This window comes from Ictidomys tridecemlineatus, unplaced genomic scaffold (assembly GCF_052094955.1).
Source record: "Ictidomys tridecemlineatus isolate mIctTri1 unplaced genomic scaffold, mIctTri1.hap1 Scaffold_454, whole genome shotgun sequence".
Taxonomy (NCBI): domain Eukaryota; kingdom Metazoa; phylum Chordata; class Mammalia; order Rodentia; family Sciuridae; genus Ictidomys; species Ictidomys tridecemlineatus.
In genome coordinates, this window is record NW_027522939.1 from 81,821 (window position 1) to 141,202 (window position 59,382).

Below are 59,382 nucleotides of genomic sequence, written 5' to 3' on the forward strand. Positions count from 1 at the left end.
TTGGGCACTTCTTCCAGGCATGTATCCTTGAGGGTATTGATTCATGTGTTTCTCGAACATCTCAATGAGACAGGTCCCACTCCTCTTTTATAAATGAGAAAACAGAGGCACAGAGATGTCCAATAACTGCTCCAGAGTCACCCAGGAGATAGAGGAAAAAATAACTCCTGAGTGTGTAAGACAGTTGCCAACTTTGGACCCCTCAACTAAGTGATCCCTAAAGTCTTTCTAGCCTTAAAAGCCTAAACCTCTAGGAAAACATAGATACATAGCAGATGCTCAACCCAAGTTGGTTAAATAAATATCTTGGAGTCAAGTTTCAGATAAGTGGCCTTCATTGGGCAGTTTTGTAGACACTTGTCTGGGCATCTGTCTAACCCCTATTTTGAAGGAGATACAATCGATGGGGTCAAAATCGCAGAGCTAGGAAGTGGTGGTGCTTTGCTTTTAACTCCAAATCTAGACTATGCTATGGGCTAAAATAGGGGTTGGCATCTTGTGGCCTGAGAACCAAACAGGGCCCATGTTTTGTTTTTTGTAAATTGGGTTTTAGGAGAACAACCACACTCACGCACTTACTTAGAATGTTCCATCAGCACCAAAATACGTGATGGGCCAGTCCCCTGCATAAAACGATGCAGTATTTGCGCATGACCCACACACCCTCCTGCATGCTTGGAGTCAGCTCTAGACGACTTGTAATCCCCACACAATGTGATCGCCCTGTTGATGGAGAAAAAAATAACCCCTGTTTAGGTAAGACAGTTGCCAACTTTGGAACTATTGTTGGGTCAAGGATAAGTCAGGCTGGATCTGGTCAGTGCAGAGACCTCACAACACCGTCCATGACAGCAACAACTACATGGCATTTTTTTAAAAATATTTTTTTAAAAAAATGCCCAGCAAGATCAACTTAGAGGAGGACGGGTCTGTCTTGGCTCATGGTTTCAGAGGCTCTGTCCGTGGCCGGCTGGCTGCACAGGTCCAGGCCCAAGGTGAGGCAGAACCTCAAGGCAGAAGGGTGAGGTGGAGGTCCAGTGCTCTGCTCAGGGCGGCCAGGAAGCAGAGAGAGAATGTGAGGAGCCAGGGACAGTACATATGATCCCACAGCATGCCCCCAGCCACCCCCTGACTCCAGGCACAGCCCCCTGCCTCTAGTTACCTCCCAGGGAGTGGATCATATTACTGACCCTTGGGAGGGGTGAACTATTCACTAACCAACAGCCTCATACTCCGATCTTCTCACCTCGGAACATCCCGGCATAGACGCAGGAGCTTCCCAGACACGTCTCACGGCCAAGCGTGACACAGATCAGAGGCGGACTCCGTGGTCCACGGCTGCTTGGGCACTAAGTCGGGAGGAGTGAGTACTCAGGACAGAGACAGAGTGGCCCTCCAAGCCCCAGCTGTTGCATCTGGTCCTTCACAGAAAAAGTCTGTGAGCCCTGGACCCGCAAGGCCGAGGGCAGGCAGCGGGGCGCACCCCTGAGAACCCAGAGGTGCGCGAGGTGCGGGGAGGGTTTGCAGGGCTCCCGGGGATCAGCAGCGGCCTTTGTAAGAGGTGCGCGAAGAAAGGAAAAGGGGCTCAGGTTTGGACAAGACTCAGCTCAGGCGATGAAACCTCCCACAGGAGGACAGCTGGTTCTAAAAGGCGAGAGATTGCGCGGGTCCTGGGCTGACGGCGAGGCGGTGCCGTCCACTCGCTTCTCCCAGCTGGATTCCCGGGAGGAGCGAGCTGGAGTTGGAAGCTGCGGGTCAAGTGGGCTTCCCACGCTCAGTCTGGGGTCGCAGCAGACGCGCCCCACGTGGGGAGGGGCTGTCAGAGGAGGAACACCCTCGGAAAACCCAGAAGGGTGCAGACAAGGACGCAAGAGAGAAGCGCACGAAGAGGGCATAGAGGAAGCAGGCTGCCTGTCACAGAAGAGGAAAGAAGCACCAGAGGAGCTGGGAAGGGCCGCGCGCTGGGCTCAGCCGCGGGTCCAGGAGGTCCCAACCTCTCCTCGTCTCCCTTGGCGACGTTGGTCAGCCAGGTCTCACAGATCTCGCCCAACCCTGGAGTGTTGCAGGCAGTGGTCTTCCTCCTGTGGAGGGGAGGAGATCTCTGGATGGCCGCTGGGCATCCCAAGGGTGGGGGAGCTTCTACTTGGACATAGAACCCGGCCATGAACAGAAGACTCCCACCAGAGGGATTCGAGATTTGCAAAGGCAAATCTGGGGAAATCTATCCTTAAAAATGGCCATGATGGTGGTGATGGTGGTGATGGTGATGATGGTGGTGGTGGTGGTGGTGGTGGTGATGGTGATGGTGATGGTGATGGTGGTGATGGTGGTGATGGTGGTGATGGTGGTGATGATGGTGGTGGTGGTGAAGATGGTGATGGTGATGGTGGTGAAGATGATGATGGTGATGGTGGTGGTGATAATGGTGGTGATGGTGGTGCTGATGGCAGTGATGATGATGGTAGTGATGGTGGTGGTGGTGGTGATAGTGGAGTTGGTGTTGAGAATGGTGATGGTGGTGATGGTAATGGTAGTGGTGATGGTGATGATGATGGTGAGGATGGTGGTGATAATGGTAATGGTGGTGGTGATGATGTTGTTGGTGGTGATGGTGGTGATGGTGATGACGATGGTGATGATGATGGTGATGGTGGTGATCACAAAGACAACTATGATGGTGGTGATGATGACGGTGGTGACGATGTTGGAGACAACGTGGTGCAGCAAGAGCAAGCTACTGTTCATTGACCTACTGTGTCGCAGGCACCGTGCTGGGTGCTTGGTGGCATGGCCTCTGCACCTCTTAACACCCTGTGGGAGGCGTTACCATGTCCTATTTGTAGAGGAGAAAGCTGAGGTTCTAGAAGACAAATCCCTTGCCTGAGGTCAGAGTGAGGATGGGAATGGGATCTGGACATCTCTCTGTGCACCTGAGCACGTGCTCAGAAGCACGGAGCAGGGATCCTACAAGTCTGGACCTCGGACTGTGCAGGTCACAGCCAGCCAGGGAACAGCTGTTTCAAAGGCGGACTCCTCTGAGTCTGAACCTCTGGAGGAGAAGCCTCGATCTGCAGTAGGAACAAGATTCCCCAGGTGGATCCTAGGTTTTCTGAGGTTTTAAAATCACATATGAGACTCAGGCTCCAATCCAGCTGGTAAACCACGAACAGGTTGCACTAACAGGCTCCCCAGGTCCAAACCTAGTGCCTACATCGCAGCAGGTGGTGGTGCAGCTCGGTGGTGGAGCGCCTGCCTAGGAGGACGAGGGTCCAGGTTTGGTCCCCAGCACTGAACAATAAATGAATAAATAGGAGCATTGTTCCCTACGTGTTCATGCCTCTCGCTCCCTTTGGAACCTCCCTAGCTTTGAGCGAGGCCTCTTGGCTTACTCTGCTCTGGGAATGTGGGCAGATGGGATGCGGTGGAGTACTGAACCATGTTGGTGTGACATGGCTTGTCTCCCACAGTGACCCTGCATCACCTAACCACTACCCCTCCGCCTGGGGTCCAGCATCAGACAGTGCAGAGTTGAACTGTCCCAAAGCCTGGAGCCAAGCAAAGCCAACTCACACCCTGAAACAGAAACACTCAAACTAACCCAACTGCACATGAGCAAGAAAACCAAAAACTTGATGTTACCAGCCCTTGAGCTTAGGGATGATTTGTTATGTGGCATATTGTAGCAATAACTGACTGATACACCTACAACTGCATACCCCAGATTGTATTTCCATTTTCATAATGTGGGTCCATTTTTCTGGAGAGAGCGGATCACATTATAACCACATTCTAGAAAATTCTCACAGAACTATGGATTCTGAAAAGCTTTAAGAGCCATATGCCTACTTTAAACCTGTTTTTCTCTCAATGGAACCTCAGATTCTAGGATGACCTGGTTTGTTTCCACTCCTTCTCAGCCTCTTAGAAGGCAGATGTTTGTTTGAGCCGTAAACTTTCAGGGGTCCCGACTGAATATGGTACAGGAGAACTGGAACCATGTTTTTGTATTTTTTGAGGGGTTTTTTGGTTTGGTTTGGTTTGGTTTGGGGATGCTTTATCATGGGGCCCATCCCCAGCTCCCTTTTTTGTTTTTAATTTCAAGACAGGGTCTTGCCAAGTTGCTTAAGGCCTCGCTGAGTAGCTGAGGCTGGCCTCCAACTTGCAATTCTCCTGCCTCATCTTCCCAAGTCATAGGATTACAGGGGCGTGCCACCATACCCAGCTCAACTTCAAACTCTTAAAAATCATTACAAGATACGAGAAATAAAGGAAAGAAAGAACTATAAAGGTGCAGGGATGATTTTATAAGATCTATACCTTATGACTCACCCATTCACCCATTTAGCTCTGCAATAGAAAGAAATTTCTTTCCACCCCTGTGAAATAAACAAAAGCAACTTAGTCAATGTTTTAAGGAGACATGAAAAATTAAAAATATTGTGCCACAAGCTGGGTTGGTCTCTATATTTATATACAAAGTGTTTTATATATTGATTCATAAAATATATTCAGAACGTATAGTCAACGTCTTGATCATGAAAATTGTCAGCTTGTCTCAGGATCCTAATTTTTTTCGAGACCATTGCGAAGTGCTTTTAGGAATCTGTGAATACACAATATGCCTCTCTCTCTCTCTCTCAGTCTCTCTCTCTCTCTCTCTCTCTCTCTCTCTCTCTCTCTCTCTCTCTCTGTGGCCAGCAGGCTGAAGGAAGAGCTCCCAACACCCTCGTGGACATGGCAGAGCCGCAGGGAGGCCGTGAAGTGACCCAGCCCCAGCTGTGTGTCTTGGTGGCTGCTGTCCGGTACTGGAGCTGGAGGCCCCGCAAGCCAACCTGCCCACCATCCGGCTGTCACCCGCCCAGGGCTTCAGCACTGGGGGTGCTGCCCGATCTGGGAGACGAGCCTGGACTTGAACGCAGTCCATCTGGAAGGGCTCCTGTTAGCCAAGATGACCCGCTGCCTTCACAGTGACTGATGAAGCACTAGGCAGGAGGGAGAAGAGGGCAGGTGAGACTGCACGTAGTAGCCCAGGGCAGCTCTGGGGTTGGTGCGGGGATTTGGGGGGAAGTGTGGAAGAATTAGGAGGACTCAAGACCCCTCTGCTTCCCCAGAATGGCCATATTCCTTGTCCCTTGGGTCTTGATGCATCTTTCGTTTGCTGGTGCAGTCAGAGAGCATGGGTCTCAGCGGCACACTCACATGCTGTGCAGCACTAGGCAAGTTACTCAACCTTTCTGTGTTGCAAAATAAGGACAAAATGCTTCAGAAGTTAAACTATTGAGATGGGCACAGTACAGTGGTTCAGAAGAGGGGCTCTGGAGCCTCTGGTTGGGTGCTGGTTGCACTCAAATGCTGTGCAGCCTAAGGCAAGTTGCACGACCTTGCTTCTTCAGTTTCCTCCTATAGAAAATGAACAGGACCATCATTCTTACCTCGAAGGCCTGTCCTGAGGGATGAATACGGTCAGCGCCTCTAGGCCTAATCCTGGTACCTAACCCCTTGATAAGCTCCCCAGGGGATTCTGCAGAAAGGAAGAGCCATTTCATTTATTATGAGACCAAAGGTTGGAAGGGATGATCTCTGATTATGTGGCCACAGACACTGAGCCAGAGCCAGTGCTTCGTGCCTCTGTGCCCTTGCACAGAAGTGACTGCCTGTAGTGATCCCCCATCCCACCCACGTTGGGGGTGACCGACGACTGGCCCTTTGTGGCCTCGGGTCCCTCCCTCTGCAAACCCTCCCCCAGCCCATCCAGGTGGGGGCGGCCTGGCCCAACCCTGGGCTCCGTCCTCCTCCAGACACACCTGGCCAGGCGCGTGCACACCCAGCCCCGGGCCCACAGGGCACAGACTTGGTCTGGCCACCTCCTGGGCTCACCTTCAGCAGCCAGTGGGCTCCCTTCAGGTGGGTTTAGACCAAAGGCTTAGGGGACCTGAGACCTGCAGAGGGCCTGGTCAGACGATCAGGGACTGAGTGAAGTGAGCGGACGGCGGGATGGTGAGGGGCCAGCCCGTCCCCCTGGGAGGGGAGCCCTGCAGGGCCTGGGCTCATTCTGGCTCAGGATCAACTTAGAGCAAGTGTTTGCAAATTCTTGTAGAATGAAGGGGAAATGGGTGGATGTGGGCTGTGTGGATGGGGGAGGAGCTTGGTGGGTGTGTCTGGAGGGACTCACAGGTGTTTGCATGGATGATGGACGGGTGGGTGGAGCGTGGATAAGTGGATGGGTGGATGGATAAGTGGATGGGTGATGGGTGGATGGATAAGTGGATGGGTGGGTGGGTGGATAGATGGATGGGTGATGGGTGGATGGATAAGTGGATGGATGGGTGGATGGATAAGTGGATATGAGTAGGTGGGTAGACAGGTGGATGGATAAGTGGATTGGTGGATGGATGGACTCACGCACAGGTGGGCAGGTGGGTGAGGGATGCGTGTGTGAGTGGGGGAGGGGAGGGGATGAGTGGGGGGATGGTGGGTGGACAAGGTGAGGGACTCAGTCAAGACCCAGAGGCAGAGCAATTGGGGGAATTGTCAGAAATCCAGGAAGTCAAGACACTAAAGAAGGCTGTGTCATGGTGCCTTGGATAGAGATTCAGAGACTGGCACTCTGAGCTGATCCCAGACCAGGACGCAGGACGTGACCTTGATGATGGGTGGGCAGTATGTGGTCTGTGGGGCCCACGGATGGCTGTGGGGTGGGATCAGGTGTCTGGGGGACGGCTCTTGGCCAGTCCCAGGCAGTGAGGTAAAGGGCAGAGCCGCCAAAGACCAGATTTTCTCTGCCCAGAAAATGCCCTGCCCCCAACCCTTGGCCTCTGCCTTTCAGATCCCCATTCAGCTGTCTCTGTCCTGCCTGGTCACCCTCCCCACATGGCCAGGTCACCTGGGGCACCCCGTCATCTCGTTCCTTCTGGTCTTTGGTCTGAAGGGAGCCTTACGTCACTGGTGCCAGAGTCTGACCTTGTGACAGGAGGGGCACAGCCCTGGCACTGAGGGTGGGAGGCGCTCCCTGGGCAGCCAGGGCTGGGGCCACCTGTGCTGGGAACATGTCACCTCTGCCCCCTCTGCTCACAGATTGCTCAGTGGCCATTCTGGAGATGCGGGGACTCTGATGTGACTTGGCCACTTCTCTGGCTACACACATCAGGGATAAGGGCCTTCTTGGTGTGGATGCATGAAGAGTCCTCAGGATGAAAATTCACATCTACCCGGTCCTGACCCCTCCCATAAAGACACTGATGAGGCCGCTCCGTGGCCAGCTATCACCGGGCCACCTCAGTTGGCACAGGAAATCATTCCAGCATCTCTTGCCGCGGTCATTCCAGCTGTTTGGGAGGCTGAGGCAGGATGATTGCCAGTTCAAAGCCAGCCTCAGTGAGGAAGAGGAGAGACGGCTGGGACAGGAGCTTTGCTGGGGAGGGAAGGAGTGGACTTCGTGGGAACCAGGTAGGGGCCCCTGTGGCCTCTGACCACCAGAGTCAAGCCAGGAGGGAGCCCAGCGGCTGGTGGCTGGGCCGTTCCTTTCTCCCCAGGGACAAGGGTCTCTCTTCCCTGGGGACCCCTGCTGACTGTTTCTGACGGCACCTCCGTGTCTGATTGGAACAACCCCAGGACTCTGTGGGAAGAGGGACCAGTTCACTAGGAAACCATCCGGTTGGAATCAAATGAGCTCCCTGCGGCAGTTCCAGAAAAACTTTCGTCCCATGAGTTATGGAGTTAGGGTGCCGTTGAGAACTTAGTTTTTAAAATAGGAATTGACTTTAGGGGGAGTAGACCTATGTGGGTCTCACGAGAAGTGACATCTCCAAGGGCATCTAGTAACCCACAACTGAGTTGTAAAATTTCCCCCCGGGAAGGGAAAGAGGGGAAGTTGATGCTACTTCTGACATCAAACCCTCGCTGTGCAGAGGGATGGAGACCCATCCTCTCATCGAATCCTCACAAGCACTGCATGATGGAACCCTATTATTGACCCATTTTATGCAGGAAAAACTGAGGCTCAGAAAGGTGATAAGACCTGCCCAGGCCCCGGCTGCTGTTTGCTAAACTGCAAGAAGCACAGCGATGCCCTGTGGGCTGTGTCCAAAGATCCAGCGTTGGACTTTGGCTTTTCTGAAACAACCTTGGATGAGTCTTTTTTGATTTTTTTTTTCCTAGAACTCCCACCCAAGTCTGCAAGACCAGGTGATGATACCCAGACAGCAGGGCCCCGCGAGCGTCCAGGAAATCAGAGCTGCACAACGCAGAGTGCCGTCCCTGTCAGAGACGTTCTTCAGAATCAAAGACCTCGGGCTCACAGCGGAGCGTCCATAAGCTTGAATCCCCACCCGCTCACTCTCTTGGAGACAATGTGGAAAGACACGGGGGTGGGGAGTGGGGGGGAGGGGATCGTTGCTTTCAAAGAGTTCACAGCCTTGACTCAGCCCCAAGAGAAGGAAACCCATGGAAACAGCGATCCAAAGAGACCGTCTAATTATATGAGTCAGGAAGCTTCCCGTTGAGAAAGATCAACTCAAATTAGCTTTGTAAAATGTACTTACTGGCCCATGAAATGGAAAAGTCCATTGGACTATAAATTTAAGCTGCCAACCCGGGAGACCACAGGGAGCATAAAGGTTAGGAGCTTGGGATGGGAACAACTTCAGGTCCGGTTCCATCAGGAGGTATCAATCCCAAAACATCCAACATCTTTCTGTAGCAAATGCTGCCTTTATAATGCTGACGTGAAATTCACAGTTCATGCCACCTGCCTTCCACATAGTCTAACAGAGGTTAATGGCACACTCCATCTATAACACAGGAAAGAGAATAGGTTGAGAATGAAAATATATATTTTTACATATAAATGTTCTAACACAACTCCACTTGAATATGTAAACAGGTAACCAAAACTTGCTCCTCTATAGAGGTGACACAGGCTGGGCACAATGGGGTGCACTGTCATTCCAGAAGTTTGGGAGGCTGAGGCAGGAGGATCACCAGTTCAAAGTCAGCCTCAGCAACAGCGAGGCCCTAAGCCACTCAGTGAGACCCTGTCTCTAAATAAAACACAAAATAGGGCTGGGGACGTGGCTCAGTGGTGGAGGGCCCCAGGTTCAATCCCTGGTACCAAAAACCAAAAAAAAAGACATGACCCAACAGGTATCAGGAGGCTGACCCTGGTTCCAGTTTGTATTTAACCCTTTAGAATCACAGTCACACCTCCCTCCGGAACCCTTCCTGGTCCCCGTTTTCTAGTTAAACGCCTCGTGGCTTTTCCTGTGCAAGCTTCATGGAACACACGTGGCTCCCAATAAATGCTCACACTTACACAGGAGAGAGTCACGTGTGTGCTCAAACACTGAACCCTTTGGACACCAAAGGCTCCATGGAATATTCCAGTACTGCTCTCCAAAATCAACTGTGGGACATCAGGACAAGTCTGAAAAGCACCCCCACTGTCCACAGAGCCCACAAACCTAAACACGTCACCGTCACCAAGACAAGCCATGTGGCTAGGAGCAAAACCCCACTTGTTTTCCTTTCTACCACCTTTGCTGAAAAATGACTTACACAGGATGGTCTGCCGCCAGTCAAGGTGTGCAGTTGAGTCACTTTGACAGATGGATACGCCCGCTGCCAAAGGAACACGCCCACTGTCCCTAAAATGTCCTGCTGCACCCAGAGGCTGTCCCCCTCCTCCCAGCGCCAGGCAGCCCCAGGTCAAAGTGCTGCTTCAGGCATTTTGTACCCTAAAAGGAGTCTATAACTTACGTTCAGCCCGATCACGGTGTCTTCCAGATGTTCCAGGAAACTGAGGATTTGGAGTCATGGTAATTATGTTAGTATCATATATGACACATTGATAAATGTACCATATATAATATAAAGTAGGATATATTCTAATAATCATTATACAATATGTCATTATATATTATAAAATATATGATATAATCATTATATAATGAAATGAATCACATAATGTATACTATAATGTATTATATCTTATAATTATTATATAACATACCATTATATGTCAGTAATAATAATTACTATATTAATAAATTATTTCATAATTATATACTATATTAATGTAAGAACATGTTATCATATAATTCATATATAATATATTATCATTTAATTCATATATGAAATGATGAACTATATATATAATATAATGTAATAATCATTCTATGATGTGCCACGGTGTATTGTGACATACTTGGTATATGTTATCATATAACATGATGGATTCTGTGTGTGTAATGTCTTATATATTGTCTTATGTATTCTAACGGGCAGTTAAACTGACCGCCCTGGTGTTGCAGGTAGAAGGACGGCGAGGGCGTGGGGAAGGGAGGGGAGGAGGAGGACCGGGAGGCCTTCGGGGTGGGGAGCATGGGCGCGAGTGCTCGGAGGTGCTCTGGCTTCACATACCCCAGACATGGGGCTGCAGGAGCTGCCAACCCAGATTCACCAGTGTCCAGACCAACACCAGGGGCCAAGAGAACCTGCGCCTCCCAGGCAGAGGACCAGGAAAGGGCACGCCCAGGAGGACAGACGACTCGTAGGTGATGGCCGCCCTGTTGTATGAAGGTCTGTGGCCTCGCCCACCCTGGGACCAGAGTGGAGGGGAGTGCCCGTGGGGAGGGCGTCACTGGAGGCCGGGTGAGGAGGGGAGCTGGACTCTCAACCCACCAGCAGTCCCAGGAGTCCTTCCCGCACACGACAAGAGTCCACATGGGACATCTGAGTCCTCTGGGCAGGAACCAGGTGGCATTCCAGGAGACGGTTGTGCCAGAGCAGAAATCCAACTAAAACAGGGTCACATCACATTCCCAGTCTCCCGACAGAATACAAAATGTCCAGCTTTCAGTAAGAAAACCACTTATCCTACCAAGAACCAAGGAGATGTTAAACCGAGGAGACGATAAATACCGACGACTAGATGTCAGAGATGTTCGATCCCCCTGCAGTGGTTTTAAGGGACCCACGAGTGTAAAATGCCTCAACAAGCAACGACAGTCTTGTGTGAAACAAATGAAGAAGTGGGAATCCTCAGCCAAGGCAGGCAGCTAGGGAAAGAGAAGAGGAAAGGAAGGACAGAGGAGAAGATAGAACTGGAAACTACAATAACCGAAGTAAAAAGTAAAATGCTGATGCACAGCCGAAGGGGAGAGAAAGGATAGGGCACAATAGAAACCACCCAACCTGAACCGCAGAGAGAAAATACACGGGAAAATAGTTATAAAAGGAGGCTCAGGGACCCGAGAGACGAACAAAATATCTAACATTTGAGTCATTAAAGTCTTAGAGAGGAGAAAGTTTGAGAGGTTCAAAAGTAGTCAAAGAAACAGTAGCTGGAAGCATCCCAACTGTGTCAGGAAACAGAAATTCATTTAAAGAGCTGAGCAAACCAAAGACACCACAGTGAGGGTTCTGAAAACCAAAGACAAAGGAAAGAAATTGAAAGAAGCCTGAGAAACAAGACAACGTGTCTATGGGGGAAGGAAGTGGAAATTAAGATATTTTTTAGAAAAGGGGAAATTAGAAGAATTTATTAGTAGAAGACCTATCCTAAAAGGATGGCTATAGAAGTTTTTCTAACTAGGGAAAAATGGAATAAAAGAGGAAACTTTGGAACACAGGAAGAAGAGAGAACCCGTAAATAAAAATACACTGAGTACTATAGGCTTTCCTGTCCTCTAGAGGTTTCCAGAGCATGTTCAATGAGTGAACAAATGTCAGAACACTTCTAAAGGTTTACAGAGGAAATCACCGAGTTGGTTATTGGGTAGGAAAAAGGAACACAGTGGAGGAAGATTTCTAGCCAGGTGTCCTGGCGCACGCCTGTCATCCCAGCAGCTCAGGAGGCTGAGGCAGGAGGATTACAAGTTTCAGGCCAACCTTCTAACCTTGTTTCAAACCTATAATATAATGGGAACAAGGTTTATGGGTAGCATTTTTACACAAACCATCTGATTTTTAAGAATGATGTCTGAATTATAATATATTCATGCCCCAGTGAACTATAGAGTAATGCCAATAGAATACCCCTGCACACAGAGACACAGAGACGTCCCATAGGCAGGATATGGAGTGGGAAGCTAGACACAAAGCACATTCCCCGTGGTCTCCCATGTATTTGAAATTCTGGAACGTGCAAACTTCATCTCTGGTGATCAAGTTGAGAATGGCGGTAGCTTTGGGACATGCACTGACTTGGAAAGGCAGGAAAAACCCCACCGCTGGGGATGTGGGAATTCTGTATCCTAATCCAGGAAGTGCCCCCAGATGGCTACGCAGATGGCCCTGGAGGCAGCGTGGGTGGCATCCTGATAAGCCCATTACCCATGGACATGTCATTCGTCATAAATGCGTGGACCCTGCCTGACCTCCTGGGGCTCCTCACTCGGTGGCCCAGCACACAGTGATGTTCCAGCGGTCCCCTCTGCACCACAGGGCTTGCTGGGAGCTGTGGTTGGCTGCTGCTGTCTAGCAGCCAAGAGAGTTTCCTACTGCAGATCTGTATCCCAGGGAAAGATCCAGATTAAAAAACTGGAAACACGATCTCTACTGAGCGCACACCACTTCCACACCCCCACGAAGCCAGAGAATCCTCAGTGGACTCACTTGTAAGTGGAGACCGCGTGCACATGTAAGAACTGCCCGGCTCTGCACCTCCGATGGGTAACCTGACTGCCTACACGTTGCACCCTTTAGAAAGGAGCGGTTCCCTGTGCCCCACAAATGTGACAGCCCTAACGTCAACTGACCCAGGCAGGCTGTGGCCGTGACTCAAATGCCACCATTGTTGTGGTTCCTGGGGACATGGTTTTCCAAAAGAAGTTTGTTCGGGAGAAAGGAAAAATACAATTTTCCTTGGATGTACACCATCATTTCCTATTTCTAGAAAATCCAGCGTAGATTTAGACTATGGGGAAAAAATGGAATTCAGATTCTGGTTTAAATAAGTAAAACCCAGGTGTTGGGTTTTTGTTTTGTTTTGTTTTTCCCAACAGGTAGGAGACCGGGCATCCCTGGGCCAACGTAGAAATACACAGATGTTTCCCACAGACTCTTAAGGGAAAAGCCCGCGAAGTGCAATGTACATACAGACGAGTGCACAGATGCTAAATGTGCCCCTGCCTGGGTTTTCACAAGCCAGTGCATCCTTGGAGCCAAAGCCAAGGACATGAGACAACATGTCCCTCTCAACAGCACCCCTCCCCCGGCTCTGCAGTCACCCTCTTGCCCACTGCAGGTGGCCTCTGTGCTGACCTCGACCACCAGGAATGACCTTTGTTCCTCTTTTTGACCTTTACATAGAATCTTCCAGCATGACCTCTTGGATGACTGGCTTATTCCATTCACATGATGGTTCAAACATTCACTGGTTGTTTCGTGCAGACATTGCTGGGTTTTAATTTTTGTGCAATATTCGATTGGATGAAAAGGGGACAATTTTATGATCCATTGTGCCACCAGAGGACACGTTTTCTCTTTTTCTTTTAGAGAATCAAGCTGCTGTGGACATTCTCGGGAGCTCCTTGGTGGGGACACGTCTGCATTTCTCTCAGAGTGGGAACTGCTAGGTCTGGGGGTAGGAGAATGTGCTACAGTGTTTTCCAGAAAATTCCATTTGGACCACACCCTAGGGACAGCCAGAAACACTGAGATTTCCAAGCCCTCTCCCAGGGGGTCCTCCTGCCTCCTCTGGGCATTCACTATCAAGGGTGTCATGGGATTTGGATTCCTGTGGTCCTCTGTCCTCCAAGCCTCCCTGGGTGCTGTCCCCGCCCTCGGTCAGGCCCCTGTGTGCGATGACCAGGCGGCAGCCCTAGGTTCCAACCCTCGCTGTGCAGAGCCTGGCAGCAAATGCGACCTTCCCCTCCCCCTCCCGGGAGTCCTGGTGGCACTGAGTCTCAGGGGGGCGGCTCACATCTTATCCGTGAGCCAATCAGTGACTAGGATGGGGGGACCCCACATGCAATTGGCCAAGCCTGGTCACATGCTCACGCTGGACTGAAGGCGGAGTCCATTCCAGCCCAAGCTCCTCTGCAAGGAGGGAGAAGGGAATTGGCAAAAGAAAGATCATGAAGACACGAAGCGGGTGGCGCCCGTCACACACTCACTACAGAGGTCGAGCGACACTGTGCGATGCGGGCAGCATTCCAGGAGAGGCTGGAAACACGGAGGGTTCCAGAGTCGGGATCCAAGCAGAAGTTAGAAGGCGAATCTTAGAAGATGACATTTACAGGAGATAAATATAAAGCTTTATACTTGGGTCTTAAAAATGGCATTTTGCAAAAGTTCCTAGGAGTAAAATAAATGGGTTCTTGAAACCCAGTGCGAGTCAAGGGATCGTTATCACGATGCAACAGCTACACCATTTTAAATGGCCACATTAACAGAGGTACAGGGTCCGAATGAGGGAGATGAAGGCCCACACTTGGCACACTGCACTTTATTCCTGCTCTCTTTAAATTATACAGAGAATCAAAGGAGAGTTTCCATACAGGAGGTGGGAGCTTTGACAAGCCCTTTGAGATGGGGTTGAAGAAATTTGGAAAGCTTTGCTTAAAGGTGGGAAGTGTTCTCTTTCCTGTTCTCCCTCCGTCCTTCCCATTATTCCAGCAAGAAAAAGGAAAAGCCCATTCCCACCCTCTTCCAAACTCCTCTGCAAGCGAGGTTCTTTTCACTAATAAGTAGCAGCACCATGTGGCTCTGACCATGCTGGACAATGGATTAGGTATTGCTGTGTCACCTCCACACCCAAACATCAATGGCTCTGAATAACTGGATTTATGGGTCTTTGGATCTTCTAGGTGGTTCTGTTTGTCTGGGAAGTGACAGGCTAAGCTTGAGCAGCACATTGGCTAGATTGGGCTTGTCTAGGCTCTCTGACCCGCACGTCCCTCATGCTTCAATAGAATATTCTGGGCTGACAGTTGTCTCTCCTTACCTGTATCTACAATCAACTATGGTCCAAAAATAACAAGTGAAAAACCCCAGAACCAAACCATTCATAAGTCTTAGATTGTGTGCCATTCTGAATAGTGTGATGGAATCTCTTACTGGGCAGCTCCATCTTGCCTGGGATGCAAATCATCCCTTTGCTCAGAGTATCCATGGTGTATATGCTACCTGCCCGTTAGTCACTTAGTAGCTGTCTCAGCTATCAGATCAACTGCTGAGGTATTGCAGTGACGGTGCTCAAATAACCCTTGCTTTACTTAATAATGGTCCCAAGATGCCAGAGTAGTAACACTGGCCATTTGGACATGACAAAGAGAAGACTTTAAATGCTTTTTTTAAGTGAAAAGTTGAAAGTACAATGAGATATTTTGAAGGAGAGAAAAACCACATTCATGTGCATTTTATTACAGTATATTGTAATTGTTTTGTTTTTTATCAGTAGCAATTACAATTTATTTCTTACTGTGCCCATTTATAATTAAACTACAATAGGTATGCCAGTGTAGGAAAAGATAGCCTATAAAGGCTCAGTATTATCACAGTTTCAGGACTCCCCTGGGGTCTCGAAATGTGTCTCTGCAATGAGGGGGGTCTCCTGGGTCCCCATGGCAGCGGAGCAGAGTTCCACAGGAGTAAGAGGTATCCTGCTGCATCTCATTTGAGCCATGGGTTCAGAGCCCATGTGCCAGCACTTTCCCACATTCTGTTGGTCCAAGTGAGTCAGAAGAGAAGCTCGGGTTCCAAGTGGACCAGTGAACTCCATTTCTGAATGGGAGGTGCTTCCAAGTGTCGTTGCCAAGAGTATGGGTACCTGCAGCCGGGCACTGGGGATCCATTCCCAAGGTCAGCCATAGTGAGCCTCAAAGAAGAGATTCCATGAAGCTCCTCCTGTCACCCCGACCCTGGCCTCGGGGTTTGGAACCACACTCTTCTTCCCTCCTCTTGACAGCCCCAGTCCACCATGCAGGACCCATGAGGCTGCCCCCGGCGCTCCCACCATTGAGTCCTGCTCAGAGGTAAGGAATGATCAGAAAGGTCCTGTCCAAAACACCAAGTGCCAAGCCCCTTGAAGGAGCCAGGCGCAAATTCTGGTGGCAGCACTAGGGACAGCAGGGTGGCTCTGCCTAAGAACGTCAGAGGAGGACCGCGGGAGAGGGGAGCTGTGCCCCGGGCCGAGGAGCGCCGGGGCAAGGACAGGCATTCTAGCGGGGACAGCGTGGAGTGTGACCGCGAGTTCCCACAGGCCCAGGTGTGGCGAGGGGGGCGCGGGGAAGGATGAGGAGGCCCTGGGTCCCCACGTAGAGCTCAACTGAGTCCTGAGAGCCCAGCCAAGGGACAAGGGGGCCTTAGTATGGGAGGGTGTCGGGGCACTCGGCATTCTAGAAGGGGACTTGGACTGCGGGGGAGGGGACACTGACACAGTGGCAGAGGGGACGGTGGCTCCGCAGATCCCAGTGCAGAAGGGCTCAGGGCGCGGAGGCTGCGGGGAGCCCTGGGCCCGGGAGGTCCTGGAACCCTGGTTTGGTCCCCTCCAGGATTTTCTCCCTCTCTGGAGTGACATTTCTCTGTCACCCACACGGACACCCGGAAGCCAGACCCAGCTCCTCCCCTGCGGTGAGAGGGGGGCCCAGGAGAGTCCCCAGGGTGGGGGAGGAGGCCTCTGATGGACGCGTCAAGTGCAGAGCCACCCGCCCCGTCCCCGCGCCCCGTGCCCGCTGCGCCCTCCGCGGGGCGGTGGCCCCATCTCTCCGTCGATCTGCTTTCCTCTCAGGGCCATCTGTCCCTGGCTCTGCTATAAATCTTGTTGAGTGTCCTGGCCATATGGCATAATTAATTATTCCAAGGCACAAAGGACCCAGCGCTCCCAGGCCGGGAGCCAGCTGGCCCTCCCAGGAGCGACTTGCCGTGGTGTGGCCTGGCCGCCGCTGTGGGGACCACGCTGGCCCGAGCCCCCTCCCCGGGGCAGCATCTGCCACCAGCTTAGCAGAGGGTGGCGTTTATAGACACGAAGGCCACACACCATCTATTGTCACGGAAGAGAGGGAGCATCCGGGAGCTCAGCTGGGACCCCCGCATCATCTGTCCTTGTCACTTCACCGCTACATCCACAACAGTGTGCCTGTGCGCTGGGGCAGGGGCCCCGTGGTCTCCTGACCCTCAGACAACAGCTGAGGGAGAAGGCAGTGAAGGAGGCTCATCACGCCCTGGACAGGCCCCGTCCCCTCTGAGACTTGAGCCTCCACAGCTGTGGAGAGGATGGACCACCAGGACCCAGTGATCAACCAACAGATATTCAATCAACAACCATCCCTGGACCCAGTCTGAGGAGACAGACCTCAGGCCTCTGCTCCTGAGGATGAGGGCCACGCACCTACGGCACCCAAAGGCCACCTGCACGTCCACGTCTCAGAACTCCCCGGGGGAGTGTGAGTGGGTGTGAGTGGAAGAACATCCGGGGAGCGGCCTCCCGGGAGAAGAATCCAGAAATCCTTCTGAGGAAGTGGGTTCTGTGGAACAGATGTCGGCAGAAAAAAGAAAAGGGACCGGAGGAGGGAGGAGGGGAGGGACGGGGGAAATGCTGGGGAACAGAGTGACTGAATGACATGGTGACATCATGTGCATGCCAGGTCCCACTGTGGAGTAAGAAATAGGGGGACAGTTAGTTAATCAATTAATGTGCTGGCTACTAAGAAAAAAAGAGATGATTCACATATCACGGTATCCCGCCCTTTCAAAGCACGCCATCCAATCTGTTGGCAATGTTGTACAGACACCACCAAAAGAAACCTGGTCCCGCTATCTGTCACCCCCTTGACTCTCTCTGTCCCTTCCCGTCTCTGATCTGCTGTCTGTCTTCGTGGACGGCCCCTCCTGGGCACTGACCATGAATAGCATCACGGGGCCTGAGGCCGGTGTCTAGCCCCCAGGCTGCTGCTTCCCAGACCCGTCCACCCCGGGGACCACGCCGGCCCCAGCCAGCAGTTTTGCTCCTCTGTTGCTGAAGAACATTCCCCTGTTTGAAGAGAGCCCTTCCATCAGCGGATGGACGTTGGAATCATCCCACTTTGGGTGACTGTAATAATGCTGCTAAGAACATTGTCATGTGAGGGTTTGTGTAGATGGACAGGTTTGTAATCCTTGAGGAGGTGACATTTACCCTGAGATCTGAAAGGTAAGATACAGCCTGTCATCCCGAAAATATGGGCTCAGTTGCCTGATCTTAAAAATCCTATTATACAGTTCTCAGCAATGGCAACCCAAAATAATAACAGTATGACTAAAAGGAGGGGTTTTCTCACATGAAAGGTATATGAGGAATCCCAGACTGATAAAGTTCTTTCACACAATACCCCTCAGTTCCTTATGTCTATTTTAGCATCTTACCTCATGGTCCATAATGGCTGCAGTAGCACCAGCTTTTATGTGTGCATTATTATAGACAGGAGAAAAGAGGAAATGACAAAATTATTCACTCTTCTGAATCAAATTTGCCTCTTTTAAGGCGCTTAAAAAGAATGTTCATCTAGTGACAATTTACTATCAGACATCCCTGTCTGCTAGGAAGAGAGGAAACCTGTTTATATGGCCAGGAATCCTGATGAATCCAGCAGTAGGATGTGGGTATTACAGGGCAGATAACAGACAACTGAAAGCCTTCACAGCAAGGTGGTAGATCAGTCACATCTTTGCCAAGGGCAAGGCATTTATGGAATGTCCCACTCTGAAATTATGTGTTATTTTTCCTATTCACTGATTGACTTCAAACAGAAACTGAATCTGCTGTGTCCATTGCTATCTGGGTCAGCGTTCTGCCACTAACAGAAAATACCTGAGGCAGTTAACTTATAGAGAGAAAAGGTTCACCACGGCTCACAGTTCTGGAGGTGATCAGTTGGTAGCGAGGCAGCAATCATGGTGGAGCCTAACTGCTCTCCTCGTGGCTCAGGGGCAGAAGAGGAGGAAGAAGGGGTCAGGGTCTTGCCATTCCCTTCAAGGGCACAACCCTGGCAACCCCAAACCTGCCCCCAGGCCCTACCTACTAAAGGTGCCACCACTTCCCAATAGTGTCACCCTGGAGACCAAGCCTTCGACACACAGGCTTGGGGAAACATTCAAGGTCCAGTCTACAGCCCTGGGTCAGGCTGGACAGCCATGTAGAGCTGGGGTGAGCATTCAGAGTCCCTGCCCCAAAGGGTGGTGGTGAGCCTTGGAGGAATGTGGAGGACACAGTGCTGGGCCCAGAGCTTGGAACAGAGGGCTGCAGCTGCTGGCCGAGTGGCCCAGTCCCCTCTCCCTGCTACCAGGTTGGGCCTAAGATAGAGTTCTGCTTCTGGAAAGGAGGCAGGAGTCACCAGAGCCACTTCTCAGTCTGGCCCCTCAAATTCCGGGGCAGCCTCCAAAGATCCAGCAGCAGCGCCTTAGAATATGTCATAGAGAGTCCATGTCCCTCCCTGCAAAGGAGCAGAAGCCCCATACACATGGGCCTGGGGTGGGAATGAGGGTCGTTTGAGCCACTAGGTTTGGGACTCTTTGTTACAGAAGCTGTGTGTTAGCCTCTACTGCTTGCAAACCACCCAAAGGCACCTGGAGACAGCAAAGCCCTGGGCCTCGTGGCTCTATGGTCTGCATTCTCACTCGCGCTGCTGGGTTAGCCTGGGCTGTTCCACGGGCTGCATGAAGCTTGAGGACCAGCTAGCCGGAAGGTCCAAGATGGTCATGCTCCAGGTCCAGCCAACCCTGATTTCCTCTGAGTGGCCTCTTGTCCACTAGGCATCTGTGCATCCTGGTGAATCCCAAGTTCAAAAAGGCAAGAGGACCTGCAGCCTCCGAGGCCCAGCCTGGGGAAGAGTCCGCAGGCCTTGTGCTGAGGCCAGGTCCACGGGACGCTCCCTCTGTGGTCAGTGGCTGGTGGCCGGGTGGGACTGGCAGTTTCCAGCCCTTCCTCCTGCTCCCGTCCCCACCACCACGGTGACTCCACAGCTGGCAGCAATGAGGAAGTGAATGTGGGTCTCAGCAGGACGTAGCCGTGGGGACAGAGCTGGGGACTGCCCTCCCAGGCCTGCCGGGGCCCAGCACTGGGGAAAGGTCACCCTCCTGCTGACAAGGGGTCGGAGTCACACGCAGCCACACGGACCACGCCCGGCTTCCCGCCGCCGGTGCACAGGGGGCCGCTGCCCTCCTCGCCCATTGTCTGCTCCCTGACTTCTGCCCACAGACACTGAAAACAGTTCCCCCAGGAGAGGGCTGTCCCCAGGCCCTGCGGGTCCTTCTGTCACAGCCACCTGGGCCCCGCACCCCGAGACGAGAGCAAAGAGGATTTGGGACATGAACAGCAGGGCAGGCTCTCCAGGCCCGGGGCAGCCCGCCCCCGTCAACAGGGAGCACTGCTTCGGTTTCCTCCACAGAGTGAAGTCGATCCACCTGTCCACCTTCCACCACCGCCATCCACCAACCCACCCACCTGCACACCCACCACCCACCTACACACCCACCACCCACCTACACACCCACCACCCACCTATCCAGTGATCCACCCACCTACACACCCACCATCCCTCCCTCCACCTATCCATCCACCATCCCTTCCTCCATCCATCCATCCACCAATCCATTCACCCACTTACCATCCCACCATCCCACCCACCTACACACCCACCATCCCTCCTTCCATCCACTCACCCTCCCATCCACCCATCCATCCATCCACCTACCATTCCACCATCCCTCCCTCCACCCACCCTTCTATCCATTTATCCACCCATCCTTCCATCCCTCTCTCCTTCTACCCATCCACCCACCTATACAGTGATCCACTCACCTACACACCCACCATCCCTCCCTCCCTCCACCTATCCACCTATCCATCCACCACCCATCTATTCAGTCATCCATCATCCCACCATCCACCCACCTACACACCCACCATCCCTTCCTCCATCCATCCATCCACCCATCTGTCCACCTACCATTCCATCATCCCTCCCTCCACCCACCCGTCTGTCCACCCATCCACCCGTCCACCCACCCACCTATCCTTCCATCCATCCTCCGTCCACCCATTCGTCTATCCTTCCCATCTTTCCACTGGTCCACCCATCCGCCCGCCCATCTATTCACCCTTCACTGGGCGCCCTCCCTGGCCCTGGCAGCCTGCCCGGAGTTCCCTGGTGAACAAGATCCACGCAGGACCTGTCTTCCTGGAGAGCGTGGTCCGGGGCTGTCCAGGGGTGACAAAGTCCAGGAAGCCAGTGTGACTATCGGGGTTGGAGGGCCGCCGGCTGCTCACAGCCAAACCTGCGCACTGCTCTGCGGGGGCTGTTGCCAGCTCACCCTCCTCCTGTTCAAACCCACGAGGCTGTTTCTACTCATCCTGTTTCCCGGGGGCAGGGGACAGGCCTGCAGTCAGGGCTGGCAGGTTGGATGGAGCTGGGACTGGAACCAGGTGTCCTTGGCTGAGGTGGAGCGAAGGTGAGGAGGGCCCTGCGTCCAGGGCCTCTCCTCCTGCTCTGGGATTCATGCGATGGCAGGGCCACCTCCTGCACCTGCTCTGGCTGACCAGCCAGGTGCCCAGGATGGAGAACAGGGAGCCCCTCTTCTCGGTCAGGCCTGGGCAGCGGGGCCGCTGAGCCCCAGCCGTGTGGTCCTCGGTGGCGCAGCCGCAGGCGCCCAGAGAGGCCCCTGCAGAGGGCAGCAGAGCTGTCCCCTGCAGACAGGGGCGGGCGGCCACCCGGAGCTCATCTAGATCATGGGTAGGAGTCTACCTTCGGGTGTCCTCGCTGCCACCATGGACTTGCTATGTGACCAGGGAACGTCCCTGCCTCTCCGTGACCTTGGCCCCCCGTCTGCACACCTGCCACGGGGCGACCCTCCGTCAAACGCCCTCCTCCGGACGCTTCTGAGAGCTTGCACAGGGCGGGGTTAGGGACCCCCAGAAGCCGCTGGGCGTGCGCCGGGCATGGCCAGGACATGAGGGGCCAGGCCCAGGTGGTGCAGGGCCTTGGAGACCAGTGGGATTTGGGACCTTGGGCCAAGGGAGCTGCTGGGTCCAGATGCTCAGGAAATGGGCCCCGTGGACCCACTGGCTGGGCAGAGGGCTGCCCGGAGGGAGGTGAGCAGGACCCTGAGGCCCAGAAACAAACAAGCCACGTTCATGATGGTGCCAGGAATGGATTGTTGGAGCCGGGGCATTGGGTAGGAGGACACGGGTCAATAGCTGTCATTAGAGCCTGGACGTCCTTTCTGCAGAGGGCGGTAATTCACCGGCCCCTGTAACATTGATTGGCGCATCCTCTGGCCCTGGGCCCTAACCTGAAGTTAGAGCTCTGCCCAAAGCAGGCAGCAGAGAACCTGAGCTGAGAAAGGGGAATTGATTGGTTTCTGTGTTTGAACTACCCAGGGTTAGACCTTCAGGTATGGCTTGATCCAGGATCTCAAATGACCACTCCATGCTCATCTTGATGTCCTCGGAGCTGCCTCCACGTATAAATCCCTCATTAAACACAACACTAACAGATCTGCATCTGGGTCCTGTGAGGCATCTGAAGAGAAGCCCCGCACACACTGGGATCTACCCACACCTAGGCCAGTCAGTGTCCAGGAAAACAGGATGCGGTCATTGGCCTGGCTTGTTGCAGTACGGTCCAGGGCTCCTGTCCAGGGGGGGAGTTGAATATCCTGAAAGTATGGAGGGCGGGCGTGAGGGAAAGGGGTCTGCACCCAGGCAAAACGGGGACACAGACCCACCTAATAGGGAAGTGTGGAGGATCCAGCCACCTGGGAAGGATCCCACGTGGGTGGCCTGCTCCCCCCGGAAGCGCACCAAGGACAAACATGTCCTTCAGGTTGGGGGAGTTGTTCCAGGATGGATGAGCTCTGAGACAAGATGTGACATCAGAGCCAAGGTCGAGGGGGGTGGCCGGGGGTCAGGAAGGCACAGGGGGCACTGGAGAAGCTCAGTCGCCAGGAGGCACAGAGCTGGAGGAAGCTCCCGGCATGCCCAGAGTCCTGGGCCCACGGCCACGGCATCCAGATGGCCCAGCTGGGGGTGGAGGTCTGGGGCTCTGCCCACCTTCTCCCCTGGGTTCTGTCCATTACCTGCCCAGGTACAGTGTCTCCTGTGGGTTTCAAGCTTCCTAAATGCAGGTCTGAGGCCAGTAGAAAGGTGTGGGTCTCCCCCGAGTGGACTGCAGGGTCCCCAGGGCTTTCATTGCAAATGTGGCAAAGTCCCATGAGCACAGAGATACCATCTGAGTCCCTGGATCAAGCCATACCTGAAGATCTGCTGCCTACAGGGCAGGCTATGGCATGGTCTCTGGATATCTGAGGGCTGCCACCCAGTCCCCAGCTCACCCCTCGTCACTTCTGGGGCACCAGCCACGTTCCTGGGCCTCTTTCCAATCTGGGCGTCTCCTTTCCTCAACCTCTCCTCCTTAGACTGTGATCTTTTGCCGCAGTCTGGCTGGGCACAATTCCCGAGCCACTTATCAAGCAGAAACGAACTTTATTTTTAGAAAACACACACAACACACACACACACAACACACACACACACACACACACACACACACACACACACACACACACACACACACACACACGCCACACCACACAGCTCTTCAGGAATTCCCTCAGAGCCCAGCTGCCACCACCGGCTTCCACAAGCCTCTCCCCCAACCACAAGCCTCACCACCTCCCACAATCCTCCTGCTCTTGAGGCCGATTGGCTGGGTCGCGTGGGCGGAGCCAAAGAAGTCCCCCAATGAGCAGCTCCGTGGTCTGAAAGGGCGGGGAAACAGCCCAATGAGCATCACTGCAGAGGAGCCAATCAGTTGGCAGCTGGAAGTTTGCTGGGCCCCGGGGCTGTGGCTCTCAAGGCTGTTTAACATTTCGTTTTCAGTTGCAGGTGGACACAACATCTCTATTTCATCTTGACTTGGTGCTGAGGCTCCAACCCAGGGCCTCACGCCCGGCAGCCAGGCGACTACCTCTGAGCCCCAGCCCCAGCCCCCGCCTCTGTGCTCTTACGGGGCCGCGGTGGCCTGGTTTTCCTGGCCACTCTTGGTGCTGGCACCTTGTCCTGATTGAATTCTTGGTGGTGTCACTTTCTCTCTCAAAGTGTCCTGGATCCGGGTGATAAGGCACGGACACCCCGTGCATGTGCCCGTGCCCTCACCCCAGCCCACTAGGCCACTCATAGTGGCCCTGAGGGTCCCAGGGGCTCTTAAAACTCGCACCCAGTGGTCAGCCACAGAGGGAGGGAGGTGGCTCTGACCCCGCCCCAGTCCCCAGGTCCCCAGGTCCCCAGCTAGGCACCCTCAGGCCTGGGAAGGGGCCCCTGCGGGGACAGGTGGGGTGCTCTGCTGCCCGCCCTGGTGTCCCCGCCTGTGCTGGGCCCACAATCAAGGCCCTGTCTTAAGGTGGCTCTCGGGAGCCTGTTTTCCCACAATGAAAAGAGGTGCACCTAAAATAGGCCAGGGCCTGGGCCTGGGGCCAAACTGGGATGAGAAAGTGGGTCAGGCAGGGGGGCAGTCAGGCGGGCTCCTTGGGGACGGGCCAGACGGCGCCTGCCGGTGGGTCCTCGCTCTGCACCGGGCGCTGCTTCGGCACCACGACCTTGTTTGATCCTCTCACCGCCCCGAGAGGTGAGTGCTGGTATTTATAGTTTATAAGGAGAAACACCAAGGCCCAGAGAGTCGGGCTGCGGGGCTCAGAGCCCAGTCCTCCAGGGCCGATTCTGCCCTGGGGCACCAGGGCAGACTTCCAGGCCACAAAAAGGGAGCAGAGTCTCCACCATCTGCCATCTGGAAACTCAGCCTGGCCTGGCCCGAGTTGGAGCTCCTTGACACAAACATGTCCTCAGTGTCCTTTACCAATTTTGGAGAGAGTTTGAGGTATAAGGACCAGACACAGAGCATCCTTTCAACTCAAATGGGCAAAAGCATGCAGGCTTCAGGCATAGCTAGATCCAGGTGCTCGTGTGCTATTCTCCCACTCAGTTATCTTTCCTTCTCTCTTCTGTGTAACCCTTTCTCTCCGGGGCATAAAGAATGGTGACAGGAAGTGCCAAGTCTCATCCCTAGGCTTGGAAGACAAGGCTGGATTACCAACCTCTAGGTCCCATGGAGCAAAAGGTGCTGGAAGCCCAAATCAGCACTGGCTGGAAAGGCTGTCAGGGGGGCCCCTGTTGGAGCTTCTAATGTGCTTTTTTTGGGGGAGGTACCAGGAATTAAACTCAGGGGAGTTGACCCCTGAGCCCCACCCCAGCCCTATTCTGTGTTTTATTTAGAGACAGGGTCTCACTGAGCTGCTTGGTGCCTCCTGTGGCTGAGGCTGGCTTTGAACTCAATCCTCCTGCCTCAGCCTCCAGAGCCCCCAGGATGACAGGCGTGGGCCACCGCGCCCTAATGTGCTTCTCACCCTGCTTCCCTAGAGACAGCTCTGGCCTGGACCGCCCCGGCATCCACCAGGCTAGGGGAGGTCAGAATCTATTACATAAAATGTCAAAGGAAAGAGGCTGCGTCCAGCTGCTGGACTCAAACCAGATGACGCAGCAGGACACAGTCTTGGGGGTGGCTCGGTTCCCGCCTGGAGCGCATCCCGCCATCACACAGGACGGCTGGGAGGGCAGAGTCTCCCCGGGGCCAGAGGGTCCCTGCTGCCCCAGAGCCGCGGGGTCGACTCTCTGGTGAGGAGAGGACAAGAGGCGGGGGACGGGGGGAAATGCTGGAGCCCCTGACCAGGTTGCGGGGAGACGAGGGAGTGTCGGGGAAGGGCTGCTCCTGCGCTGCCTCCAGGTGCTGTGAGAGCCAAAGCTCTTATTTTCCCAGACTCCTCTAAAATAGCATTCTCATCCACCAGAGATCTTGGTTGCCAGCAAAGTCCACCAACTCAAATGCATTTTAAACAACTGGCGGGAAAGCATGAGACTCCATAACTTAACGCTGCCGTGGTTAACGGCATGTGCCCACTTGTCTGAACCACGGGTGCCCGAGGTCAGATTGTATTCTGGGTTTGTCTGAGAGGGGACTTTTGGGTAAGAGGAATGTTTGGATCAGTCGTTGAGTAAAGCAGATCAGCCTGTCTAACATGGGTGGGCCTTGTGCAATCAGTTGAAGGTCTGCTTTGAGTTAAAAGGGCTGAGCGAGAGGGAAGTCCTGCCGCCTGCCTGCTTGAGCTGAGACACTGGCCTTCTCTGGTCTTTGAACTTGAATTGAACCCTCAGATCTTCTTGGGTCTTGAGCCCACAGGCTGAGAAAGGGCCCTCAGCTCTCCTGATTTTCATGTGCCCATTTGGACCAGAGCCAGCACATCACTGGCTCTTCTGAGTCTCCAGATTATTGACTGAAGCTCTTGGGGCTTCTCAGTCTCCACCTTCTCGAGAGCCTCCGCAATCTACATAAATACATGTATATATGCATCTGTCTGTATTTCTGTTTCTCTGGCGAACACTGACTGATGCAGACCCCCAGGATAAACTCTGGATATGCTTCAGGTATGGATGTATCCAGGAGGTGAAACAACATCACGAGGTTCCGTCATCTCTTGTCAGGTTTTGGATAAGATTTCTTCACAGGGTACACGTGGTAGGTGACACTGGCAATCCTGGCTCCCAACCTAAACTCACATTCCAAGAAGCAAAAACGATATCCCTTTATCCATCTCCCTGGTCTCAGTAGGGTCACAATCACTGTGGCCCAGGGGCCATGCTACAATGGCAGGAAGTGACAAGACCTGTGGAGGAAGGGGGAGGAGTCCTGTGAAGTCACATGTGCAGGTCAGGGAACCCTGTCACTCTGCCCAGCTGAGCCCTGAGCCAACTATTGGAGCACGGGCCACATACAAGGCTCAGAACCAGTGTGCCTGCCAGCTCTCCGAAACTGTAACAAAACGCCTGAGACGATCAACTTAAAATCAGGAAACGTGTACTTTGGCTTATGGTTTTAGAGGTTGGCCACCGAGCCTCTGGGCTGTGAGAGGCAGCCCCTCATGGCACAGCAACAGGTAGAGGAAGCCACTCACCTCAGGGCAGCTGGGGAGCAGAGAGAGAAGCAGGAAGGGCCAAGGCCCAAGTTCCCCTCAAGGGCATTCCCCAGTGACCTAACACCCTTCCACTCAGATCCACTTCATTTTGTTTTCTTTGTGTTTTTTATTTGTCGGTATCTGTTTTATATGTATTTTTGTGTGTGTGTCGTTTGTTTCTTTGTGTTGTTGTTGTTGTTTTGTTTGGGGTACTGAAGATAGACCCCAGGGGTGCTTCATAAATGAGCTACATCCCCAGGTCTGTTTGATCTTATTTTACTTTTGAGCAGTTGCTGAGTCTGGCCTCAAACTCGCATCCTCCTACCTTAGCCTCCTGAGTTGCTAGGGTTACAGGCGTCGGTCATCATGCCCAGACGAGGCCTCACCTTTTAAAGACTCCACCATCTTCCAAAAGTGCCACTAGCTGGGGTGCAGCTGTCAACCTATGGCCCCTTGGGGATGTTGCAGGCCCAAACTTTAGCGGCTAGTGAGCATCGGGTCTGGATTCAAGCCAAGTGTGTCCTTGGGCCGTCAGCTTTGGCTCTATGTTGCCTGTCACTCCTGGTCACAAAGCCCGTCTTCCAACCCTGGGCGCTGGCCTGCAGGGCCTTCAGCGCCCACCCTGGCCCCAGGACATAGTAGGGCTGCGGCCAGAGGCAGCCCTCACACCCCGCTCCTGGCAGCTCTTTTTAACACCCCACTGGGTCCTCTTCGGATCCCTCCTCCTGCCTCAGACCCAAGTGGCAGCTGAGTTCTCCGGGGAGCTGGCGCCGGTCCCCGCACAGCTGTCCCCGTCCTCTGATGCATTTTCATTCCCTCTGAGAACTGCCCAATGGGGGCAGCTCAGGAACAGATGTTCCCTAACAACTGCAGTTTACAGGGTATTTTTGGTAAATTGTCGGGAGTTTGCTGCATCCTCAAGGAGAAGAAAAGCAAACGGCTCCTGTGAAGACTGGCGCATTGTAATGGCCTTGGCAGCTGCAGGGTGACCGTCCTCCCGCTGTGCTGCCGCATATGAAGTGGTCCCAGAACGTGGCAATGTGAAACAGTGCACACTTCTTTCCGCAGGGCTCCTGGGGGGCAGCAATACAGGCACAGCTCAGGGCCAGGCGGTTTTGACCCTGGGTCTCTGGCGAAGCTGTGGTGTCATCCGAAGGCTCGGCTGGGGCTGGAGGAGCTTCCTCCAGGGTGGCACCTTCACAGCCGCTGCAGGAGACTGAGGTCCTCATGTGGTGTCTCCCTGGGGCCCCTTGAGTGTCCTCACAACATGGCAGCCACACCCCCAGAGCAGGAGCACAAGGAGGAGCCACAGGCCTTTTATGACCCTGACTTGGAAGCTACACTCCATCACCTGCCCTTGTTCCATGCACTAAAAGGGAGAGAGCGAGTCCAGGTCACGTGCAAGAGAAGGAGAGGCGGGCTCCAGCTAAGGAATCAGGGGTGTGTGGACAGACCCTAACCCAGAGCAGACGGCAGGATGCACCCTGACTCCCGTCCTTTGCCTTTCCTGTGCAGTCGCCCTGTTGAAGGGGTGGGGACGGCTCCCCACGTTGGACTTGGTCCTGTGACTTGCTCAGATCCATAGACAGAGGCAGGAGCCAGTCTGGAGTCTGGGCCCTGAGAGGCTCTGTGGGTCCCCTCCTGCCTTCTCTCTCTGCCTGGGGTGAGAGAGGACCCCTCCAGGCCAGCCCCCTCCAGGGGAGGAGACCTGGGAGGGACTTGGTGACAAGGGGTGGATTTAACAGAAACCCCACGGTGGAAATCCAGGAGGTCCTTGAGGAAGTCGCACACCTGGGTTTGGCCACCCTCCTTGGGGGCAGCCCTGTGCAGACTTTCAGATGCGCCTACCCACTGCCACTCAGCACCCTCATGGGGACAGCACCCGCATTTGGTTTTAGGAAGTCGCTGTGGCTCTGACCATCCGACTCCCCCAGCTCGGAGCCCACCCAGAGCCCCTGCGCCCTGCCAACACCAGGAGCCACGGCAAGGATGGGCCCAGGAAGGGCGGGTGGGGCCCCTATTTTGAAAGCCAGGATCTGGGTCTCCTAAGGTGCCTCCTGGCGTCCGGCAAGCCCAGCCCCAGAGAGGCCGAGAGGAGCAGGGGACCCAGAGGGCACAAGTGAGGGAGAGCGCCCAGGGGCGGAGGGTTGGGGAGCCAGAGCCCCGATGCCCGTGGGGGAACAGGGCCGTCCCCCCCCCCCCCGCAGAGCTCCCTCCTCCCCTGCCCCGGGCAGTTCCCGCTCAGCGGCCCTCGGCTGCTCTCTGGATTGGCATCGCCCACGGGAGGCCACGGGAGGCTTCGTAAGTGCTGGCCGTGCGCCCGAGGTGACAGGATGGTGGGCAAGACGCGCCACATGATGTTTTTATTCTAAAGGGACCAACACCCCCGAACCATCAAACCGCCCTCGTGCGTGACGATTGCTCCTGGGACTGGGCGGGCGGGAACCTCGTGCCCCCTCCCCAGCGGCCAGCCGGGAGGTCCACAGCGGGAGCAGGTCCCGGAAGGAGTGAAGGAGGTTCCTGCGCCGGGAGGTCACTGGGCTCTGCGAGGCCGACTGGAGGAGGCACCACGCATGCGCTCAGCGCCTGCCCTGCGCCTGGGGCTGAGGTGCGCCCTGTGCCCGGGACCTGTGTGTCCCTGTCCTCCAGGGGCACAGCCCGTGGGGGGGAGGGACAGGTGAGCGACTGGAACTGCAGCCGCCAGGAGGGGAGGGTGGAGGAGCCCTTCCAAAGGACAGAACCAGGGTTCCTAATGGTGACCATAAAGCGCCTACTCGGTGCCTGCGGGGAAGAGGGTTTATCCCATATTTGGAGCCGTAGTTTGGACACAGACCGACGCGGTTGGTTTTCCTTATTTGCGGTTTGATGGAGAGGGGGACATGTACACCCAGTCCCCTCGAGTGGTCAGCTTTAGTGAGCCTCGTTCTCCGCAGTTTCAGGGAAGGGACGTGGCGGAAGGTGGGGAAGGGAACGCGACCCCTCGAGGGCACCGAGCTGGCCCTGGAGGCTGCCTGCCCCGCTCCCCGGGCTGGTTAACGCAGACCCGTCCATCGCTGCACCCTCCCAGGCCCCAGTTCCAACTGGGAGCCCCGGGGTGGGGCTGAGAGCGGGGAGTCCAGTTCCCATGGGCTGCTGGTCGCGGACCGCACACTGGGAACCTGGTCAGTTCCGAGGGGCGAGTGCGGTGGCCAGCCTGAAGTCCCCCTCTGTCCCCGCGGGATCAGAGCCCATCTGAATGACAAATTGCTCCTCCAACACCTTTTGGTTTTCACTCACATTTTTCTTTGCCTTTTGATTGACACATGATCACTGTTCATATCTATGGATGAGGTGCCGTGTGACGCTTTGATTCGTGTATGCAGTTGGTCATGACCCATCCAGGGTCATTAGCATATCTGCCACCTTGACCGCTTATCCTTTCTCTATGAGGATTCCATTCAGAACCCTCTCTGCCAGCTATTTAGAGATGTACAAGGTGTCACTGTTAGGTATACTCACCCCACTGCGCCACAAAACACCAGAGCTTCCTCCTAGGTGACCGTATCATTGTATCCAATCCGGCCATCTCCCTCATCCTACTCTCAACTTCTATGAGATCAACCATTCTGCATTCCACCGATGAGTGAGATCATGCAACATTTGTCTTTCTGTGCCTGATTTATTTCACTTAACATTCTGTCCTCCTGGTCCATCCAAGCTGCTGCAAATGACAGGATTCCATCCTTTGAATGGCTGCATAGTATTCCATTTGGGTACATGCAGCACATTTGCTTTGTTCACTGACGGACATTTAGGGTGGTTCCATTTCCTGACTCTTGTGGACAGTACTGCAGTAAATACAGGAGTGCTGGTGTGTCTTCATGTGCCCATCTCATTTTCTCTGGGCTGCACCCAGTAGTGCAATTGCCGGACTGTTCAGTATTTCTGTTGTAGATGTTTAAGGAACCTCCACACTATGCTCCTTAATCCTCCCACTTTTTTTAAGCCCCTCCTGAGCCCACAGCTCCCTGGGCCGCCCCTGCTCTCTTGATTTGATGCTTTATTTTTATTTCAGCCACAGATAGAACCCAAAAGCAAGAGAAGCACTTTTTATGGAGTCCTTAGACTCACTCAATAGAATGGGTTTGTCTGCCTGGGGCCCTTGAATACAGTCCTGGGGCAGGAGAAGGCCCAAGAGAGGGCTCTGGCAGGGCCAGCCGCTCCTGACCACCTCCACCTCCCAGAGGACTCCTTGGCGGGCGGGGAATTCTCCCCCAGTCGCTGCCCCTCTGGAGTGAGAGGGGGCAGCGCACAGCACACTCCCAGGATCTGTGCTCGCAAAGAACAATCAACAACCACCACCTCCCCTTCCCCCCAAAACCCTGATTTCCCGGAAATGCCAAACAAACAAACAAACAAACAAAGCCAGAAAAGTTGTCTAAAGTCCTCACCATACAAATTTGACCATTGTTAATGACTTGGCATATTTCCCCTACATATCTGCTTTTTAAAACTGTACAGACAGCTCATCTATCCACATAATCACCCTTTTGTGTGAAGAAGAAGCTACGGCAGCAGCTTTGACAAATGTCTCTGGGAAAACAAAGCGACAGGTTCCCAGGGAGCATCGGTGGATCATCTGTAGGGATGACGGGCTGAGGCCCAATCCCGCCTGACGCTCGCTGTGACCGTGCACTCGGGGAGTGGGCCTTAGGGTGTTAGTGGGGGGAGGGGGAGGAGAATGATTATTTGTGATCATCGAAAATGAAATTCAAATGTCAGGGTTCATAAAGCTTCCCACAAACCCAGCCCCACCCACTCATTCACACTCTGACTCCCGCTTTCACTTCCCAGTGGCCCGCGTGACCCGATGGCCCCTCCGAGGGTCAGCTACTTACTCCCCTGCAGTAAGAAGTTGGCTGACTCCTCACGGTGGGGCCCAGGGCCACGTGATCAACATCCCATGAGATAAATGCAGGAACTGAGAGGAAGTCCTCACAATGTGAAAATGTCTACTGGATTTAAAAAAAAAAAAAAAAACTGGGTATGGTCCTTTGACTTCATTTTAATAATAATTTTTAATCTCATTTTTGGTCCATGAGGGACTAGAAATGTGAAATAAAACAACTACTCCTTTACTATTAGTGTGTGTGTGTGTGTGTGTGTGTGTGTGTGTGCACGCGCGCTGTGGTGCTGGGGACCAAACCCAGGCCTTGTACACATTACTCCAGCCCCAGCCCTTTTTATTTTTTGAGACCGTGTCTTGCTAACTTGATGAGGCTGGCCTCAAACTTTCGATCCTCCTGCCTCAGCCTCCAGAGTTGCTGGAATGACAGGTGTGCACCACCACATCCCACCATTTTGGTGGTGGGGGCATGGTCACGTGCTTACATGCAGGTTGAGGACTTGTCCCCCCTCTGATGGACGTGCCAGGTCAAGTCCAGACCCTGCTGCCCGGGGTCCTCCTGAACCTCTCTTCTGGTGTAGCCATGGCAGAATTTCTCCAGGAGACTCCAGCCTGGGAAGAGCCGGGTCTCCAGATGCCTGCCTCTTCTCAGCATCACCAGGTTTTCTCAAGCTCTTGGCGCAAAGCCGTGGTGCCAGCCTACACCACGGCCTCTGTGCCCCGAGTCCCGGCCCCATTCACTGCGGTCACTTAGCCTTGGCTGAAGTCTTAGTTTGTGTTGGAAGCCCCCCAGCTTCCAGCCAGCACCAGACTTGGACACTGGGAGGTCAACAGCTTCTCAGAAGCCGTCATTCCCCCTCCCCCACCAGGCCCCGAACTGCCCTCCCCATCTCACCTGCCGACCCCCTGAGCTGGCCTGGCCTGGGGGCGCCTCCTGGCCCCCGAGTTTCCTAAGGTCCTCTCGCAGCCTGGCTGCTTGGTCCTGCCAGCTCAGCATCCTCACTTCCCGCCTCCCCACAGCCCATGGATGGCGCAAGGCTGACACCTGGTGGCCACAGGAGGAATGGCTTCTTGAGGGAGCCCAGCGCTCTGCCCACCCTCTGGGTCCTAGAGAACCTGACACCCGGAGCCCTGGGACACAGCACGTTTTCCTGCCTGTTCACATTTGCATACTCTGTTCCCTTTTTTGACATTGTCGATCCCCAAGATTCACCTGGGAAATTCCAACTCTCCTTGCAAACACCCCACATCTTGACTGGCCCAGGAAGGAACCCCCGCCTTCTCTTGTTCTTCCTTCTCACACCAGCGTATGAGTTTGCTGGAGCTGCTATAACAAAGATTCACGAAGCCAGTGGCTTATAAATCACAAAGGTATTGCCTCACAACCCAAGAAGCCCAGGGGGAAGACGTGGGTGGGGTTGGTTCTTCCCAGGACTGAGAGGGGAAGCTGTTCCACACCTTTCTCCCAGGTCCTGGTGGCCTGTGACACTTGACCCCCTATAGCCTGTACAGGCGTCTCCCTACTGTCATCTTCATGTTCTTCTCCTTGTGTGTGCAGCTACATGTTTCTGCTTTGGGTAAGGACACGGCTTATCTTGGGTCAGGGGTCCACCCTTCTCCTAGCATGACCTCAACTTAATTAGGCTAATTATACCTGCAATCAGCCAATGTGCAGGTAAGAGCACACATTCTGAGGTACTAGGGTTAGGAGGTGACATGAATTTGAGGAGCACATACTTCAACTCATAGTAATCACCGTGATTCTGTGAAGGTGTGAGCTGATGGAATCTTTAGCATGTGGGGATTAGCAGAAAGTAACTAAGTCACTGGGGACATCCCCTGTGGAAGAGATGAACGCTGGTCTTGCAGAGTCGCTACCCACACGTTTGGCCCTTCTACCTGGAGCCAGTTCCCTCCCCAATCCTCCCTCATGTTGTGATACAACAACCAAAAGGATCCCTGTGAACAGATGGGGCCACTCGATCTTGGACTGGACTTTTGGTTTATTTATGATCTCAATAAACCTCTTTCCTTTATAAAGTACCTAGCCTCAGGTATTTTGTTACAGCAAGAGAAAATAGATTAACACACCACCTGCATGATCACCATTTTAACTGCTTTAAATTATTCGACAAGATTTTCTTTTTCCAAACTCAAGGGGATTCTTCTAAATGGAAATTTAAAGGGGCAAGAGAGTCCAAACACTCTTGAAGAAAACTGATGATTTAGGGAACCCTAAGACTTCTTATTTAGAAATAGCTAGTCATTAAAACAACATGGTGGGCTGGGGCTGGGGCTCAGTGGTAGAGAGCTTGCCTCACACGTGTGAGGCACTGGATTCAATCCTCAGCACCAAATAAAAATAAATAAAGTTATTTTTAAAATATGGTAAGAATACAGAGATACATATAGGTGGAAGGAACAGAAAAGAGAGCCCCCAAATAAGCCCCCTGCCTACATGAAAATTTAATAATTGACAGAGGTGCCATTGTATCCTCGGGGGGGACTTAGACTCTTCACATATTATTGTAGGACAACAGTTGTCCAAAGTGAAAAAAAAAGCAGTTGAATCCCTCAGCAGACTCTCCCCAAAACCACCTCCAGCAGGATTAAGAACCTAAATGTGTTTTTAAAACTTTAAAATATTTAGGGAAAAAAAATATTGGAGAATCTGTTCGTGCCCTGGGGTGAGAAGGGACTTCTCAGAGGAGCGGTGGATGCGCCAGCGTGGACAGAGCACGTGGTGCTTGGCTACATTAAAATTTAAAACGACATAAAGGACATGGGCAAGGCCCCAGGGAAAGCTGTCCTGTGAGGACAGAGCTCTGCACCACTCGTAACCAACACAGGAGCAGTCTGCAGAGCCGCGGCCTCCCCTCACCTCCAGGGCCACCCTTGCCAGGAGGGCTGTGCTGCTCCCGTTCCCTCCTGAGGAGCCCCACCCCCTCCCCGGCCCTGCAGAACAGCCTCAGGCCGGGCCTGTCTGACGGAAGCAGCCCACACCTCATTCCCAGGATGCTGCTCCGTCACTCTGTGCCTGGCCACCGGCAGGGTGACGCTGAACCTTCAGACCCAGGAAGGCACAAACATGCAGCTGTCACATGCCCCCAGGACGGGGTGGCCTTGCAGGGCTCTGGGCTCCGCTGCAGATGGGAAACAACGCCCCACCCAGGACCCCAGGGATACGGATGTCCTGGGAGAAGGCGGATGTGGTAGGTTTTAAGGCCTGGGGGCATCCCTCACGTGCTCCTGAGAGTGACTGTGCTCAGCCTCCACATGAGAGAGAGCCCAGGTGGCCGCTTAGGAGGCAACAGAGTTGTCAATGAGGCCAAGAGACACAGGCTCAGAGAGGTCGGACAGTGGGTTTGAGGTCACACAGCTAAGTAGCTGCAGAGCTGGAGGGTTCCAGGAGGGGCTGCTGCTACCCTACCCAAGCACTTGCGGATTCTCTCTCTGACACACACATGCACACACACATGCACCCACATGCACACACATCCACCCACATGCACACACATGCACATGTACATACATGCACACATGCGCACGCACACGCGCACTCACACACACACACCACCCAGGCCCGCTGTGGACGAAGGAGCCAGCACACAGTTGCAAGGCACACTTTATTCACTCGCTGGGGGGTCTGGAGGGTCCTGGGCAGCCACCGGGGCCCCTGGGGAGAAGGGGGGGGGCTCGGGGCTCTAGTTGGAGGGGTGGAAGGCGCCACGTTGGTGCCACTGCATGTCGCGGATGCGGCGCACGGACTGCACCTGGGGGTGGGGAGCCCCGAAGTCGCTGCTGTCCTTGTAGTCGCCCTTCTCCAGCAGGTACTGCAGCCCGCGGTAGCCCGGGTACTGGTAGCCGACCCACCTGCAGGGCGGGAGGGGGGCGGAGAGAGGCTCATCCTTGAGCCCCCAGGAGAGGGCGCCTGCCTTCCCGGAACTGGCAGGACTCGGCACTCCCCCGCCCCTCCAGGGTGGCCTTCTGCTTCCTTCCTGCTTTTTTCTTTCTTTTTGGGGGGTGACGGTACTGGGAATTGAACCCAGGGGCCCTCGACCACTGAGCCCCATCCCAGCCCTGTTTTGCGTTTTATTTAGAGACAGGGTCTCGCTGAGTTGCTCAGGGCCTCGCCTTGGCTGAGGCTGGCTTTAAACTCAATCCTCCTTCCTCAGCCTCCAGAGCCATGGAAATGACAGGTGAGCACCACCGCACCCCGCCCCTTCCTGCTCTCCTCAGGCAGCTCACTCCCAGCTCACTTTAGCTGAAGGCCTGACACAGGGTCAGAGCAAGGAGGGTCATAAGCTCCCAGAAGATCTGACTAGGACACGCCCCCCAGGGGCCCCCACAATCCACCCACTGCTCAGGGCCTTTGCCATTCAGGGGTCACTGACTCTTTTAAGCAACTAATGCGAATGGCAATCTTGTCCTCAGGGGACATGGCAGAGCCCTGGCCCACAAGGACTTGCCCAGCTGTGTCTGTGGACACCTCCAGCTCCACCCACCCGCCGCGTGCCCCTGTGTCCCTGCACTGAGGCCACCAGGGCCTTCCTGGATCAAGAGCTCCCTGGAAGGCTCCGCAGGCTGTGCGCAGGCCCCTCTCTGCGGGGAGCTTCCTCTCCCTCTGGACCCTGCAGCCCTGCTCTGCCGTGAGGCCTCGGAGACTCTCCCTCGAGGGAGAAGCTGAGGTTTGGGGGCACCTCAAACCAGCCCCTCCTGGAGGGTCACCTGCACGGGGCAGCTGCCAGGCCTCCTCCTGATGCTGCCCGGGACTGAGTGGACGTGGGAATCCACGTGTGCAGGAGCCGGGGACTTTGCACAGTATTTAGGGGACTTGAAGAACCCCAAGAAGCCAGTAGGTGTCGCCAAACAGGCTAAGGCCAGGCGGGGGGGGGCGGGGGGAGCCCTCATGGCATTTGCATAGAGCCCGCCCACATCCTCCCGGGTGGAATGGAGCCATTGGTTGCTGCAGTACCGGGGATCGCACCCAGGGGGCGCGCGCCGCCCAGCCACACCCCAGCCCTTTGGAGACAGGGTCTTGCAACGTCCCCCAGGCTGGTCTCCAAGACTGGGGGCCCCCGAGTCGGTCCCCGGGGGCGAGGGGGCTGGGGCTGCACTCACGTGCCGCTCTGCACCCGCACCGAGGACACCTTCTCCTGGTAGCCGTGGGCGTGGAAGCTGGGCACGTCGTCATCTATGATCTCCATCTTCTTCCCCGTGAAGTTGGGGTTCTCGTAGAGGATGATCTTGTGCTCCTGGCTGTCCTGTGGCCGGGACAGGGAAAGCCAGTGTGGGGAGCAGCCCTCCCCCACCCCGCACCCCAGCACGCTGCACCCAGACCCTCTGCTCCATAGACCCACCCAGTGACAGTCTGTGACAGCGTCAGCGGACTGTGAGTCTGTAGAGTCCCTCCTGAGCCGTGGGCTCCCAGACGTCACACTTGGGGGGATATTTGATTCTGAAACGTGGTTTTCCCTCCCACAAACTGGACTTTCTCATTCTTAAAGTGCAGCCATGTCTTATTCACCCACAAGGCACAGCACGGCCCCCCTCCTGTCTCTTCCCCTCCCCCTGCTCCTGCGTTTTTCTTAGTTGTCTCGCTGAATCCATGAAGCAAGTCTTATGACACTTGGCAGATGAGAAGACTGGGGCACAGAGAGGTCAAGTGACTTGCCCAGGGTCACACAGATGGGAAGAGGAGAGCCAACATATGACCCCAGGTCTGTAGAAGGCCAAGTCCAATCTTCTCCCAATCTTCCACCACACTGTGGAAGGACACAGTCCGGGCTTGGAAGGCTTGGGAGTTGAATGCTTGAGCAGCGGTAGGTCCTTACCCCTCCCCAAGAGTTTTTCCACTAGTAAGAACCAGGCTCAGAGAAGTACAGACAGCTCTCACAGGCACGGGTCTTGAATAAGAGCTGAACCGCCTTTTTCTCCCCTCAGCACAGAATTTCTTTTAATATTCAAGATGGTGACCATTTATTGAGCAATTACTTTGTAACAGGATCGGGCGACTCTAGGGAGCACCATCCACCTAGGATAGAAGGTGAGCAGCTGTGGGGTTCCAGAATGAGACAACCCTCGGGCTGAGCGCCTGGGAATCTCAGGACCACAGATACTAAGAGCCCCAGGTCCAGAGGAGGAGCCCGAGGCTCAGGGAGGGGGAAGGACTTTGCAAGGTCACAAGCCAGGCGGTTCCCTGCCACTCAGATGGGGTGCAGAGCCAACCGCAAAGGCTCCTCCGGGTCCCTGCACCTGTGGCTCCGCGTGGCCGAGGGGACAGCGTGATGGGGCGGGGCACTCACCACTTTGATGGGCCTCAGGGAGCTGAGGGAGTCTGTCCTGCGGCTGCTGGTCCAGGAGTCCCATCGGGGGTACTCGCCCTTCTCGAACACGAACTGCTCCCCCTTGCAGTTGGCCTGCTCGTAGCCCACCCAGCTGCCGCAGAGACGAGGGGACAGTCAGCCCCGCCCGGCGCCCCGCCCCCCAACCCGCCCCGGGGCCCGCCCCCTGCAGCCGCCCTGACCAAGGGCAAAGAGACGCAGCGGCGCGGCCACCTGGGCTGCCCAGCTCCAGGCCACGCGCCTTCAGCCAGAGACACGACGAAGCGGGTCCAAGGGACCCCCCAGCACCAAATGCCAGGGCCACCGGATGCTCCAAGGCTCAGAGCTACTGTCCAAGCAAATAGAACCAACAGACGTCGGGTGGCCTCAATAACGCCACCACTGCGGGTTAGCAGCTGTCCCTGCACTGTCACCGCAGGGGGCGCTGGGAGGACAGGAGCACCCTCCGCCTTCTCCACTGAGCTCCCTCTCGGGGCCACGCTGGGCCTCCCCCTGGGAGCAACAGGGACTCTTTTGTCCTCGTGAGTCTCTTGCCTCTTCCTGGACACAGGGTCTCTGAGATCTGTCCCCTGGGCCTACGTCCCCCCTGGGGGATGCCAGCTCCCCCCAGATGCCCAGACCCGTGGGTGCTCAAGGCCCTTCCTTAGAAAGGCTGTGAGCCACCTGCTGCTCCTGGGGACCTGACATCCCCTCCAGGTGGCTTGTCCCTGTCACCTGCTGAGGCTTGGCAAATGGCCATCTCACTGTTCCCTGGAGGGAGGGGGGAGGAGGAGAACCCGCCTGCTGTCCAGGACGGGGACCATCTCCTTCCTGCAATCTCCCGTCCTGTGGGTGCCCAGTGGCCACGAGGGACGAGGGATGTTAGGGGAAGGAGCCTCTCTGGGTGTGTGGGGGGGTCGCCAATAGAGTAAGGGGCCGATGGGAGAGGGCCCGCCTCGGGCAGGGAGCACTCTGGGGCCACCCAGTGCCACCAAACCCTGCCTCAGGCGCACAGTGGCCTTGGGAACAGGAGGTTGTGCTCAGCGTCCTTGGAGAGACCAGCCGTCTGCGTGGACAGGGGACCCAGAAAGTGGCGGTCAAGAGCTCACAGCTGTCCCCCGAGGACCCCGTCACAAGAACAGAGACGACTTCCGCATGTGACACTAGGCAGGGCCGGTGACATCCAGGTGGCCCACCTGACCACGGGGTGGTAAAGCCACAAGGGTCATGCCGTAGGACCCCCGTCTCCGCCTCAGCTGGGCCACGTGGGGGCGGGAAGCAGGTCCCCGGGCTCCACCCGGTGTCAGTGCGCTGGCTGGGGGCCAGGAGTCTGCTGTGGGAGTGACCCAGAGGAATGGCCACAGGACACCACACAGAACGCCCTCCGTGACCCAGGCGAGTCCCCGCGCTACCTTATAACCTCGTGGGCTACAAAACTCAAAGTACATCACCGTGCCATTCTGGTTCTTTCAAAAACCATTAAATATATCGCAGAGAAAAATCTGGATTTAGACCCCAATCTTTTTTTCAGGGACAGGGGCCCTTGACCCCTGAGCCCCATCCCCAGCCGTATTTTAAAAATTTTGTTTAGAGACAGGGTCTCACTGAGTATTTTTTTTTTTTTTTTTTTTTTTTGGTGCTGCTGGGGTTTGAACCAGGTCCCGTGCATGCCAGGCAAGTTCTCTATCACCAAGCCACACGCCCAGCTCCTATATTCTTAATTTAAAGCAATAGCACTTTAAACAATAAACAAATTTTAAAACCCAAAATGTATACATCTATATTTTAAAATTAAGAGTGTAAAATAGTTGGGCAGGGCTGGGGGCAGCACTCAGTGGAGGAGTGTTTGCCGAGTGTCTTAAAACCCTGAGTGTCATCTGCAGCACTGCCAAATCATCCACCCACCCAACTCAAAAACCTTGGTTAAAATATGCTTGGGAAATTCTATCATCAAAATATTAAAAGAATATCCCGGTGGCTCAGGAGGCTGAGGCAGGAGGATGGTGAGTTCAAAGTCAGCCTCAGCCACAGTGAGGCTCTAAGCAGCTCAGTGAGGCCCTGTCTCTAAATAAAACACAGAACAGGGCTGGGGTGGGGCTTAGGGGTCGGGTGCCCTGGGTTCAATCCCTGGAGTATGAATATATATATATTAAAAGGTCATTGAGAATCCCACGTGGAGTTCCAGTGGCCCGGACTTCAGTTATCTGGAAGGCGTGCAACAGATTCCCTGGGTGTGCCAGGTAACGGAGGCTCGGCAGGGCTATTGCGTGGGTCCCCTTCTCCACGTCTTCAGACGCGGACACAGGCAGGGCCATGGCACCAGCAAAATTCCCCGAGCATCCTGAAGTGTGGGGTGGTCCCCACAGGACACCCAGCCATACCAGACTCCAACCTGTTGGAGGGGGGTCACTAGTGACCCCCCGAAATCCTGAGGCTCTTACAGAGAGGGAGTGGCCAGGAGCCGTGGGAGAGACCCGTGCCACCTGCTGGCTCACACAGGACTGTGCTCGTCTACCCCACAAGGGGACAGTCCATCTGCCAATCACCCCCCTCTTTGTCAAGTAAAGATGTGGCCCCCAAATATGCCAGCAGATCGGCAGCTCTTAAAAATTCTGTGTCCCTGCCTTGAAGAGGTGGCTGTCATCTGTGCCCAGCCCTGCCGCTGAGCTCTCCTCCCATCCTCAGGAGGACAGGGTTACCCTCCTCCTGCACCAGAGGAAACAGAGGCTCAGAGACGGAAGCTCCTGGTCAGAGGTCACACAGCCCAGAGGGGGTGGAATCCGGATTTGAACTCAGCTCCAAAGCACAAGTTCTCCCGCTGGGCTGCCAGACCCCGCATCCTAGGGGCACAGAGAGGACAGACCCCCAGCCCCACAGCCCGATGGCTTCACCCTGGCAGCCCCTGGCCAGGCGAGGCCACGCGGATACCTACGGTCCAGCCTGCACCAGGACGGAGCCCGCCTTCTCCACGCCCGTCTCCTTCAGGTTGGGGCAGGGCCCGCTGAGCTCGTGGGAGTGGCCCTGGAAGTTCTCCTGCTCAAAGATGATGATCTGCAGCGGCAGAGAGTCGGGTCAGAGCTTCCGGGGAGGCTGGAGGGTCGACCCCCAGGGCCAGGAGACCCGCAGCCGCCTGGCTCCCGGGCCTCGGTCTGCCTTCTGTATCATGGGGCGCAGCACTGCCCTTGGGGTGCGCGGCCAGCCGGCCTTGGTGGGCCTGGGCAGGGACAGCCGTGCTGCCCTCCCTGTTTGCAGTACTGGGGACCAATCCAGGGCCTCTGGAGAGCTGGGCGGCGCCCCCCAGCCCTTCACGGTCATGGGAACCGAGGCCCAGCCCCGAGTCCCCGTGGGCAGCAGCAGAGCCGACCGGGCGCCCAGGCTGGAAGGGAAGCAGCGTCTTGCAGATCTACCCCGCACACCAGGCCCCTGTGACCCTGAGCCCTGGGGACGGTCCCAGACAGGCCAGCCCACTCCGGAGCTGGACCAGCACCATCCGAATGTCCCTGGTCTCCACGGAAACCACGGGGACCACGCCCACCTGGGCCCCTCCCTGGAGCCTCGGCCTCAGGGGCCTCCCAGGGCCCGACCTCCCCTTGGGAGACTCTGCAGGGGACTCCGCGCCCCTCGCCTCACCTGGTCCTCTCCTCGCCCAGGGAAGGGGTCTCACGGGGTCCCCATCAGAGAAGCCGAAGCTCTGCAAAGTACAAGGCCCCCACCCCCACCCGGGCCCACCAGCACCCGCTGGAGGCCACCTGAGCGAGAGCTTGGGAACAGTGCGCTCCGGCCAACACTCCCCGGGCGCTGCCTCTGGACAGGCGGGGGAAGGGGGACAGCTCCCAGCTGCAGAATCCACAAGGTCAGCACTGGCAGGGGACACAGGCCTCCCGCTCCCAGGCAGGGGATTAGCCAGATAAAGGAAGCAAAGCGGGTGGCCCACGGGGCTCAGAGACAAATTCCACAGGATCTATTCAGCCTTTAGAGTCACTGACCCAGCTAGACCCCGGGGGCAGGAGACATGGGTTGTGCTGTGCAAACCTAGGGAGCAACGGGATGTCTCTGGGCCTCAGTTGTCTTGTCTGTGAAACGGGAGGTCAGGCCTGTTTTGTATGGGTGCTGGGAAGGACCAAGAGTGTGGAAGTCAGGGGCTGGTTTCTCATGACCTGGCCCGGGAGCAGGCACTTGGGAAGGAGGGTCGGGTCCAGGCATCTGAGAAGCCTCAGGGAGCCCGGTCCACCCGCATCAGTGTTCCCTGTTGTCGTTCATGAATAAAATGGAAGCCAAAATGCCCCACGTTATCTGATTCTTTAAAGCTGTCCTGCTGAACGGAACGACCGTCAGCTGCACATCGGCAGTGCGTCCGTCCGAGTGAGGATAATGCTCTAAGTATAAAATACCCACTTGATTTTGAATGGGGAACAAAGAACCTAAAATACCTCCCTAATGAGTCTTCCCTTGATTATTCACTAAAATGCTCATTTTCTTATACACTAGGTTTAATACGGCATGAGATGGATATCAGTTTTCACCTTTGAAGGGTGGCGACCAGAACATTTTTGTTACCTGGGTGACTCACAGTGCACCTCACTCGGACGGGGCATGCTTTAAGCCCAACCTTCTGCTGTTTGCCAGACTCACCCAGCTCATTCTTGACCTCAGGGCCTTTGCATATGCTGTCCCCATTGCCTGGGTGCTCTGGCTGACCCCAGCTCCTCGCTCGACTCAGGGTTCTGCTCAAAGGTCGCCTTCTCAGAAAGGCCCTCCCTGCGCTCCTCTGTGGACACGGCCATTCCCCGTCCTCCCTGGCTCTCAGGGACCCTGCCCTCTGCTCTGTGATTGACTGCACAGTTATCCTTACTCCATGGTATATAGCCAGCTGCTTGCTTAGGGTCTGTCTGTCCTCTACAAAGTGCGGCTTGGCAGGGGACGAATGAGCAGGAGGGTGTCGGGGGCAGTTTTGCATGGACTCCGCGTCAGGACTCCTAGAGCAGAAGGACACCCGGGAGTGGCGGGAGGGTGGAGGTTGCTAGAGTGTGAGGCTGGGGGGAGGCGAGCCTCTGCCACCGGAATAAGACCCCAGTGACCCCACGAGAGTGAAGCTGAGGTCTTGGCGGGCACCGTGGGCCAGGAGATAGGCTGAGCCTGGCTGCTCTCACCATTTTAGAGGGAACTGAGACTCAGAGAAGTCGAGCAACTGGCCTGGGTCACACAGCCGGCGTGGAGCTGGAAGCCACCCCTCACCTCTCAACCAAGAGCCGCTTCTCTGGTGCACCCAGCCTTGGTGCAAAACAGGGTGCACACCAGCCGTGGAGTGGAGGTGTCAGCCTGCACAGCTGCATCAAGGCCCGCGTGCCCTGTGCTGGGGCGGGGCCTGGGAGTCGGTGGAGATCGGGGAGGGGAGGGGGGTGGGTGGTCTGCCCCTCCCCCCACCTGGCACCCACCTTGGGGTTGAGGGGCTGCGGCTTGCCCGCCTGGGTCTGGTGGTCTGAAGCCATCGTGGACTGTCCCGCGCAGGAATGACCTGGAAGACACGGGGAAACCACCGTGAGGACGTCACCAGCCCCGGCTTCCTCCTCCTGGGGACCCACGGGGGTCTTGGGGTGTCGGGGGCGGCGGCTCAGACCCCACCGCCAGCCTGACTTCTTTGTGTCTGGCTCAGGGCACTGCGGGAGGGGAGGCTCCGGGGACACACTGGGACCCGAGGTGAGGCCCCTGGAGGGCAGGGCACAGCTCCGGTGGGTCCCCACGGCGGGAGGCTCGGCTGTCACCGCCATCTCCTCGCAAAACCAGACCCTCATCCCCCCGTGCTTGGCCACCCTGGGACTCCGCGAGGTCCCCCATCCCTGCCCCTGGGTCCCAGCTCCCAGCACCCAGGACGTCCCCCGGGCCATTGATCTTGGTCCCCACAGTGTGAGCGGGAGACGGGCGCCGCAGGACACAGGACAGCCCAGACATGACATCGTCCCTCTCTCCCTTCCTGAGGGAGGGGCGCTGGGCCCAGGTGCCTGGGGACCGTCCTTCATCCAGAGACGGCAGCCCCTGCCTGGTCGGCCTCCGGGGAGGACACCCATCAGACGGCTCAGGAGGAGGATCTGCCACCCCCCCCCGCCCGGCGTCCCACGGGTGCCCCTGGTCCTCGGTGTCCTCAGAGGGCAGCCGAGGCAGCCGGGCTGGTCACTGCCCCTGGGGCCTCAGTGCCTCGGGCCTCAGTTTCCTGCTCTGTAAAATGGGGACTGCCAAGGTGCCCGGCAACATCAGGGATCAATGGCACCGAGCACAGGAGGCGCAAGCCCTTGGCAGCCACCCAGGACCCACTCTGCACCCAGGGGGAGGGGAAGAAGGGGTCATTTCCACCCAGCGGTGGTGGCACCAAGATCACCTTTGGTGACCTAGCCGTGAACACTGCCCAAGGCTGGACACAGGGTGTGGCGGCAGCTGGCCGTGGGTCTGGGAGAGCCGCCTCCCCGGGCATCGCTGAGGGGTACCCAGTGGCACCGGTTTGCAAACCCGTGACATTTTCCCGCCGCGTTCCTGGCAAAGCCGAGGTGCTGACGGCTGTTTCATATTAGTGACCAACGCCACCAACAGCCGAGGACATGCCAGGCAGTGGCTAGACCCTCCACTGTTAGCCCTGGACCCCGGGGCGTGACCCCTGTCCCCACTGAGGGCACCGGGTCAGGAGGCGTCTGGATTCACCCCGTCACCCGGCTCCCAACCCCGGCTAAGAGGAAAGGCTGGGAGCAGGCGTGTCCCTCTTACCAGTGACACCGGCAGCCCCCGCGAGTGCCCGTGGAGCCCGCGGCGGCAGGTGGCATTTATACCTTCCCCAGGAGGGACGGTGCCAAGACGGGCACCGCGGGAAAGCAGGGGAAGAATGCAGGGTTAAGCCCACACCAAAGCCCCCGTCAGCAGATGCGGGCAGACATTGTGTCTCCACACAATAATGTCATTAGCTGTCAGAATCGGCCGCGCCAGGGTGGTCAGGCGGCTGGGCAAGGAGATGCCCGCTTTGCATGCATCAGCCCTCCGGCTGCCAGGACGGGGGCCATGCCAGGTTCACGGGCGCGGTCATCGGGCCCTGGGGCTTGAAAGGCAGAGGTGACCTCGGTGGCCCCGTGGAAAACAAGGAGAGCAGGGTCACCAGACAGAGACGGCACCCGGGCAGCGGCCCTCTGCCCACCCACCCGTCCACCCAGCCATTCAACAAAACTAGTCGCTGGGCGTCTCATTGGTGCCAAGCTCTGTTCCGGGGGTCAGTGTCACAGAGGAGATGTGCCCGGCCCGGGCCATCAGGAAAGCTCCCAGGAAGAAGCAGAGCCCTGGTGACAGGGAAAAGGTCCCCTGAGGGACAGGGTCGGGCGTGTTCCAAGCAGGAAGGGCCGTGCGTCCCCAGACGCCCTGGGGGCAGGGGGGTTCGGCCCCACCGTGGCCTGTGATGGGCAGGGTCCTGGTGGACAGGGGCTGGTCCTGCGGGGTCCAGGGGGCAGCTGGGGACAGTGAACTTCACCCCCTGGCAGAGGCCAGGGATGTCCTGAAGAGGGGAGTCCTGGGACCCCAGACTCTGCTCTGGAGAAGCCTCTTGGGTCTTCACTTCTGCCACGTCACTGCCGGGCACCTCAGGTCCCTGGAGGTCCTTTCCTGCAGCCCAGGTCCTGTCTCGCCCTTGAATCCAAGGTCAGGCAGGGGGAGGAGGCAGCCCTGGAGGCTGGGAGGCAGGTCCAGGAGAGGCTCCTGCTCCTGCCGCCTCCCAGGCCCCGCACACATGGCCCCCGGCTGCTGGGGACCTCCCAACTGTCCCCATCCACCACCGTCTTTCCCATCAGCAGATACACAGAGGCAGGATGTCATCTGCCTGGTTTTCCATGGCGTCCAGGAGCCCAGTGCCTGGCATGTAGTAGGTGCTTATGTAAACGGGCGGTTAGGTAAACGGCAGAATCTTGGATATAAAATGAAGCAGCCGGAGGGGAAACAGCGTGGCCCCTCCTCAAACAGATCAGCCGGGCACGGTGGCCCACGCCTGCCATCCCAGCTAATGAGAGGCTGAGGAGGAGCGTTGCTTAAACCCAGGAGTCTGGGGACAGTCTGGGCAACATCCTGGGAGCCAGGTGCAGAGGCCCACGCCTGTCGTCCCAGCAGCTCGGGAGGCTGAGGCAGGAGGATCACGAGTTCAAAGCCAGCCTCAGCCACAGGGAGGCCCTGAGCAGCTCAGGGAGACCCTGTCTCTAAGTAAAACACAAAATAGGGCTGGGGTGGGGCTCAGTGGTGGAGGGCCCCTGAGTTCAATTCCTGGTACCAAAAAAAAAAAAAAAAAGCTGGAGGCAGAGTTAGCCCAGGGCCAGCAGCTGCGTCTGGGGACATGGCGGTTGTCAGGGGCTGGTGGAGTGGGACACCAGGAGCTCTGGGGAGGAAGGACATTTGAAGATGCGGCGGAGCCCGGTGCTGAAGCGGGAAGACAGTCGTGAGAGCTCCCCGTCCAGGACACAGCTCAGTGGACACGGGAAGGGTTCAGAATTTGGAATGGCGGTGGCCCTGGGCTGAGTCAGAGAAGTGGGGTCAGTGACTCACGGGCCCAGAGGACAGGTTGTGGTGATGGCTGGCGGTGATGTGTCACGGAGCTGTCCCTGGAAACGTGGTGAAAGGTCACTTTTATGTCGTGTGCTTTACCCCAGGAAAGTCCCCCCCACCCTGAAATCCAGCCCCGCACAGTCCCTAAGGCCGACTCTCAGCTGGACGGTCCCCAGGGCTGGGCTTTGCCCGAGGGTCTGGGCGGGTCCCTCTCGGCCTCTCCCAGCTCCTGGCAGGGGCTGGTCACCAGGGCACCACCTCCCTGGCAGAGTGTCACCCCCAGCCTGGGGCCGTCTTCTCCTGGTGTCCCCACGTCTTCCTCCTCTGTGCAAGTCTGTCTTTGGGTCCAAATTCCCCCTTTTATCAGTGGGGTGGGGGCTGGGGGGGAGAGGCCGGGCTGCTCAGGTCACAGACATGAAGGAACATGGCAAGTGGCCCTCACTGGCACCTGTGGGGACGACACGCCCATAAACAGTGGATCGACCCCCTTTACCTGTATCCCAGTGGTTTGGGGTGAGGGTCTGCCCCCGTGACGTCATCTGACCTTGGTCAGCTCTGCAAAGACCCCCTTTCAAGGTCAGACCGTGGCCGGCCAGTTCCGTAGCTCTGGGCCCAAGGTGATGGACACCGTCATGGCAGGGGGCCTGGTACGGGGACGCAGCTCAGGAGGGAAAGAGGGCTCCATGCACCAGAGACCGCCACAGGCTCCCCCGCTGCAGCCCCCGCCTGGCTGACCCTTCAGCGGGTCAATCCACCGACTGGGTCACAGCCTCATGACCTTTCACCTCTCACACTGTCTCACACAGGGACTTTGGAGGGGGGTCCTCATGTCCGAACCATGACAACAGCGAGTCCAGGGTGTGCCCTGAGCCTGTCCTCCCCCAGGTGACCTGGGGTCAGTCAGATGACCCGGCTCAATCTGCCCCCAGAGCTTGGTGGACTTTGAAGGCACAGCCCTTGTCCCTCCCCTCAGGTCTGCTGACCTGGGCAGACGGAGGGGCAGAGGGACTGGACACACCCCTGATCCTCGAGTCGTGGCCACAGAAGGGACAGAAGCCCAGTGAGTGTGCAGATGGAGGACGCCAGGCTGGCCCGAGTCCCAGCTCTCAGACCCAGGCCATGAGAAGTGACGGGACTGTCCCGTCAGCCTCCCCGTTGCCCAGGTGAGTGGTGGCCCTGTCCCCTTTGGAAGGTCTTGGCTCCTGTGATAAGGTCACACACCCACTCTGCGGGCTCCCCCAACGCCTCTGTGACCTGCAGGCACTGAGCTCGGCAGCCCAGCTACAGGGTCCCGGAGTCTCCCGACGGGGTCCCTCCACGTCTCCAAGACGGTGACAGGTGTCCCCAGACGTGGCTGCGCATACTTCCCCCTGACCAACCCCAGCCTGGAGCCATCTGTCTGGAACGAGCTCTGTGCCACGTGGTTGGCAGGAAACGCCGTGAACCCACTCACCGCAGGGTCCCTTGGTCACCGAGGCTAAGTCCTCCTCCAGACGGGAAAGGGAAGGACCCACTTCTCAGGCTCCAAGGACAGTCTAGCCTGAATCCTCCTGAAGGCCGGACTCCCAGGGGTGCCGTGGCTCTCCTGGGGTGGCCGTCTTCCCAGGAGGACTCGGACCCTCGCCGGGGCTCTGCGAGAGTCCCCAGCAGCTGGTGGCAGAAGTCCCCCCCACTGGGGTTGGGAAGCTGCTCTTTAGGTCACCCAAGCAAGGGCTGCTCCCGAGGAGGGGTCTGCACATCCTAAGACCTGCTCGCTCTCGATTTTTAATTTTTGATTTTTATTGATTTTTTCAAAATGAACGACAGCAGAACGCATCACAACTCAAAGACCCCATTTCTAAGCGAGGTCCCAGTCTGGGGCACTAGGGTTCAGGATTTCATTGCACCTTCCTGACTCACACAGTTCAGACCACGACAGGGATCCAGCCATATTCGTTGAACAAACAGATAGTCTCAAGAATTTGCAGAATCCTAATAAATAAGAAAGAATTCCTAACACTTAGGGAGTGTGAGAGCCTAAAGGTGCCAAGTCAGGCGCTGTCTGGACTTATTTTATTTTTTTTAATCCTCTTAGCCCAACAGGTAAGTGTTGCATTTATGGATCGCTCCATTTTATTGAAATTGTAGGCTCAGAGACGTTATGGGACTTGCCCAAGATTGCACAGCCGGTAAGTAATAGAGCTGGGCTTTGTGGACTGCCTCTCTACTAGGTTTCCCAGAGGGTCCTTTCCCAGAGGGTCTCACTGCATTAAATTCTCACAGTCATCTTTGAGATAGGCATGAGTAGTATCCCCTGTTACAAATAAGGAAGTGGAGGCTCAGAGAAGTTAAGAAACTTGTCTGAGATCACACAGCCAGAACCTGAGCTCATCTCAGTCAGACTTCAAGGAAAATGCTCTTCTTCTTTACGCTCTGATGCTTCTCTCTACGCCCTGAGGATTGTGGTCAGCTCCTCTTCTCCAAGTCTGTCTTCCTTTCAGAAATGAGGTCCTTTCCCCAGCACCTCACATTTTTCTCTCTAGGCCATTCAGAGTTCCCATGACTGGCAGGGTAAAGCATGCTGGTGGTGGTGGTGGTGGGGGGGAGTCGATGATTATCCCTATTTTTGTAGGTAAATAAACTCAGAGAGGGAATGAAACTTCCCCAAAGTCACACAGCCAGGAAGTGGCAAGGCTGGGATTTGAACCAGGAGCTCAGGATGTGCAGATCCCAGGGCTTCAGTACACAACAACTCCCCTTGTTCCTCCTGGGATTCCTCACCTGCAGTTGATGTTTCCTTGGCCTGCAGGTGTGTGACGCTCTAGTTTCTTGAGTCCATGGCTAGCGAGCGCCCTCCCCCTTTTAAAGTGACCGACCCTGTGACTCCAGTAGCTGGGTCCCAACCACAGGAGACGCTGGGTAACTGCAGCTCTTCGGCGATCCCAGGCTGCTACCCCTGGGTGGGCTGCAAGATGACCATTGGCTGGGACCCACGAGTTGGGAAGAAATGGCAAAAATGAGGCTGTCTGGTCGGGGCCCCACGGGAGGCAGTCCCTCAGACAGAGGGAAGAGGGGCCATTTATTTGGAAGTCCAGGGAGCACAGGGACGTGGAGAGGATGAGGGGCAGGGAAGGGGAGGAGCTGGTACTGGGCGGATTCACAGGAGGGTCACCGCTGGGTCTTCCTGGATTAGCAGGGAGGTCCCGTGACTTGTTGTAGCTGATAAGTGTGGCTTGCCGCAGTCTGTCTGGGCACTATTCGGGAGCCACTTGTCAAAAGAAACGAACTTTATTTTCAGAACCACACACGCCAAACCACACAGCTCCTCAGGAAAAAAACCCTCAGAGCCCAACTGCCACCACCAGCTTCCCACAAGCCTCTCCACCTCCCCCACTCCTCCTGCTCTTGAGGCCGATTGGCTGGGTCATGTGGGCGGAGCCAAAAAAGTCCCCCAATGAGCAGCTTTGTGGTCTGAAAGGGTGGGGATACAGCCCAATGAGCATCACCGCAGAGGAGCCAATCAGCTAGATGTTGCTGGGGCCGCTGTGAGCCAATCATCAGCTGGCAGCTGGAAGTTTGCTGGCAGCTGGAAGTTTGTTGGGGCCCCTTCGGCTGTGGCTCTCAACAGTGGCTGACAACATTTCCGGTGGAAATCATTTTACTGCTGGAGCAGACTTTGCAGCAGACTCTCCTCTTCCATTGTCCCGAGTCGACAGCCTTGTGAGACAGCAGAGTCTCCATCAGCCTGGACTCCTGAGTGACCGCGTGGAGCAGAGCCCCCTGCTGGCCAGCAGTGGACATGCAGCATCAGGGAGAAAAACACCTTTGTTGTTTTAAGCCACCAAGACAAGGGGGCTGTTTGTTATGCGGCACAGCTTGACCCATACATGGAAAGAAAGGGCTTGGACCCTCTTCTCTACCTTCCTATTCCCATGGAGAAAGCTCACCTCAGTGTCCTCCTTGAAAAAACTCAATTTGATCCTTAGATACGAAGGAGTCAGAGGCAGAAGACACCCCCAAGATAAGCTGAGAGCAGTTTTCTGCTCCACACTTCTGATAATTTTTTGTAACAGCCTCTTAATCTCTTGAAATAAAATTGATAATACAACCTACCTACGTACAAGCTTCCCCCCAAAAAAGATTAATGAAAAGCTGTCACAGCTGTAACTATAGTAGAAAAGTATAATACAATTCAATCTGTAACAATATGCTTCAATATATAAAGGCTTTGACACTGCTGTGCCAGGTGATCTAAGACGGGAGAATTATCATGGATACATTGGGCTAGGAACTCAATGCATGTTCAAGATCTTCATTCACCTCAGTGAGCAGGTTTTTGTTTGTTGGTTGGTTGGTTGGTACTGGGAACTGAATCCAGGGGTGCCTCACCACTGAGCCACATCCCCAGCCCTTTTATTTTTTTATCTTGAGACAGGGTCTTGCTAAGTTGCTGGGCTGACCTCCAACTTGCAATGCTCCTGCCTCAGCCTCCTGAGTTACTGGGGTATAGAAGCATCTGGAACATAATACAGCTACATGTGCAAAAGGGGCCAGGAGTGATTTTTTTTGATGCTGCAAATACCACAGACCACATGGCCACGGGTGCCACGACTTTCCAAGACGGTGACGAGGCCCTGGGAAGGTTCCGTCTGTGGTCCACGGATCTGAGGCATTTATCTACCAGCTCCCATTTGGAGATGGAGTCCCTTCCGAGGGGGTGTGACAGCACAGGGGAATGTCCCCAGCAGTCATGCCAGGTGCCCACAGACAGAACTGGCCCAGCACAGCCCACCGCAGGGTCCTGGGAGACATGGCCGGAGTCCGCTGCCCCCCGACGGCAGGTGAAAGATGGCCAGGGTAAGGCTGGGGGAGGGTCGGTGGCAGGGAGTGGTACAAAGAGCCCCGGAGAATAACGAGGTCCCCCGCTTAGCTCATTAGTGGGCTCCCTGGGGGGTGGCCACAGAGCCAGCCGCCCAGCTGCAGAGGGCTCGGGGACTCTGGGTCCTGGGCACCCACGAGACCTGGGCCCTCAGAGCGCGGCCTGGCTGCCCTGCCGCCTGCCCCTCGGGGGCCTTTAGGGTACACCCCCACGGCTGGGTAACAGGGACGGCTCTGCTCCAGACACCCAGGGGCTGCCTCCAGGGTCTGGAGTGGACCTCTGGAAGCCTGTCGGATTCCTTCTCATCGTCATCTCACGTGGACACTCACACAACCTAGGAGATAGCTGGTCTCCCTATCCCCAAGCTAGAGGAGGACAAGGAGGCACAGAGAGGTTATGTCGTTTGCCCAAAGGCACACAGTAAGCGGCAAAGCCCAGAAAGCCATCCCACTGGGACAGGGCAGGGACCCAACTCAGCCCTGCCACCTCCGGTCCCCTGTCGTCACTCCCTCTAACCATTTAGCTGCACTGTCTCTCAGTTACACTGGTCACTGAGCTTCATCTCCAGTGACTGGGGGACACTCTTGCATTACCGTCACTCTCAGGCTCTGCCCTGCAGAAGTCAGGGTCTGATCCGGGGTGGATCACACCCGTGAGCTGGCTTTTGGAGTCAGACCCGACTGGGGAAGAGTCTTAGCTCTGCCTTTCCCTGGCTGTGTGACCTCAGCAGTTGACTCGCCTTCTCTGAGCCTCCCAGAGGGCCACAGGTCTGAGTAGGACAGTGCCGGGGCGCTTGAAGAGACCAGATCGTAGTTCTGGGTTTGAGGCTTTGGACGGTCACTTGGACATCAGTGTCCACCTGGAGCTGCCCTGGGTCTGGGGCTCCAGCTGAAGCCCTCCTCTAGAACCAACCCAGCTCCCGGCTCTGGACACAGAGGGGCGGGCACCCCACTCCACGCTGCATGGCCCCCCCTGCCTAGCTGGCCCTGACCTGCTGCCCATCCACGGCCACCATGGTGTTGACATCAGGCCTGGCCAGCTGCTGGCCCAGCGTCCAGGACACAGCAGATGCTCATTAAACACAGCAGCAGCAGCAGCAGCAAGTGAGCCGGTCACGGCCATCGACAGCCCACAGAGTGGACACATGGGCTTTGGAGACGGCCCTGAGGGAGTCCCCGTCCCAGGCCGTGTGAGCTGTGGCCTGGGGAACGCACATCAGTTCTCTCTGCAGACGAGAACCCTTGTGACTGCCCCCACCGTGGCTCAGCAGCAGCTCCCAGGACAGCAGTTAGAATGGCCTCTGCTGCCATTTTCTTTTCCACCCTATTTCCTGGTCGCTCCCAGTCCCTGGTGGATATGTCAGGAAGGAATGTTCTAGAATCAGTACCCGGGGTGGAGTCTCCTCCCTTCCACTTCTTTTCTGTGTGGCCTTGGAGAGGAATCCTGCCTCTCTGGACCGCGGTTGGCCTGTCTGTGAAATGGGCCCACCCGCCTGCCTTGCCTACCTCTCAGTGACATTCTTTGAATTCAACGAGATGTCTACAAAGCCCTGAGTCCTCAGCAAGTGCTCATTTATGAAGTGCAATGAAACTGCTCCTTGTAGAAACAATGAAGGGGCAGAGTGGGAGGCTGCCCTCCCCAGGGAGGGTCCACTCCTGCCTTTTATCTGTCTTGTTGGGGAGTACCCTGATCCAGCCAAGCCTGAGGCCCACCCAGCTCTCCCACACACAGCAAAGCAAGAAGTCAAGGGGATTCCGTGTATGTGTGTGTGTGAGTGTGTGTGTGTGAATGTGTGTGTGCGTGTGTGTGTGTGCGCGTGTATGTGAGTGTGTGTGTGAGTGTGTGTGAGTGTATGTGAGTGTGTGTGAGTGTGTGCATGTGTGTGTGCGCGCGCGTGAGTGTGTGTGTGCGTGAGTGTGTGCGTGAGTGTGTGAGTGTATGTGAATGTGTGTGAGTGTGAGTGTGCGTGAGTGTGTGTGCGTGAGTGTGTGTGTGAGTGTGTGTGTGCGTGAGTGTGTGTGTGAGTGTGAGTGTGAGTGTGGGTGTATGAGTGTGTGTGAGTGTGGGTGTGTGCGTGTGTGTGAGTGTGAGTGTGTGCATGTGTGTGTGCGCGCGTGAGTGTGTGTGCGTGAGTGTGTGAGTGTATGTGAGTGTGTGTGAGTGTGAGTGTGCGTGTGTGTGTGAGTGTGTGCATGTGTGTGTATGTGAGTGTGTGTGTGCGTGTGTGAGTGTGTGTGTGAGTGTTTAAACACACAGGTTGGAATAACTACAACCTGCCACATTCTTTTCAAAGCCTTCCCAAGGCCCCCAGGGCCTCCCACACCCCAGCTGCTTGGCTGCTCCTGGGGAGGCGGCTGGGGCAGACAGGGAGCAGTGGGGAAGCCTGCAGGGTGGGCAGCGGCCCTGAGCAAGCCTGCGGCAAGGTGGCCAGGGCTGACCGTCAGCAGGAGCCCCTCTTCCCACACTGGGCAGGGAGGGCCCGTCATGCCTGGCTCCCCACAGGCTCCCCACACGACTCCCGTCACCCCCATGAGCCCCAGAGAGTGGGAGGAGCAGGCGGTGGAGGGAGCAGAGGGGTGCATCCCCAGGTGGCTCTGCACAACACACAGGGCAAGGGGGGTTGGGGTGTAGGGTGGCCTCTCTGTCCCCCCCCCATCCTTCAGGGCACGCTCCACACCACAGCCCGAGTCTCTGCGTCCAGCAGCGGCTGTCCCCGGCTCCCTGGGATCTGCGGAGCCCTGGTGAGCTGTCCCCGCTACTGGGATGCCTTGCAGTCTCTGGCCACCCACACCCCCCAGGGCCTCAAACCTGCTCTTCCTCCACTGGGAAGGCCTTGGGGTGCGTCCACACGGACGCTCCAACACCAGCCTCCAAGCAGATCCCCTCTCAGACCCGCCCCCGCCCCCTGAAACCCCTGCCTCCTGCGGCTGCTCCAGCTCCACCCGGGGATCTCTGTCCGTCTCTCCCACAGAAGGGGAGGTCCTCCACTGTGTTGTGTCCTTGGACCTGGGACAGGGCCTGGCATGTGCTGCCTGATTAATAATGTCACTGTCACCAGACCAACAGACAGAGTCCGGGGAGTGAGGAGCGGAGGAAGGCAGGTGGCAGATGGATGATGGGCAGATGGACGGATGGGAGGAGGACCGAGTGGGTGGACTGAAGGGAGAGTCCATGGATGGACAGATGGACAGTGGGGGAGTCAGGACAGAAGAACCCAGGGAAGGAAGCACCTCTAGCATATGGAAGAGAGGAAGGAAGGAAGGATGGACAGACAGACAACCGGATGGATGGATGGATGAATGGACAGATGGACAGACAACTGGGTGGATGATGCATGGATGAATGGATGGATGAATGAATGGACAGATGGATGGACAAATGATGGACAGATGGATGGGCAGACAACAAGACTGATGGATAGGGGGATGGATGGATGGACGGACAGATGGGGATGGTGGATGGATGGACAAATGGATGGGCAGACAACAGGACTGATGGATAGGTGGATGGATGATGGATGGACAGATGGATGATGGATGGATGGACAGATGGATGGGCAGACAACTGGATGGGAGGATAATGGATGATGGATGAACGGATGGGTGGATGGAAGGATGGACAGACAACTGGACTGATGGATGAGTGGATGGATGGACAGATAGATGGGCATACAACCGGATGAAAGGATGATGGATGGACGGATGGACAGGTGGGTGGGTGGTGGGTGGAGACACACTGCCAGCTGGACACGCGCAGTGGCAGAGACACAGGTCCCTCCCTAGAGACCAGAGCCCACTGCGGCGCAGACAGCCCCTCCCTCCCTCCCTCCGCCCCAGGCCCCGCCCAGGAAGCGAGGCCGAGGAACCTGGCAGGTGGGGGCTGACCCCAGGCTTTATTGAGCAGTCTTGGGTGGCGGACAGCAGGCCCTCGCCCCACCCTGGAGCCCCCTCTTCCTGCCCTGAGGCCGCCCAGGGCGGGCGGAGGCCGCGGACCGTGCCCCTCAGCTGCTGAGGAAGCAGCCCCGCTTGTGCCACTTCTGGTCGCGGATGCGGCGCACAGACTGCAGCTGCGGCTGGTTGGCGTCCCACTCGTTCCAGTGGCGGTACTCGCCCCGCTCCAGCACGTACTGGCGCCCGCGGTAGCCGGGGAACTCATAGCCGACCCACCTGCCGGGATAAGGCTGGGCTGAGGACAGCTGTCACCAGGCCCCGCCTCGGCCCACAGCCTGCTACCCGGCCGAGCTCCTCCTGGGCTCCCCAGTGCCCTGGGATGCGCCTAAACCCGAACCCTCTCACCAGACCCTTGCAAAACCCCCAGGTGCTCTCTCCACGTCCCTCTTCACACTGTGCGCTGAGCCTCCGTACAGGCTGTTCCTCCTGCCTGGCACACTCTTCCTCACCTTGCCCTATTCCTCCCCTTCCATTTGCACCCCTTACCACTCCGTTTAGTTCCTTCTTCCTCTAGAAAGTCCTTCCTGGCTGAACTGAATAGCTCCCCAGGACTCCCAGAGGCATACATCTGCCTCCACACCCTGATCACAACCAGCTGTGAATACCTGTCTCCTTGTCTGTGTCCCTATAGGCCTGGGAAATTCTTGAGGGCAGTGGCCATATAGTTCTTAGGGTTCCCTGTGTCCCATTACCTGTCACATAGTAAATGCTCAGCAAAAAGTCCCTGAGTAAATTTTCACAGGAAGGATCAACCCAAATCATAGGCCCACCATGAGACCTAACCACAAACACAGGGCAAGACGCCTTAAGGTGGCATTAACAGTGATATGCAGCCTAGAAGGAGGGAAGTAATTCAGTCTGCTCTCCTAGGAAGGACTCGGGTCACACTTCGTCATACATCTCACGTCCTTGATCGGGGGACAAGGACTGTGAAGAAGAAAGAACAGTCCGAGAATCACTTTCAAGGCCTGGATATGTTCAGAAAAGGAGTAAAGGTTTAGATGGGGACAGGTAGGGGACCAATTTCAATGGAAAAAAAATAAGTTTCTGGAGTCAGAGCTTCCTGGGGTCCCAGTGGTGGGAGCACCCGACGGGACCCCATCCTGGGTGCGGGCGACTGGGACTCTGAGCAGGATGGTCCCCTGCAGCCTGGAGGACACAGGTGGCTCCTGTGCAGAACAGAGAGCGGAGACGGGGCGGGGCAAGGGTGCGCCGGGTCCCTTACGTCCCGTTGATGGCCCGGATGCTGGCCACGCGGTCCTGGAAGCCGTGCGCCCACAGGCTGGGCACGTCGTCGTCCACTATCTCCATCTTGCGGCCGCTGAAGGCGGGGTTCTCGAACAGGTGCAGCTTGTGGTCCGGGCCGTCCTGGGGGAGAGCGGGGCTGAGCCGGCCACCCCACCCCGACGGGCTCGGGGACGCCCCGGGAGGAGGAGAGAGCCAACGGCCACCCCAGAGCTGACCCTGGACGGAGAGGGCCGCGGAGAGACTCAGCGGGACCTTAGAGCCACAGGTAGGAAACAGCTGTCATTCCACCCATGGCTACAGAGAGGGAAACTGAGGCCGGGGCAGCAGCGATGGATGGGCAGTGTTGACGCAGGCGCCATCCACCCCGCTGGACCAGGTCCCACCCGGCCTCCTGGGCCTCCCCGGCCTCCCCTCGCACTGCCCAGGAGGAGCACCGGGTCGTGGGAGTGGGAGAAGGGCTCCCGTGGGCAGGAGTGGGCACACATGGGTATCAGAGGGAAGCCAGGAAGGACTTGAACGGCTGCAGGGTTCATTTCTGGTTATCTCCTGGGGTGTTTCCTGGACCCCAGGTTCTCATTTCCACAGGGTTACAAACGGAGACCCTAGGGCGGCATGGGTTAATGAGCCCCTGCATCCAGTGTCCACTCAGTAGCCGACTTCGTCTCACTATCATGGGGGCAGACATTTGGGGGTCCCTCCAGGCCAGGCCATGGCTACCACCCAGGCGGGGGCTTGTGCTCACGATTTCCAGAGGCCTGAGGGACAGGAGGCTGTCACTGTGGCGGCTATTGGACCAGGCGTCCCAGCGAGGGTAGTCTCCCTTCTCCAGGACAAACTGCTCTCCCCGGAAGGACCTGCACTCAAACGCCAGCCACCTGGGGAGGGAGGGCCTGGGTCACCTCCAGGGCAGCAGAGTGGGCACCCAGGCCTGCAGATCTGGGGGATGGGTGGCTCTGACCTGGCTCCCTGCCTGGCCCCAGTGTTGCTGCTGATTCCTGGGTCTCCTGTGGATGGACCGGGACATGCTGAATAAGTCTGAGACCCTGGACCCAGAAACCGTCGTAGGACATGTTTTCTAGAATCCATGTGAAGTCCAGTCTGTGAGGAGGGTGCTCAGAAAGTCTTAGCATGACACCCGACAGGCTGTCAGTGTTCTGTAGAGCACCCCCCCTCCTCCGCTCCTCTCTTCCTCCCTCCCTCCCTCCCCCTCTCTCCTGCTCTTCATTTCTCTATCTGATGTGCATCTGTCCAGGGTCACTCAGATGGTCAGTGCCAGCGTCTGGACTTGCTTGCCTTGTAGACATGGGTGGGATTCCTGACCCCTGGGGTTCAGTTTCCTCATCTGTGGAGATAAGAATGGCACCTCTCTCATAGGACGAGAGCAATACTTGTCAAACTTGAGATGATATTTTTACTTGAAATTATAAGTATCACCAGGGTGCAGTGGTACATGCCTGGAATCCCAGCAACTTGGGAGGCTGAGGCAGGAGGATCACAAGTTCAAGGCCAGCCTCAGCAGCTTGGCAAGATCTTAAGCAACTTAGCAAGACTTTGTCTCAAAATAAAAATGTAAAAAAAAAAAAAAAAAAGCTGGGGATGTAGCTCAGTGATAAAGAGCCCCTGGTACCAAAAAAAAAAAAAAAGGAAATTACAAATATCATATCCATTTATTTATATGCAGTGACATAAATTGAATATTCACTATTTGGTCATGGAGTCAGTCTGTCCTCTTTCCTGCCACTTGCCCTGGCAATCGAGAGCTTAAAGTTTTTTCGAAAAGAACCTCTCTCGTTCTACAGATAGGGAAACCGAGGCCAGAGCGGAAGGGAGCTGTCTAGGGCCCGCAGTAGCCGGTGTTGAGCTCCTGCGCCCAGGAGGTGGAGCCTTTCGGGGCCTGGACAGGTACTTACGGCCCGGACTCCACTTGGATGGAGCCCACCTTCTCCAGCAGGCTGTCGGTCAAATTGGGACATTCCGTCGAGAGCTCGCACCGCTTGCCCTGGAAGTTCTCTAGCTCGTACACGGTCACCTGCAAGAGCAGCATCCTCAACGTCGCACGCGCTGGGCTCCCAGCTCCAGCCCGCGCTGCCCCTGGGCACCACCTGCTCCCTGCCCTCCGCGCGGCGAGCCTGCACCGCCCCCTGGTGGCCGCAGCGGGGACACCTCCAGCGCCTCCAATCCAACAGGTAATAATGATGCCAACTCCAATGATTGGCAGGCGCCAGGAGGGACCCTGGGAGAGGAAAATAACCGGCGGGAGAGCTGGAGGGAAGGAAGTGAAGCCGCTTTGGCCGGGAGGGAACAAGGGTCACTTGCAAACTTCAAGAGGAGTGAGAAATCCATTATTTCCTTCATGTGAAATTTCCTTTTTTAAAAACTCTACTTAAGCTGGGTGTGGAGGCACACACCTATCATCCCAGCAGCTGGGGAGCCTGAGGCAGGAGGGTCGCAAGTTCAAATCCAGCCTCAGCAACTTAGTGAGGCCCTAAGCAGCTCAGTGAGACCCTGTCTCTAAATAAAATATTAAAAGGGCTGGGGATGGGGCTCAGAGGTAAAACGTATCCAGCAAACGACAACAAACCC

At 56.0% G+C, this 59,382-nt stretch overlaps 2 protein-coding genes across 2 annotated transcripts; both read right to left on the bottom strand.

Annotated features, from left to right (window-relative positions):
- Positions 1-35,470: 35,470 nt before the first annotated feature.
- Positions 35,471-45,040, bottom strand: Crybb2 (crystallin beta B2). The gene is made up of 6 exons (XM_005336024.4): positions 44,938-45,040; positions 43,620-43,699; positions 41,117-41,235; positions 38,167-38,299; positions 36,983-37,125; positions 35,471-35,734 (listed from the first exon to the last, which is right to left on the bottom strand). The coding sequence occupies exons 2-6, from the start codon at positions 43,671-43,673 to the stop codon at positions 35,566-35,568; spliced, it is 618 nt and encodes a 205-aa protein (XP_005336081.1). The 5' UTR covers positions 43,674-43,699; positions 44,938-45,040; the 3' UTR covers positions 35,471-35,565.
- A 10,423-nt stretch (positions 45,041-55,463) lies between these two features.
- Crybb3 (crystallin beta B3) lies at positions 55,464-59,350 on the bottom strand. Its single transcript, XM_078036699.1, has 4 exons — positions 58,710-59,350; positions 57,542-57,674; positions 56,777-56,919; positions 55,464-55,767 (listed from the first exon to the last, which is right to left on the bottom strand). Exons 1-4 carry the CDS (start codon positions 58,841-58,843, stop codon positions 55,602-55,604), a joined length of 576 nt encoding a protein of 191 aa, XP_077892825.1. The 5' UTR covers positions 58,844-59,350; the 3' UTR covers positions 55,464-55,601.
- Positions 59,351-59,382: the final 32 nt, after the last annotated feature.

Excerpts from the sequence above, each read along its gene's own strand:
- Crybb2 (XM_005336024.4), bottom strand. The coding sequence starts at position 43,673 with ATGGCTTCAGACCACCAGACCCAGGCGGGCAAGCCGCAGCCCCTCAAC. Across the intron at positions 41,236-43,619 it reads CGCAGCCCCTCAACCCCAAG|ATCATCATCTTTGAGCAGGA; the intron begins GTGGGTGCCAGG and ends CTGCCGCTGCAG. Across the intron at positions 37,126-38,166 it reads CCCTGAGGCCCATCAAAGTG|GACAGCCAGGAGCACAAGAT; the intron begins GTGAGTGCCCCG and ends TCCCGGCCACAG.
- Crybb3 (XM_078036699.1), bottom strand. The coding sequence starts at position 58,843 with ATGCTGCTCTTGCAGGTGACCGTGTACGAGCTAGAGAACTTCCAGGGC. Across the intron at positions 57,675-58,709 it reads ATCCAAGTGGAGTCCGGGCC|GTGGCTGGCGTTTGAGTGCA; the intron begins GTAAGTACCTGT and ends CTCCCTCCCCAG. Across the intron at positions 56,920-57,541 it reads CCCTCAGGCCTCTGGAAATC|GACGGCCCGGACCACAAGCT; the intron begins GTGAGCACAAGC and ends GCTCTCCCCCAG.